Raw genomic sequence first — 72,089 nt, 5'->3', positions numbered from 1 at the left:
ATTGACCTTTGGTGGTTGTGGTGCTGGTGCCACAACACTATAAGTCCTCACCGTTACTCTGGGTGGGCACAGGAAGGGGCCCTCCTGTGAAATATTATATCAAGAATTGTAATTACATGTCCCTGTTAAACAGGGGCAGAAAAATTTGGCCTTAGGCACTGCTGCTGGTGCCACCACACTGCAACCTCTTCCATGTACTCTAGTTTTTTTGCTGGAATTAGCCCTGCTGCAAAGCATTGCATCAAAAATTGTACTTAAACGTCCCTGTTAAACAGGGGCAGAAAAATTGGGCTTTAGGCTGAGGTGAATATCGCGGTGTATACTGCGGTCAGGGCACGCAGACAATAACCAGAAAACAGCAGAGATAAAGGGGTATATACAGATGTATACTGTGCTGTGCTGGAGGCACACACAACTTCCAATAACTCCTGCAGATGGCAATTGGGCTCAAATAGAGAACAGCTATGTAGGTGGATTATAGCGGTATGTACTGGGTACAGAGCATGCAGACAGCACGCACTATCTCCTAACACTACTGACTGCAAGCTCTATTATTAAAGATAGATCACTAGCTATATAGGTGAGGTGAATATAGTGGTGTATACTGCGGTCAGGGCACAGACAATAACCACTACACAACAGCAAGATAGGAAATCAGCCAAAAACGATCGGTGTGTACTGTGTTGAAGGTACACAGAACACCCACTGCTTCAGATGCCAACACACTACACGAGGCCGCCTCAATGGCGGCCTTATATAGTGTGGGGCGTGCACTACACAGCCTGAGCTATGATTGGCCACAGGCATCCTGCCTGTGGCCAATCATGGCTCTCCTCGCTGCTGGCGCTGCGATTGGCCAAGCATGCGGGGTCACAGTGCATGCTTGGCCAATCATGAGCCAGCAATGCACTGCGCCATCACAGTGCATTGTGGGCCGTGAGCGCCACACGAATTTTGACGCGAACGGACCAAGAGTTCGGATTTCGCCGAACGGACGAACAGCCAATGTTCGAGTCGAACGTACGTTCAACTCGAACACGAAGCTCATCCCTACGATTAAGGGATAAAAATAGAGCTCAGTCTTATCGATATAGGAATAAAACCGGAAAAATACTATCCAAAACGTTAAAACAACCCAGCATTAGTAGCTACAAATTGGAAAAATTTTGAAAGCTTCGGGGTAAATGACATATGATCCTATAGAAACCTCTAAAATATTCCATACATACTAATATACAAGCTATATAATATAAAAAAACAACAAGGAAACAAAGAAAGGGAAAATAATCTAGAAGAAATATGCCAATATATTAAAGAAACAGCATTACCTATTCTCCCCAAAGAAACAGTGGAGGAACTGGAAAAAGAGATCTCAATGGAAGAAAGGCAGCAAGTTATAGCTGAACTGGTCCTGGGCAAACGCCCAGGCCTGGATTGATATACCCCCAGATTTTATAGGGTATTTCAAGAGATAATTACACCTATCTTAAGAAAAACATTTAACTCCATATCGACTTCACAACCTTTTGCACCACAAAGTTTATAAGCTTACATTTCACTTATTCCTAAACCAGAAAAGAACCACACATTATGTGGTAACTACTGGCCAATTTCCCTTACAAGTATAGACAATACGTCTATATTGCAAAATTATCACAAATAGACTAGCATCCATTCTACCTAATCATATAAATTTAGATCAAGCTGGTTTTACAATGGGGAGAGAAACGAGGGATAATATAATAAAAACATTGGTAGAATACGCCCAAAGGACCACCATCCCAACATGTCTTTTGTTGGCAGATGCTGAGAAAGCATTTGAGAGGGTTGGATGGCGGTTTATGGAAGAAACTTGAACTCAACTATGGATTGGACCTAAAATGCTTCAAAATATCATGGCATTGTATTCCAATCCCAGGGCAAAAATAAGATTAAATGGAATGCTCTCTGAGTACAAAGAAATATCAAATGGCTTCCCACAATGATTGCCCTTGTCCCCATTGTTATAAGTGATGATGAGGAAACATCTTACTACAGCAATACAGAGAAATAGGGATATTCAAGGGTTAAAAGTTAAAAGGAAAAGAATATAAAATGGCAGTATATGCAGACGATCTGTTGATATATGTCACTAATCCAATAATAACAATACCAAATCTTATACAGGAATTTAAAGGGATTGTAAAGTGATTTTTTTTTTCTTTTAAAAATAACAAACATGTTATACTTACCTCCACTGTGCAGCTCGTTTTGCACAGAGTGGCCCCGAACCTGCTCTTCTGGGGTCCCTCGGTGGCTGTCTCGGCTTCCTCCCTCAGATGCTTCTCACGTTCATGCGAGCTCCCTCACATGGTGAGAAGCATCTGCGGGCGCGCTCCCGTGATACAGCCGGCGGCTATAGCCGCTCGCTGTATCACAAGGCCCCGCCCCCGGCACTCTGCGTCAGTGGATGTGATTGACAGCAGTGCGAGCCAATGGCTGCGCTGCTTTCCATCCATCCACTCCAGCCAATCAGCAGCCAGGCTGAACGGTGGAAAGGACGTTGGGGGACGAGCGCAGGACATTCGATGGGTGAGGTAAGTAAAACGGGGGGCTGGGGGCGCCGGCACTGTCAGATATTTTTTCACCTTAATGCATAGAATGCATTAAGGTGAAAAAACATTTACTTTTACAACCCCTTTAAACGGTTTGGAAGAGTAAGTAATCTTAAAGTTAATTATGACAAATCAGAAATGTTGAACGCGTCACAGATAAAGTTCAAGTACTTCTTCAGAAGGATTTTCTCTTTAAATGGCAAAAGGAGGCAATTAAGTATCTGGGGATATACATCCCAAGAGACCTGAATAATTTACAGGAATTTTATTATTTGTTAATAACTCAAACAAATAGAGTACGGTAAAATACGGTAAAATTATTCACTCATGGATGGTGTTGGAATACATATAAAGTTATACACATCTGTTTGTACAACCGAACTCAGCCATATTGATATTTGAGAGGAATGTGGCACCAGACAGAATCTGCATAGCAGAATGAGTTCTATTCAGCCCACCTGGTGTGCACGGGGCTTCAAAGACATTTAGGACAATGACGGCGCCGGTCTGTCTGTAAGGACAAAGAAGATAATTAATGAACGGGAAGGGCATCCAAGATCGAATCACAAGATGTGAGCCCAGTCGGAGCAGTTACAATTCATGGGCACACAGTGCCCCCCAGAGGCCAATTATGGCAGGACTGGCAGAGGTAGTTAGCCTGGGGGAGGAGACGCCCCAGAGACGCTGATTGGTCCACAGGCAAAGGAGGGAGGGCGATGGAGTGCGGTATGGCTGAGGTGTGTTTATCAAAAAGGGTTTCATCATTGAGTTTGGCCTCTGATTCCATCAGGAGGTCCAGTCATGAGGGTCGGATAAGTATAATGCTTGTATTGTACTCTGTATGCTATGTATTCTTGCAACTTCTACTGATACGTTATGTAAGCTTTCTTATTTCCTTGGGAAATAAATGAGGTTTGATTAACCCTTTCATGACTAAGCCTATTTTTGGAATTTGGTGTTTACAAGTTAAAATCCATATTTTCTACTAGAAAATTACTTGGAACCCCCAAACATTATATATATTTTTTTAACAGAGACTCTAGAGAATAAAACGGCGATTGTTGCAATATTTTATGTCACCCGGTATTTGCGCAGCGGTGTTTTAAATGCAACTTTTTGGGAAAAGGTACACTTTCATGAATAAAAAAAAAAAAAAACTGTAAAATGATCCAATTTTTTTTGCATAATGTGAAAGATAATGTTACGCCGAGTAAATAGATACCAAACATGTCACACTTTATAATTGCACGCACTTGTGGATTGACGACAAAGTACGGTACCTAAAAATCTCAATAGGCGACGCTTTAAACATTTTTTACGGTTACCAGGTTAGCGTTACAGAGGAGGTCTAGTGCTAGAATTATTGCTCTCGCTCTGACGATCGCGGCGATACCTCACATGTGTGATTTGAACACCGTTTACATACGCGGGTGCGACTTCCGTATGCGTTTTCTTTGCTTTGCGAGCTCGCGGGGACGGCGGGCGCTTTAAAAAAAATTTTTTAATTTTTTTATTTATTTTATTTATTTTAAAATTACTAAATTGTTTAAAATAAAAAATAAAAAATGTTGATCACTTTTATTGCTGTCAGTAATAGGTGGTGACAGGTACTCTTTATGGAGGGATCGGGGGTCTAAAAGACCCCCCACCCCTCCTTTACACTTCAGTGTATTCAGATCGCCGAAAACGGCGATTCTGAATACCGGATATTTTTTTTAAACCGGCGCCATTGGCAGCCGAGTAAACGGGAAGTGACGTCATGACGTCGCTTCCGTGTTTACTATGAGGAGACTGGAACGAAGCCGATTACGGCTTCGTTCCAGTTCCTCCCCAGCGGCCGGAGGCATCGCAGCAAGAATCGGTGCTCCCGATCGAGCGGGAGCACCGGTAACAGCGGCGGGAGGCGGCGGAGGGGGGGACGTCCCCTCCCGCTCCTCCGGCATAACAGCCGAGCGGCTTTTAGCCGCATCGGTTGTTATGGCTGGAAAGCCAATCGCCTGCTGAACAAAACGGTACCAGGATGATGCCTGCAGGTGCGGGCATCATCCCGGTATACCCCCCGGAAGCCGAGTACGCAGATCTGCGTACGCACGGCGGGAAAGGGTTAATCCTAGACCATGTATTGATTTCATAGCTAATTGTGGTAGTATTGTGATATTAACGATAGCATGTGCTTGGAGTATAGATAGACTAACTAAACTATAGGGACTAGACAAAGTAATACATAACTGATAATAATAATAGATTGGATTGATCAGTTACTTCAGATGGGAAGAATTAACATAGTGAAAATGGATATACTACCAAAATGATTATATATATTTCAAGCCGTGTCACTGATTCTTCCAAAAAATGTAATAGTTAAATTACATAAAGCCATAGGAAGTTTTATTTGGGCCCAAAAAACACCACAAATAAAAAGTGAAATCTTAATTAGAACGAAAAAGAATGAAGATCTTGCGCTCCCTGATTTAATAAGGATAATAGATTGGAACCATGATGTAAAATATAAGCAATGGATAACCATAGAGGAACATATTATAGGCTTACATCTTAAATCCCTCCCATGGATTAAACCTCAGCTTCGGCCTGAGAAAAGGGAATTAATAATTTTTGTATCCTCAACTTTAAAAATATGGAACACAGTAATGAAAAAGGGAGGGCTTTCCACAATGATTGGGCCAATTACCCTATTGTTCTCCAATCCTGAATTCCCACTAGCATTAGTAGCTACAATTTTTATTAAATGGAGAAGGTTGGAGAACACGAGGATAGTTCAGATCCTAGAAGAAGGAAAAATTCCACAATTGCTTGACATGGGGCCTGACCATAAAAAATGGATGCAACATTATCAATTAAGTGTATATATAGAATCAAAAATACAACCATTCTTGATTGACAGACCACTAACTAGATTTGAACAACTGTTAGTAGAGGAATGAAGATTGACCCATAAATTGTCCATTATATATCAACTTTTATTACCCTCTGGACCCCTCAATGAATTAGCATGTATGAAAAAAAGGAGAAAATGAAATAGAGAGTCAGATTTCATTAATAGAATGGGACAAGGCATTTTCACTAATACATAAACTATTGGTAGCCGTCAAACATCAAGAAAGAATTGATAAAGTTATGATGAGGTGGTACTGGAGTCCAGTGGACTTAAATTAAATAAATAAACATAATACAGAGATTTGTTGGAGATGTCTTAAGGTTAGAGGAACAATGACACATATCTGGTATGCGTGTCATATGGTGAAGGATTTCTGGTATAAGATATTGCAAATATATCGGATGGTGTCAGGAATTGAGATACAACCAAATGCTAATATAGCGATACTATCCATAATACCAGGGTCATTGAAAGCTATAAGGATGGGTATTCTTCACCGTATGATAACAGCTGCCAGGACAATAATAGCCCAAAGATGGCGAAAAACAAAAAGTTCTACAATAGCGCAATCGATTTGTGAAATGAATGAAAAACAACATATGGAGGAACAAATAAGGAGAGAAGAAGATACAAGAAATCAAACGCCAAAAATATGGAAAAAATGGGAAGAGTTATGGTTCTCGACAAACATGATACAATATTTATGAAAGAAAACATACCATCCCATGGAGATGTGGGGGGTATTTTTTTTCTTTGTGTTAGGGTTGGGAGATGAGTGGAATAGGAGATAATGTATGAGATTCTGTGTAGGTGACAAAGGAAAGATGAAATAACATAGAAAGGGAAGACGGATCCTGATATAGGGAATTATTGCCTATATATAAATGTATATGTATTTGTATAAATTGTTTATAAAACTAATAAAAAGAGATTGAATACAACAAAAACAGCTAGAGACAGAAAATTGTGGTAGCCAAAACCCAAAAGAAAAACCATCAATTAGCATGTCTGCCGCCAGACGGTTTGGTCAAATTAGGAGAAACTGTAACATGGAGTCCAATTTCACCGATATTACTCCCAGCAGGAAAATTATCCTTAGAATGAGGACCTGAGTTTGAATTCATTTTTTTTTAAAGAACTTGTGACTGGGTGCACTGCAGAACAAGTAGCACATTCATGTCTATAGCGACATGAATTCGGCCACTTACATTGCCCTTCATTGAAACCAAAGTAATTCTTTATTAAAAAGGGCAGGTTGAGTAGATTGCATCGGTAAAGTAAGCTTTTGTGTTATGAGAAGGTTCAACCACAAACCCACGTCTTTTGTTCCCCATTTCAAGTTTTTATGTACAGCTACAGCAAGTTTTTGATTGAACGACTTGTCATAAAAAAAAACATGAAAACCCTGGGAAGTTCTTAAATGCCTCAAGGATTATTTCAAGATGCTGGCATAAACCATTGCATTACAATTGGGATTCAATCAACTTTGTAACCAGAAAAACCTGGTCATTAGGCCCGCACATAAAGGGGGTGGGATAGTAATATTGGACAAAAGGGATTATTTAGCTGAACTCAATAAAATAGTTGGAGATAGTGATACGTATATACCACTATCTGGTGATCCAAGATTTAAATACAAAAAGGAATTGGAGGACATTGTCAAGCATGGTTTTGAGACAGGTATTTTGAATAAGAAGGAGAAGTCCTTCCTGGTCCCTGTCTTCTCTAGGATACCCGTCATGTACTACCTGCCTAAGATACACAAAGACCCGGTTCATCCGCCGGGTAGACCTATTATCAGTGGAATAGATTCACTAACATCCAGAGCAGGGAAGTACATTGACGGGTACCTACAACCATTAGTTAAACTTTTACCGGCCTACATTAAAGATACCCGCCACGTTATCAATATCCTTAAGAATTGTCAATATCAGGAAGGTTTTTGGATGGTCACAGCTGATGTGACATCCTTATACATGGTGATCCCACACCACTGGGGCCTTTGGTCAGTAAAATATTTTTTGGATAAAAACTCAGGTTTGGTAGACAGACAGAAGGATTTCACTATGAAACTTCTAGAATATGCCGCTATGCACAACTTTTTCTGGCATGCTGGTGGCTTCTTTCTCCAGAAGAGGGGAGTAGCCATGGGGGCAAAACTCGCCCCCAGCTTGGCGAACCTCTTTATGGGGAAATGGGAGGAGGACGTCATCTATTTGAATAGGAGACCAGAACTGGTCCTTTGGGCCAGGTATATAGATGACGTCCTCCTCCTGTGGAATGGTTCCTTCGAGTCCCTGGAGGGATTCATGATGGAGCTTAATAAGAATGATAGAGGGGTTGAATTTAAATATGAAGCAAGTCAACATACCATTAACTTCCTAGACCTTAAGATCTAGAATAAGGGTGATACCCTATTGACAGCCACGTTCTTTAAGGACACTGATCGTAATGCATTCATCCCATGGGACAGTTGCCACCATAAGTCATGGTTACAATCGGTTCCGAAGAGCCAGTCTATCAGAATGAGGCGCAACTGTTCCCATGAAGGAGACTTTGATGTGCAGGCTTCATAGTTTCATAGTTAGTAAGGTTGAATAAAGACACCAGTCCATCTAGTTCAACCTGTGTGAGTGTCTACCCCTATCCCTGTACATTGCACACTCACATTGGTCCCTACCTTTAAGGAGCCCACAATCCAAGGTCCCCATTCATATACTAAGGCTAATTTTGGACAGAAGCCAATTAACCTACCTGCACATCTTTGGAGGCTGCGGTCCTTGTGGAGAGATTGCTGGCTAAGGGCTATGATGAACAAAATCTGAAGGAAAAACTGAGGGAAGTACGGGAGATTGATCGTAGCCTTTTGCTTGAAGAAAGAACGGAGGTTGAGAGGAATAATAATATGAACAACAATTTTAAATGTCCATTTATCACTAGATTCTCTCAACAACATTTTTCAGTTAAAAAGATTATACGAAAACATTGGCACATAATTAAAAATGATCAGATTTTGGGTTCATTCCTTCCTGAGAAACCACAAGTGGTATTTAGGGGTGTACCATCTATTAGACATAAAATTGCACCCAATGTGTGCGACCCCCCGACAATTAAACCTATGTTCTTTCAGAACCTAATAGGGTTTTTTAAATGCAATAAGTGTAGTGCATGTTCCATTAACAATATAAAGAAAAAGAAAACAACAGAATTTTGTTCAGGAAATACTAAACAAATTTTCCCTATCAAATCATTTATAACTTGTTCTACGGAGGGGGTGGTGTACCTCCTAACCTGTCCCTGTGGGCTCCACTATGTGGGCCGCACCTTGCGCCCCCTCCAAGTGAGACTAGGGGAACATCTGGGTAATATTAGAAGGGGATTTAAAGGACACCCAGTCTCAAAACATTACCTGGAGGTACATGGTCGTGACCCCCGGGGAACTTCCCTTCTAGGAATTGATAAATTACAGTTACCCTGGAGAGGAGGCCCTAAAAAGAGGGTGATTTCAAAACTCGAAATGTCTTAAACCTTTCGGACTTAACGTAAACATTGAGATCAGTGCCTTTATAGACAATGCATGAGGGGTGTATAACATATATGATATATGATATTAGCATAAATACGTTTTTTTAGGGGAGTGGTAGGCTTTTTGTTTCTTTCGTTCCTGTTCTTTTTTTCTTTTTTAATTAATTAAACGAGGACAGACTATTTCCTTCCATTTAAACCTAACTTTTAAGAAGGTTGGTTCTTGAGCAGGAGATCGGACACTGTGTGCCATTCGAATGTGTATGGCTACACAGTTTCCGATATGAGTTCAGTCCGCAAGAAAATGGAGCTTGAGTTGAGCTGGGACTGTGTTTTGGACCCGGATCGCGTTCGGTCCCCACGAAAATGGCGACTGAACGCGGCCTGTGGTTTGGCCCATTAGAGATTCGATTCATCTCCATGGTCTTCGAAAAAATGGTTGCCGATCGGAAGTGAGGCTTGGTTCGGCCATAATGTTGACCTCGACCTTTTCCGAATGGAATCGAGGCTTGGTTAAGCCATGACGCTATTTAATGTGATGGATCAGCATATCACCTGTGCCCCAGGAGGATGTACATTTTTACAAAACATGTCGGGCTGTTTTTGCTGATACCACCACGCTTAGAATATTCCCTAGCACAGGTGTATATTTGTTCTTAATTTTAACCGTTTTTTTATGCATAATTTTTATTTGTTAGAATCGGACCTTTTCGGTCATACCTTCGGTCTGTTGTGTATTTATTTTATTTTAATAAATTTGCCGACTGCTTAACGGTATGTTCACGATTGGAGTCCTTTTGTTTTTCCCCCTTCCCTCGCTCGTGGCCGGGAGGCCTGAGCGTTTTGTATTTCACTGCAGGTTTGTGTATTGAAAAACCTCTGTATCTGATGACTCATTGGAGAGCCTTAGATAACTCCAGGAATCCAGAGTGATCGGACGGCCACCTTGCCTTTCTCTGCGGCGACTGAGAGGAGAAGCAGGACATACGACGGTTTCCGGAACTTTTCGATCCAGGCTGGTAACCTTCGAATGATCCGCACGTACTCAAGCCCTTAGTAGTGTGTCGGAACGCAATACACACAAAAGAACCCTGCAGAGGGCTGTCTGCTCGCGCTAACGACTCCATTGGTTCGGAGTCCACTGATTGCGGTAAGAGTCAAACCTTTTTCAGATCTGGATGCGATAGTGGCAAAGTCAGGAAAGTTTTACCGAATTTGTGAAGAGGACTGATTTTCCTGTTCGTTGTTTTCAGTTGGAACTAAGATATCTTAAATTACAAGGATTCCCTTTTTTCTTGATTGAATTTTTCACATGATGTTTTATTAAATTTATTTGTATTTTTTATATAATTTGTATTGAGTTTTATTACTCTTTTCACTTCAGCTTTCACGTATATTCAGCGCAACTTTATGTATAATTTTTCTGATTTGATCCATAGTTTGATATCTGATGGTTTTTAGTTGCAGCTCTTAGGTTTGCCCCAAGCGCAATATTTTTTATTTTTTTTTGATCAATATAATCGCCTTTCCATATCTTATTTTTTATAGTGGACGTCAAATGGAAGCCGAGCAGAGAAATCTCACAGGCTATGGCCTCTTTCAAACAACTTTCAGGCACCGTATGAAATGTCAGATGCAATAAGGATAAAACATTAATATCTTCAACTGGTGTAATATGCGCAGGAGGCTGTAGGTCCACAGCAGGTCAAGACCCAGCATGTAAACCAGCAGAAAGGCATTTTTTAAAGTTAGCTGCAAATGAAGCAAAATAAGACATCCACAAGTAATATTCAGTAGTATTCAATTGATCAGACTCACCACCAGGTGTCATCTGCGACACAGACGGTCCTGTAACCATGGGGTCTGGAAGACCTCCTGAAATTCATCTGAAACAGTCTGAGCAGTAGCCACTGAACCAGACGGGAGAACTGTAAGAGAAGAAACATTATCAACAATATCATTAAACAGTAACTCAGCATTTTGTGAAAAAACTGGTCCTTTCAATGAAGGCTGCATAACAGGCAAACAGGCATACATATCATCATTATGTAAATTAGGCATCAATAAAGAAGAGGGCAATACATTTTAAAATGCAGATTTAACAAAAGGAGCAGAAGTAAGAGGGTCATTCCTTCTATCAGGCATTTTAGTAACAACAGGCAATATTGAAGGAAATTGTTGCAAAGATTCCTTACCATTACCTTTGCTTTTATTCTTTTTTTATTAGGTTGAGGTCCCGGGCTATGATCCGGTAGACTGTCTTCTTCTTTGTAGACCACTAACAACTGCGCACGCACCGGCTTTTGTCAGAGGCCAGATACTGAAGCGGGCCGACGTCATCAAAGGTGGAGTTGAAGTGCCGTCAATCACCAAGGGAGCCCATGAGACATCTGGAGGATGAACCGGAGGAGGGGCCCTGGGAGGAAGTGACACACCAGATGGGCCTGGACGGGAAGAAAGAACAGACAGATGCTGTAGGACAGAGAGAGAGAGGGGAACAAGAAGGAGGGGAACAAGAAGCCATAGGAGCTGGTGGAGTCACCGAGGAAAGGCAAAGGCACATCCAAGAATCCCCTTCCGGAGCGGAGGCCCGGTCCATGATCTAGCGCAGTAAATTTTAGATGGTGAGGAGATCAACAAAAAAGATGCTTCTTCTTGAACTGCTGCCATTATTCTGAGGACTGTTACATTTCTTCTTTCTTCTCATAGGTTCCCCAATCACCTGAGCTTCTCAGAAGCTTCCAGAAGTTTTAAATAAAGTTTTTTTGTTAACAGCAGGGATGAGGTTTGAGTTTGAGTCAAACTCAGGTTTGACTTGAACATTGCCTGTTCGCCTGTTCGCTGAACAGCAAACAATTTGGTGTGTTCGCGGCAAATTCGAAAAGCCGCGGAACACCCTGTAAAAGTCTATGGGAGAAATCTAAAGTGCTAAATTTAAAGGCTTATATGTAACTTATTGTCCTAAAAAGTGTTTGGGGACCTGGGTCCTGCCCCAGGGGACATGTATCAATGCCATTTTTTCGGGAGTAGTGATTTTAATAATGCTTAACGTGAAATAATAAAAGTGTAATATTCCTTTTAATTTCGTACCTGGGGGGTGTGTATAATATGCCTGTAAAGGGGCACATGTTTCCCGTGTTTAGAGCTGTCCCTGCACAAAGTGTCATTTCTGCAGGAAAAAAGTCATTTAAAAGCACTCGTGGCTATAATGAATTGTTGGCTCCCTGTAATACAGATCCAGAGCTGTGTGATAGAGCTGTCCTCTGCTCGATTCACAGTGCCCGAGTGCCGCCGAGCTCCATTCCCTGCGACGTTACAGCGCACGGGAGCGGAGATCAGCGTCAAATTCAAAAAAGTAAAAACACACAAAACACACACAGTACTGTAATCTTACAGATTACAGTACTGTATAAAAAAATTACACACCCCCTTTGTCCCTGGTGGTCTGTGCAGTGCCCTGCATGCTCTTTTATATTATAAATACTATTTTTTCTGCCTGGAATTTGGAGATTGTCCATAGCAACCAGAAAGTATCCCTTTTTCAGTGTTTTAGGATTTGATTACATTATTGAATAATTTTTATTATTATTTATTATATTATAAACTTTATCATACCCGGGATGTCTGCTAGACTCTGGTTTGAACAGATTTAAGAGAGCTATTCCTAAGAATTACAGGACTACAATATAAAACGCCAAAATTTCCATGCAAAATAATTGTACCACTTTCAGCACCTAAAACCAGAACTAATTATACGACCAGGGAGGTTAAGTCCAAATATGAGATCTGAGGACATTTTGACCCCAGATCTCATATTTAAGAGGTCCTGTCATGCTTTTTTCTATTACAATGGATGTATGCATTCCTTGTAATAGGAATAAAAGTGATCACATTTTTTAAAACAGTGTAAAAATAAATAAAATCAAGTAAAATAAATAAGAATTTTTTTTTATTTTAAAAAACACCCCGTCCCGACGAGCTTGCGTATGTGAGTAGAGCCCGCATATGAAAACGGTAATCAAACCACACATGTGAGGTATCACCGCGATCGGTAGAGCGAGAGCAATAATTCTATCTCTAGACCTCCTCTGTAACACAAAACATGCAACCTGTAGATTTTTTAAATGTTGCTTATGGGGATTTTTGAAGGGTAAAAGTTTGACGCCATTCCACGAGCTGGCCCAATTTTGAAGCTTGACATGTTGGGTATCAATTTACTCGGCCTAACATTATCTTTCACAATATAAAAAAGTGCGCTTGTATGACCGCTGCACAAATACGGTGTGAAAAAAAGTATTGCAATGACCGCCATTTTATTCTCTAGGTTGTTAGAAAAAAATATATAATCTTTGGGGGTTCTAAGTCATTTTCTCCCCCGGGACTGTGACATCATAAGGGGCGGGGTCACCGTGTGACATGATCCGGTGACCCCGCCCCTTATCCCTATATAAGTCGCCGCACAATGCGTCCCTGCCATTACGGCTGGAGAGAGGGTCGTGTCAACATCGGAAGGAAGAAGAAGAAGAGAAAGAGAAGAAGAAGAAGGATAAGAAGAAGACGACAGCGACAAGAACGGGCCAACGCTAGTAAAAGAGCTGCAAGAAGATAGTGGAGGCCAGGCAAAAAGAACCAAAGAGCGGAACAAGACTCCCGAAGTCGGAAGAAGACCCTCGGATGGCGGCGGTGAAAGCCAGGCTCCTCCGCTAGTAAAAGAGCTAGCAGTAAAAGAGCAGAAGATAGCAGAGGAGTCCAGCAAAAAGACCCCCGAAGACAGAAGAAGACCTCCAGAGCTGTCTAATAAAGTATTTTAAAAACCTGTGTTGTGTTTTTTATTAACGCTTTTTTTCCCCCGGGTGAATGGGTAGGGGTACATCGTACCCCATACTCATTCACATAGGGTGGGGGGCCAGAATCTGGGGGCCCCTTATTAAAGGGGGCTCCCGGATTCTGATAAGCCCCCTGCCTACAGACCCCGACAATCAATGGCCAGGGTTGTCGGAAAGAGGCCCTTGTCCTCATCAACATGGGGACAAGGTGCTTTGGGGTGGGGGGCTGCTTTATTTTTTATTTTTTATAAAGCAGCTGGTAATCTATGTCATTTGTTGGCAATTTAAACTTTTTTATTTTTATGGTAGAACACCTCCCCCCAGCAAAACACATTGTCCCCATGTTAATGGGAGTCTTTTCCTCACAGCCCTTTCCAAGTGGTCATTGATGTTTGCAGATGGGGGCGTACCAGAACCTGGAAGCCTCCTTTGACAATAAGGGGGCACCCCCCCATGTGAATGGCTATGAGGTACGTCCTCCATGGGGGGTACTGAGTTTGGGGTACAGGTTCCATGTCCGTCATAATGCCCAATGACCTACTGAAAGGAAAAAATGGACAACAAAATTACTTGACTACCACCCCATTGCTTACAGGGCTAGGGATTCCCGGGCAGTGAATTAAATCTGTTACATATTGATGGTCATGAATAAAATGCGGGTTCAGAATGAACAATAAGAAATATAGTAAAAAGAAAAACTACTAAAATATGCATCTCATTTAATACTATACTAGTTTAAAAAAAATCTTTTGTTAAAGAAACCATCTTCTAATATGAAATTTTTTTTATATACTTTATATGTGTTTAGATATATTTAAAAATTCATATTTTTGTGATAATGAACCTTAAATTGTAACTTAAAGCTTTTGAAACTGTTATCAACAAATGTTAATTTGTTAATGTGATAATAAGGTGTGCTCCAGTGACAATACTAGAGAGGTCTCCTTGGAGTTTTACAACACTATATATATCAGCTATTCCTTCACTTAACCGTACCTGTCTTCTAACAGGTAACAATCTTAACACATGTTTTATCTGGCTTATTTTGTACTCTTTATGATTGCTTACATATTTGTATATACTGAACTGTACATTGGTATTGAAATAATCCTTATTATATATTATATGCACACCCGTGGACACACAGGGGTCTATTTTTACAGGATTCTCTGTGTATTTACACAGTCAGTGTTTACTGATTATTCATCTGTCTGTATTTTAGAGCTATAAGCCTATCATTTTCAGAAGGATTCACCCATCAACATACAATATGATAGAGAATTTACAATAAGAAATGGGATTCAGCTGTCACATGTAAGATCAATGAATATTTACCCATCAGCAGCCTCATTACATATAGGGTGAATCCTCTTTGACAATACCAAATGCTGTAAAATACAGACAGATGAATGTAAATCATTGCATGGGTTTTATTTATTTGCACAGAGAATCCTTTACATACAGACTCCATACAGTAATTTGGATGCATATTTTATGACGTTACAATAGTGCTGCAACCCAAAATAAACAAAAGATTTACTGTAATCTGGGATTTGACCATTTTATTTTAAAAACAGAAAAGTTCATAGGATAACCCACATAGGCAATAATTTCAGCTTCAAGGACTGAAATTAAATTGTAGCGACACTGATTTAACCACTTCAGCCCCGGATGAATTTACCCCCTTCCAGACCAGGGCACTTTTTGCGATTCGGCACTGCGTCGCTTTAACTGACAATTGCGCAGTCATGCGACATGACTCCCAAACAATATTGACGTCCTTTTTTTCCCACAAATAGGGCTTTCTTTTGGTGTTATATGATCACCTCTGCGGTTTTTATTTTTTGTGCTAAACAAAAAAAAGCAACAATTTTGAAATAAATGCATTCTTTTTTACTTTTTGCTATAATAAATATCCCCCAAAAATATATAAAAAAAGTTTTTTTCCTCAGTTTAGGCTGATACGTATTCTTCTACATATTTTTGGTAAAAAAAAATTGCAATAAGCATTTATTTATTGGTTTGCGCAAAAGTTATAGCGTCTACAAAATAGGGGATAGTTTTTCTGCATTTTTATTAATAATTTTTTTTTACTAGTAATGGCGGCGATCAGCGATTTTTATTGTGACTGCGACATTATTGCAGACACATCGGACAATTTTGACACATTTTTGGGACCATTCGCATTAACACAGCGATCAATGCTATAAAGTTGCATTGATTACTGTAAAAATGTCACTGACAGTGAAGGGATTAACCACTAGGGGGCGGGGAGGGATTAACTGTGTCTTGGGCAGTGATTCTAACTGTCTGGGGGGTGGGCTAGCAGTGACATGACACTGATCGCTGCTCCCGATGACGGGGAGCCTACGATCAGTGTCCTGTCACTAGGCAGAACAGGGAGATGCTGTTTATATCGGCATCTCCCCGTTCTTCAACTCCAGATCTTCTAATACTGTAAACTGACCGCAGACGTCTGAGGGCCAGTTCACGCCATATGCAGTATAGTGCTTTTTTTCTGCATCAAAGACACATGGAAAGTAGGTTATATGGGTTTTAATGTTCACACCAGTGCAGTGCGTTCCAGTGCATTTCTGTTCCAGAAGAAAAAGTACAACATGCTGCTTTTTTCCTGCACAGAACTGTACTGGAATGTGGTAAAAAGCACAAAAAATTTACCTGAATGCATCAAAAGCACACCTGACCCCAGTACGGTGAAAAAAAAAAAAAAAAAAAAAAAACAGGAAAAAAGAAAGAAACAAAGCATCTGGAATGCATTTGGAAACTCATATAAAAACACACCAAAAACATACCAGAACACATCCAAAACGTGCATGCAGAAATGCATCTGGAACAGGATGGAGTGGAGTGGAGTGCATTTTTGTGGTCTGAACTGGCCCTAAAAGCAGAGGCACCTCTTAGTGACTGCATGCAATTTTAGTGCTCCTAGGAAACCCAAAAAAGAGGGCACTAAACTTAGTAAACAGTGTTTGCATGGTTGTTCTTGGGTGTTCCCATTTCTACCCTGCATGGCTCCTTATTGCCCAGTGAGGTTGCCCATCACACTTAATGACCAGGATGAGGTTTGCCTAAACTGTGGTTGTGACACTTTTGTTGTAAATGGAATAGTGAGGGAAAGTAAGGGAAGGGAAGCAACATATTCAGAAAGCAATAAATAGAGGAACTCCAGAAATACCCCCACCAATCAAGAGAGTGATGCTCAGTCCAGGAATACTGTGAGCCTAAGCCCTATGATGACACACTCCCAGGAATGGCTCATAGGAAGTGGGCTGAATGATACTGGCCAGAGGAGCCTGGTGGCATTAGATGAAGAAACAATCAGCCAGTGCTGGTGTGTTAGGAGCGTGAGTAGTAGGGTTGTCACCTGTCTGGGATTCACCTGGACAGTTTGGGTTTGGAATCATGCATCCAGGTTTCAGACTGCCTGAAACCCGGACACATTATTCAGATTGGACTATGGCTTCCCATCAGGGTTGCTGGCTGCAGTTGTCTAAGCTGAGAGTGTCTGTATTGCCCCATAAACACGATCGGACTATCCGGTGGACTGTGGGCTCCAGCGGTCTTTGCTTATTAGAGTTAAGCCTGTGGACATTTAGTACCTTAGCCATTGTCATATGTGAAGTGAGCCAAAGATATACTTAGCTGGGTCCAGTGGTAGCAGGTTTCATTCCAGGAGCGTAGCATCCAGGGGAGGAGGGTGGGCAGCGGGCAAGGTCCTTGCCGGGAGGCAGTCTGTAGAAAGGAGAAGGGAGGATATCTGGAATAAGGAAAAAAAGTTAAAGTACAAACATATTTAGTCAATGCCCTAACCATTTACAGTAAGGCCCGCAGGAAACTAGAGGTCCTGGGGTCTGTAAAGTTCCAATTGGTCTCCCCGTCTGGGGTCCCCGACCTCAAAAGTGGGCAGAGGGGCCCCAGGTAGGGAGACATGGAGAGGCAAAAGTCTAGGAAGGAACTATTGGGTGGTAAACCACGGGGTGGGTTGGTGACTCAAGAACCGGTCCGTTCGAGATAGCATCCAAGGCCAGCCCATGATGTGTCAAAACAGGGGTTGGTAGATTGTAGGCGAATGGGGGGGATGTCAATGTGATAGAGCATGTGGGTGCTCACAGTGGCGAGTTTGTTGCTAGTGTTGTCCAGCCGGGGCGGTGTAGAAAAAGTCAAGCAGTGTTTGTTAAGAATCTCCTGAGGGGGGTTCATCCCATTTTATGTTTAGGAGATTTGCGTGGGTGGTCCAGGCCTCTGGAGCGTTTGGTTGGGGGGACCTTCTTCCAGACCACTGGCGGTGGAGGTGGTGTGGCCACAAGGTCTCATTCAGGTAAGTTAGGGACGGGGATCCCCAGGGCATCGCAAAAGGACTCCAGATCTTCTGGATAGGGCAGGATAGCTGTTTTCCCCTGATGTTTGGCAGTTAGGCTGAAGGGGTATCCCCATCTGTAGGCAATGTTTTTTTCCTGGAGTGCACGCAGGAGGGGCTGCAGCAGTCTGCGTTTTTGGAGCGTGATCCATGAGAGGTCTGGGTATATCTGCACTGGGAATTTATCGAAGGTTAGATTACAGATGGAGCGGGCTTTCCGCATGATGTCCTCTTTCACAGGAAATGAGTGGACCCGACATATAATGTCCCGAGGTTTAGATGCCGGCCCTTAAGACGGAGGACGCGGTGGGCTCTGTCCAACTTAATGGGCTTGTCTGCGGGTTCTCCCAGCATTTCATTGAATAGTTCCTGCAGTGTGGTTTGCAGGTCTTCGGCATCTTCTGTCTCTGGCAGGCCACGGATGCGAATATTGTTCTGGTGCCCCTATTGTCCAGGTCTTTGACGTGGCGTTGCATTTCCAGGAGCATAAGTTGGTGGTCTGAACCCTGTGTTTGGGTCTGATGGACTGCTAGCTTAGTTTCCTGCAACTCCTCCTCCACCATCTCCACCCTGTCAGCTAGGTGTTTGAGGCCGGCATGTAAAGACTGAATTTCAGCTCGGCGGGTGGCCTTCACGTCAGAAATAAGTTGCTTGAAGTCCTCTTTGGTTGGGATGGCTTGTAGATAAGCTTGCCATGGGGGGTAAGTTCCCCCATCTTGTCCCAGGGCAATATGGGCTGGAGGGTTATATGAATGACAGTCCTCTGCAGGGGGGCCTCAGTTCTGGGGGGGGTGGGGAGGGCCGGGGGTCCCAGGGCTCAGTCCACGGTGTTCCATGGTAGGATGGCATGGTATGCTTTGGGGGGTCTCCTCCCTGGGTTTGTGATGGGACTTGTGCCATCTGTGCATATGAGAGGGGTGTTCTGTGCCCCCCCAGGATATGCTGTGCTCCCTGGAGCGAGAGGCCCTTTGGGCCTTAAGCAAAAAAGGGCCCGACCAAATGGAGTGGAGCCCACCTCCCCCAGATAGAACAGATGCAGCCTGCAGGTGTCTTGGGCTCTGGAGGGCTGAAAAGTCCTCCATTGTGTCGGAGGGTGTGGGGGAGGGGTAGCTTGCACCCAGGCTCCCGGGTCTGATGCTGTCCTCAGCAGCATGAGGTAGGCCTTAATACACTGCGTGTACTGCGATGGAGGCTGTAGTGTGGCCTTACTTGCCAGGTGGATGGCTGGGGAGCCGTGAGAGCAGGGGGGGCCACGCTGGTGACTCACCCCCTGAGGTGTCTCGGCGGGTCCCGAAGATCCTCGTGCGGGACCGCTGCTGTGTGATGGGGGTCCGTCCGTCTGCAGCAGTAGCGGTGTGGAGGGCTGCTGCGATGGGGCGGCGGCCGGGCCATTTTGCCGTTCCCGCCCAGCATCTCGTCAGGCGGCTTAAAATAGTCTCTAAATGCCGCTGAGGAACCCAGCGGTGGCTGTGATGACCCTCGGGCTGATGATGATTGGGTGGTTTGCAAGCCGCCCATAAATGTGGGTTTTATCCCCCATTTTTAGCCTATGTAGCTCTGGGCTGGAGAGGAGCTCTCAGGCTGAGCGTCCGTCCAGATCGGTTTCCGATCACACCCCGATCTAGAAATTTTATTTAATAGCAAAATATATGTATCGTTTATACTACAAAACAAAATTGCTGTGCGTTGCTAAAGTGTTTGCGTTTGACTTGAAGAAAAGGTGGCAACCCTAGTGAGTAGTGTTTGGTCACATTAAAAAAACAAAAAAGAAAAAAAATGCTGAAGCTCAGCTTTAATGAGGAGCATTTTATATATATATATATATACTGTATATATATATATATATATATATATATATATATATATATATATATATACTGTATATATATATATATATATATATATATATATATATATATATATATATATATATATATACAGTACAGTGCCTTGAAAAAAGTATTCATAGCTCTTTAAACTTTCCACATTTTGTCATATGTAAATGTAAATGTATTTTACTGGGATTTTATGTGGTAGACCAACACAAAGTAGCACATACTTGTGAAGTGGAAGGAAAATTATAAATTGGTCTCAAAATGTTTTACAACTAAATATATGAAAAGTGTAACGTGCATTTGTATTCAGCCTTCCTGAGTCAATACTTTGTAGAAACACCAATATCTTTTTGGGTATGTCCTTACTAGCTTTACACATTCCTCTGCAAAATAGCTCAAGCTCTGTCAGATTGGATGGAAAACATCTGTGAACAGCAATTTTCAAGTCTTGACACAGATTTGCAATTGGATTCAGGTCCGGACTTTGACTGGGCCATTCTAACACATGGATATGCTTTGATATAAACCAGGGATATGCAATCAGCAGACCTCCAACTGTTGCAGAACTACAAGTCCCATGAGGCATAGCAAGGCTCTGACAGCCACAAGCATGATACCCAGAGGCAGAGACAAGATGGGAGTTGTAGTTGTGCAACACCTGGAGGTCCGCTAATTGCATATTCCTGATCTACACCATTCCTTTGTAGCTCTGGCTGTATGTTTAGGGTCATTGTCTTGCTGGAAGGTGAATCTCCGCCCCAATCTCAAGTCATTTGCAGACTACAACATGTTTTCTTTTAAGATTGCCCTGTATTTGGCTCCATCCATCTTCCCATCAACTTTTACCAGCTTCCCTTTCCCTGCTAAAGAAAAGCATCCCCACAACATGATGCTGCTACCACCATGTTTCACGGTGGGGATGGTGTGTTTAGGGTGATGTGCAGTGTTAGTTTTCTGCCACACATAGCATTTTGCTTTTAGGCCAAAAAGTTCAATTAATTCTCTCTTTGTCGGCCTGTAAGTTTAGGTGGATGGCCATGTCTTGGTAGGTTTGCAGCTGTCCCATACTCTTTCCATTTTAAGATGATGGATTGAACATTGCTCTGTGAGATGTTCAAAGTTTGGGATATTTTTTTTATAGCCTAACACTGCTTTAAACTTTTTCACAACTTTATCCCTGCTTTGTCTGGTGTGTTCCTTTGCCTTCATGATGCTGTTTGTTCACTAAAATTCTCTAACAAACCTCTGAGGGATTCACAGAACAGCTAATTAGGTGACTTCTGAAGGTAATTGGTTCCACTAGATTTTAGTTAGGTGCATCAGAGTAAAGGGGACTGAATACAAATGTAGAGCACACATATATTTATTGGTAGGAACATTTGAAAAACTCTCATCATTTTCCTTCCATGTCACCATTTTGTGCCACTTTATGTTGGTCTATCACATAAAATCCCAATAAAATAAATTTACGTTTTTGGTTGTAACATAACAACATGTGGAAAATGTCAAGGGGTATGAATACTCTTTCAAGGTACTGTGTGTATATATATATATATATATATATATATATATATATATATATATATATATATATATATATATATATATATATATAAAGTTCAAATGGGGATTGCTGGACAAAAATTATTTGATTTAGAAAAAAATCATCAAAAAGACATCAATGAGACATCTATGCAATCAGGCAATCATAATAAAAGTTTTGGGCTATTGTAGATCATGCCCCTCTTCAGAAAATCATGCCTATACAACATTCACATATGTAAATGAATATATAGTTCACTAAAAATTAATTAGAACGAACAAACAAGTTATCTGGAATCAATCAATCAAATCATTAATTAATTAAGACATCATTATGTAACATCAAGCTTGAATATACTACGATCTTGGAATCAAAAGGTCACAGGCAGTAATGATAATAACAGATAATCAATTACCAAAATGGTGTCATTATAACAATAAAAATATAACTAGCGATGTCCAATGGTGCTATACAAATTTATATGCACATCACCACACATCAATATCCACCACTGTAACATCATCTGTGTAAAATCGCATATGCAACTTCACACATACGATATGCAAAAGATCGCACACGCGACCATTAACACACAAATAAATGAGCAGTATAAATAATAAAAATAAAACAAAGTGTGATGAAATCGCCTGAAGTTATTCAGAGATATAATCATCTGCTAATACTCAAAGAAATAAGTATAAATCGAAGTCAGAATTTAACCCCTTCGGCTGAAGGGTGTCAAGATGGTATATCCAGCTAACCTTTCGCTTTCTTAACCACTTAACAACCGGCCCATAGCTGAATGACGGCTACAGGGCGGTTGCTTAACTATGGGAGGCCGTCATATGACGACCTCCCAGAATTCCACTCTCGCGCGCCCCCTGGGGCTCGCACTTGAGAGCATCCGTGACCCGGCGCATCACGGATCACGGTAAATGGCCGCTCATTGTGGCCATTTACCACGTGGTCGCTCCGTCAAACATGTTATGACGCGGGTTCCTCCCTCCCGTCTCTTCACCGATCGGTACAGCGGAGGGGGAAAGATCGGTGTCAGCAGCGCTGTGGGCTGGATCTGCAGTGCCCACAGTGTTGCTCACTGACAATTAACCCCTCAATTCCCTGCCAATACTCTGCAATACTCTGCAATGCCCTGCCAATACTTTACAATACCCTGCCAATACTCTGCAATACCCTGCCAATACCCTGCCAATACTCTGCCAATACCCAGCAATGCCCTGCCAATACTCTGCAATACCCAGCAATAATCTGCAGTACTCTGCAATAGCCTGCAATACCCTGCCAATACTCTGTCATAAATTGCCATATCCAGCCATACTCTGAGATACCCTGCAATACCCAGCCATACTCTGCAATACCCAGCCATACTCTGCAATACCCAACCGTACTCGGTGATACCCTGCAATACCCATCCATACTCGGTGATACCCTGCAATACCCAGCCATAGGCGTGATATCCTGCAATACCCAGCCATACTCGGTGATACCCTGCAATACCCAGCCATACTCGGTGATACCCTGCAATACCCAGCCATACTCCGTGATACTCTGCAATACTCAGCGATACCCGGTGATACTCTGCAATACCCAGCCATACTCGGCCATGCTCAGCCATACTCTGATACTCTGCAATACCCAGCCATACTCGGCCATGCTCAGTCATACTCGGGCATGCTCAGTCATACTCGGTGATATCCTGCAATACCCAGCCATACTCGGCCATGCTCAGCCATACTCGGTGATACCCTGCAATACTCGGTGATACCCAGCCATGCTCGGCCATGCTTGTCCATGCTTGGCTGTACTCAGCCTCTGTATGTGGCCAGTCTGTGGAAGTCTCACACATGTGGTAACGCCATACTCACGAGGAGTAGGAGAATCTATTTTGGGGTGTCATTTTTGGTATGTACATGCTATGTGTTAGAAATATTGTATAAATGGACAACTTTGTGTTAAAAAAAATGCATTTTAACCACTTCCTGCCTGCCGGCCGTCATATCATGTCCTTGACTTTGTGCTGGGATATCTGAATGATGCCTGTAGCTACAGGCATCATTCAGATATCAGCTTTTTCAGCCCGCGATTCCCTACACCATAAGAACAATCATAGCGGCTGTTCTGCTGCTTGATCATTCTTACAGGAGGCGAGAGGGGACATGCCCCCCCCCCCCCCCGCCGTCCTCTGCTGCTTCTACCGACTCGCCAATATGATCAAAGCCAGAATCTTTTTTTTATTATTTCAGGCTTCCCAGCCTAGAGGTGAGATGCAGGGTCTTATTGACCCACAAAATGTCAAACTAAAATAAATAGAGTAAAATGAACAATAAATTATTATTTTTTTAAAGCGCCCCTTTCCCCATGTGCTCGCATGCAGAAGCGAACGCATACGTAAGTCCCACCCACATATGAAAACGGTATTCAAACCACACATGTGAGGTATCACTGCGAACGTTAGAGCGAGAGCAATAATTCTAGCCCTAGACATCCTCTGGAACACAAAACATGTGACCATTTAAAGCATCGCCTATGGGGATTTTTAAGTAGTGACGTTTGGCGCCATTCCACAAGAGTGTGCAATTTTGAAGAGTGACATGATAGGTATCTATTTACTCAGCGTAACTTTATCATTATGCAAAAACATTGGGCTAACTTTACTGTTTTGTTTTTTTAAACACAAAACTGTTTTTTTTTCCAAAATAAACGCTTTAGAAAAATTGCTGCGCAAATACCGTGCAAGATAAAAGTTGTATTCTCTAGGGTCCATTGCTAAAAAAACATTTAATAAATGATGATTTTTACATGTAGGAGAGAAATGTCAGAATTGGCCTGGGTGCTCCAGAACGCCTGATGGTGCTTCCTGCATGTTGGGCCTCTGTATGTGGCCACGCTGTGTAAAAGACTCACACATGTGGTATCGCCATACTCGGGAGTAATAGCAGAATGTGTTTTTGGGGTGTAATTTGTGGTATGAATATGCTGTGTGTGAGAAATAACCAGATAATGTGACAATTTTGTGAAAAAAAAGGAAAAAAAATCGAATCTTGATTTTGCAAAGAATTATGGGAAGAAATCACAACTTCAAAAAACTCATCATGCCTCTTACTAAATAACTTGGAATGTCTTCTTTCCAAAAAGGGGTCATTTCGGGGGGTATTTGTACTTTTATGGCATATTAGGGTCACAAGAATTGAGATGGGCCGTCAGTCCTTCAGGTGTGATCAATTTTCAGATATTGGCACCATAGCTTGTGGACTCTATAACTTTCACAAAAACCAAATAATATCCACCAATTTGTACTTATTTTTATCAAAGATATGTAGTAGTATAAATTTTGGCCAAAATGTATGAAGAAAAATTACTAATCTGCTAAATTTTATAACAGAAACGAAGATAAATTCATTTTTTTCTACAGATTTTTCGGTCTTTTTTCTTTTATAGCACAAAAAATAAAAAACCCAGCGGTGATTAAATACCACGAAAAGAAAGCTCTATTTGTGTGAAAAAAAGGACAAAAATTTTATAGGTGTACAGTGTCGCATGACTGAGTAATTGTCATTCAAAATGTGAGAGCACTGAAATCTGAAAATTGGTCTAGTTATTAAGGGTGTTTAAGTGCCCAGTGGTCAAGTGGTTAATGCCAATTCCCTATTGCCTCTCTGTCTACTTTAGGGAATACCATCTATTACCATAAATCTGAGTTGTCCCTTTTCGATTAAATGTTTAACCAAGAGGAGCTTATCCAACTTATCCCTAATTGAGTATTTGTGTCTGGCTATATGGTCTTTCATTTTCTGTGTGGTCTTTCCTACATAAAGGAGAGCACATGGACATTTGATAATGTACACAACAAAAGACGATTGTTGGCAGGTGTAATGGTCTCTGATTGGTATATCAGTATTTCCTTTATTGGGATGAGAGAAGCATTTTCCTCTGATCATACTTGTACACTGTATGCAACAGAGGCATGGAAATGAACCCGTATTTTTGGAACCTAAAAAGGTCACTCGTGAAATTGGTACAGAATATTGGTCAGAATTCACTCCTTTATCATAAATAGTCCCACCCTGATGGTATGAAGGTAGTGGGGGATTACAGAATTCAGGAACCAAAGGATAACTACTATGTAAAATGGACCAGTGTTTCTTGATGTTGTTATTAATTTTATTAGAAAAAGGATTACATTTAGAAGTGAAAGGCATTCTGCGACCCGTGTTTTTAATCGTAACCTTGTTATGTATATTAATATGTTTAGAATGAACTCTTTTCTTCTATCTTATTTAATCTAACATTGCAAGTATCTGTTACACTCTTAATTCTAGTCTAGGGGGGTGAAATCTATAAAATAGCAATAGTTGATTACGGTTGGTAGGTTTCCTATGAAGATCACTCACGATATGTCCATCCTTAATGGATAAAGAAGTATCCAAGAATGGAATAGCGTCATTGTTAGTCGACATATTAAACTTTAAACCCGGAATCAATAAATTCAAGTATGAATTGAATAAGGACAGTGAATTCAGGTCACCAGTCCATATAGAAAAAGTGTCATCAATGAACCTGTACCAAACTGTACAGTGTTCATTGAATAATGTACAGTGAAAAATAAAAGCTTACACATTAGCATAAGAAGGTACTACATTGCTGCCCATTAAAAACAAGGGTCGCAGAATGTCTTTCCCCTCTCAATTTCATCCTTTTTCTAATAAAAAGAATAACATCAAGAAACATTGGTCCATTTTACATAGTAGTTATCCTTCCTGAGACTCCTTCCTGAACTATGTAATTCCTCCCTACCTTCATACCATTAGGGTGGGTTTATTTACGATAAACTAGTGAAATCTGACCAATATTCTGTACCAATTTCATGAGTGACCTTTTTAGGTCCCAAAAATATGGGTTAATTTCCATGCCTATGTTGGATACAGTGTACAAGTGTAATCAGAGGAAAATGCTTCTTTCATCCCCATAAAGCAAATACTGATATACCGATCAGAGACCATTACACCTGCCAATCGTCTTTTGTTGTGCACATTATAAAATGTCTGTGTGGTCTCCATTATGTAGGAGAGACCACACAGAAATTTAAAGACCATATAGCCAGACACAAATACTCAATTAGGGATAAGTTGGATAAGCTCCCCTTGGCTAGACATTTCATAGAAAAGGGATATACTGTGATACAACTTAGATTTATAGTAATAGATGGTATTCCCAAAAATATACGGGGAGGCAATAGGGAAATGACATTAAGAAATCAAGAAATTAGCTGGATACGCTGTCTTGACACCCTTCAGCAGAAGGGGTTAAATTCCGACTTCGATTTATACTTATTTCTTTGAGTATTAGAAGATGATTATATCTCTGAATAACTTCAGGAGATTTCATCACACTTTATTTTATTTTTATTTTTATCATTTATAGTGCTCATTTATTTGTGTATTATTTATTTGTGTGTTAATGGTCGCTTGTGCGATTTTTTGCATATAGTATGCGTGAAGTTGCATATGTGATTTTACACAGGTGATGTTACAGTGGTGGATATTGATGTGTGGTGATGTGCATATACATTTGTATCGCACCATTGGACATCTCTAGTTATATTTTTATTGTTATTATGATACCCTTTTGGTAATTGATTATCCGTTGATTTATTTTTAGGATTCCTGATAGAAATATCCCACCAGGTGTGAGCATTTATCATTACTGCCTGTGACCTTTTGATTCCAAGATCATAGTATATTCAAGCTTGATGTTAAATAATGATGTCTTAATTAATTGATTGATTGATTCCAGATAACTTGTTTGTTCTTTCTAATTAATTATTAGTGGACTATATATTCAGTGACATAGGTGATCATTGTATAGGCATGATTTTCTGAAGAAGGGCATGATCTATAATAGCCCAAAACTGTTACTATGATTGCCTGATTGCATAGATGTCTCATTGATGTCTTTTTGATGACTTCTAAATCAAATAATTTTTGTGCAGCAATCCCATTTGAGCTTTCTCTATATTTAAGCCTGGGGGAAGGCTTGATTGCTATGAACAATCTACTGTGATTGACGTGCACCTCACCCTTTGGATTTTTATGTATGTATACTGTTATATATATAAATATATATATATATATATATATATATATATATATATATATATATATATATATACACAGGAAGTGACTGTTATTTACATTGGAGAGTTGACACTTTTACCCAGGATGCCAAGGGACCTACCCATGGACACCCTCTCTTGCATTTCATGCTGGGTAGGAGATAAAAGGACCCTGAGCGGCCATCTTAGGCCTCTTGGGAACGCATTGGCCTGCCTGTGAGGACTTGTGTGGAGGCCTCCCGGAGGAAGCGGCCTATTGCCCTGCTCGGTTGTATGAGTGACCTGAACTGCCAGAGACAAAGAGATCGGATTGAGAGGTTCCAGAGACACTCATTTGAGCATCGGAAGACCAGGTCCACCTGTCTGAATGGGACAGAGTGATGGAGCCAGCTGACGCAGAAGCAAGCTGCAACCACTGAACCAAAGTTACCATACCAAGTTTCCGATCCAGTTGGTGAGCGGGTTGCTATCCACCGTTTTCTAAACCATTGCACCTAGTCAGACTTATATACAGGCCTCGCTGGAATACTTAGTCCCACGGAGGAGGAGTATAGCAACTGACGCTAGGCAGGCATAAGGTCTAATTACTATCACACTTCAAGCGTTGTACTATATTTGCAGAAGCAACACTAGGATCATCCTTAATTCAACTTTAACTGCTTTAACCTTGGATTACAAATTTATAAGGAGTTATCATTGATAGCAAAGATCAGAAGATAAAGACTGAGTACTTTAAGTGAGATCTCACACATAGCTATAAAAGTAGGGGGAGCTCCCATATATATATATATATATATATATATATATATATATATATATATATGTATGTATATTGTTTGTAACTGTTTTATCAAAATTCATTGTCCTGTAATTCTATGTTGGGATGGCAGTACAATTGCTGTAATCACCTATTTACAAATATATATAGTAAAATATACTTTGATTAAGTACCTCGTTGTGTGAAGTATTGTTTTCTCCCAGCAGCTGGAGCCAGTGGATCCTGAGAGGACAATACAGGTATATTGTGATATATTATATTGTACTGTATTGTATTGCATCACAGCTGTGTCAAGGGGACTGAGGCAAATTAGTGGGGTTTTGTTACTAGAGTGCAGGCCCAAATCAAACCAGCCACTCTTTCGGGGGTCAGTGCTACATATAAAAAGTATATTTAGGTAATATATATTACATAAAAAAATATGTAAGTTATATCTGTTTTGTTTTGTTTTACAAGGTTTCAAAATTATATATTTACCTATCATAAACCAATAACTGTTGAAATACATTTTAAACTCTAATTACTAAATAAAATTCATAATAGCATATAAACACTGGATTCAATTTTATCCATTTGTTATTGAAAAAAAAAAAGGTTTGTGATGTCAAACCAGTCATCAATAAGCACCTTCCTTCTGGCTGGTTTTTCTGCCTGCCAAGACTGTCAGATAGCCATCTTTTCTGTATTCCTTTTAATTTATATTTTCACAATCTTAGAAAACATGAGCATCGTGTTATTGGTCATAAAAGACAGAAAACTTTGGAAGCCCATGTATATATCAATAGGGAATCTTTCCTTTTTGGAGACTGGATATGTCAATGTTACACTTCCCAATATGTTATTTAACATCATCACTAGAAATAATGAAATATCATTCAATGGATGTTTGGCTCAGTTGTTCTTCTTTGTCTTTCTTTGTGCCGCTGAGTGCTATCTCCTGGCCACCATGGCCTATGACCGTTACATAGCGATTTGTATACCACTACAATACCATGTCATAATGCAGGAATGGTATATTTGGTGCCTCCTTTTATGTTCTTGGTCTGCTGGGCTCTGTACACCAGTTTATCCAATCTATCTTTTTTATCAGATGAATTTTTGTGGATCCAATAAAATAGATCATTACTTTTGTGATGCTTCTCCACTGTTAAAGCTGGCTTGTGGGAATATCAAAATGGAAGAACTTGTTGACTTCTTTATAGCTGCATTTGTTCTTCTTAGCTCATTGATGGTTATCTCCATCTCCTACATCTGTATCACGCAGACTATACTAAAGATGCCTTCTTCCAATGGACGTCAGAAAGCATTTTCCACATGTACGTCCCATCTGACTGTAGTCTGTGTCTTTTATGGAAGTCTGTGCTTTACATATATGCGAGTCACACCAGATTCTATCAGTGCATCAGACAAGCTTGTGTCTGTTTTATATCTTGTTATCACACCTCTGTTTAATCCAATCATTTATACACTAAGAAACCGTGATGTAAAGCTTTCACTGCAAAATGTGCTTGCAAAACAAGGCTGTTCATTGAACAAACCAATTCACTGAACTTTGTTCTTTTGTAGTCCTTAAAAGTGTTCTGCTGAGGTCAATGACTAGTGATTTATTACTGTCTATTTAATTGTTCCTCAGACCATTCCAGTAAATAATGATTTAAATTGAGTCTAAATAAACCGCGTAATATAAAACTGCTGTTTGATGGATTTTGTTAATATTTTATACTCATGTACTTGATAGTGATTTATTTCAAGAACCAATTTAGAGACTGAATGGCATAATAGCAATAGTAGTTACGGTATAACTATACAGGTAATGATGAGAATTTATTAAAACAATTAAAAAACTCTCACTCTATTCAGTGCTGAGCAAAATAAAGTCTTCTAAAAAAAAAGAATGTATTCACATGTCTAATTCCATCACATTTCACAAAAATAAGATGATTATTCCTCAGTTTAGGATAGTGGATAGAGCCATGCAAATCATTGATTTTTGCCCCTCTGGCCAGCTGCACATCCAGAAATATAAATATTGTATTGTGCAAATACAGTATATCCTATTATAGAGCCATGTACTGTATTCCTACAATGCATACTGCTTATTTATTTTTATTTTTTTAAGGCCAGAGGTGTGGTGTGCAAAAGTAAAATACCAGTAGGTGAACTAAAAAAGTGCACCTGGGTGTCATTGGTCCCCTCTGTGGGGTGCAAGACAGGGGTAATGCAAACTCAGGTCCACCTAGCCAAAAGGCCCAGTGTACCCCTCCCTTTATTATCAGCTGACTACTATGCACTAGGTGAGAGACTCCCTGCAAAAAAGACCCCCCAAGACAGAAAAGGAAGAAAACAAATTGTCTCAGACCTGCCCAAAAAGCCAGCCCATGAGGCACGGAGCAGAAAAAAGCAAAAGGTGTTGTGGCCTCATGCAGTTGCACATAGTGGGGTCCCAAACCCATAGTATCACTGTGACCACTAAGGAATTACTTCCGTGCCCCACCTTACCCAGTGACTGCCACAGTTTTTATTCCTCATGGGAAGATCCCTTGAGACTCCATCATACCAGCAGGGGTACTATATACCAGCTACACCAGCCATTAGGCTAGAATGATGGCATGGCACTCCTACTGGACAGAACAGATACTCCATTGGATATTAGCCAAAAGGCCAAGAAGATCATCACTTACAGCTATTTCAGACTAATTGGCCTTCATCAGTGCAGTGTATGGAAACCATGCCTTCTATGTAGCAGGGATTGGAACCCAAAGAGACAATATAGCCATGCAGGTTATAGTGAGAAGGGATAAAAGCACATAGAAAGACCTCAATCCAATCAGTGCATAGCACAGTAAAACATTCTTAAGACAGAAGATATTCACGTTTCATTACATCAAATATTCCAAAAATAAGCAGAGAAATAGAAAACAAGGAATGCATTAAAGTGATTGTAAAGGCAGAAGGTTTTTTATCTGAATGCATTCTATGCATTCCGGGCTGCTCTGTGCAAAACCAACTGCACAAATTTGGTCAGTATAAGGCCTCTTTTACATGGCTGATCCGTTCAGGTCCGCCGGTCAGTTTTTCAGGCGGACCTGAACAGATGCTCCATAGAGGTCTATGGAGCGTCGGATGTCAGCGGTGACATGTCTGACCCGACCCGCTCCGATACAAAAAAGTGTGACGGAGGAAAAAAATATTTTTCCATCCATCTGCGGATTAGATCGGGTGACAACGGACTCTACGGTCTGTCGTCACCCGCTCTCCCATAGGTGAAAGTGGTTCTGTGACAGGTCCGTCCCTGCGCAGTGTGCAGAGACGGACCTGTCCCCTGCCTACTCAGCGGGGATCGACGGAGCGATCCCCGCTGAGCAAGGGGATATCCACAGGGCGGATCATGTTTGTTATTTTAATAGAAACAAAAAAAACAAGACTTTGCAATCACTTTAATGTACCAAATGTTTTTAGCTTTGGTGTCACTTTACTTTTACACCAGAAGTTGAATATTATCAGACAATGGTAATGTAGAATTTCTGCTAGAAAAGCCATTTATATGTTTTGTAATTTCCCTCTACACCTGAAGATGACACACCTTGTTCACCATGCACTGACGCACGTTAAGTTATTTCAAAGTATAAATAAGGCCAAGCATAGCCTAAAAGGAGAAATGATTAGCAAGTGTACAAACAAACAGTAAGATAATAATGTTACTCTGAGGGATATGGATAAACACCTACAGTATTTAAAAAAACTGAACTGCAACAGTATATAAACACAGTCCTAACTTTCTAAAATAGTCCCTGGTTGCCACACAGGGGCACTGGGCTGTTTTTAAATAAAGGGAAGTTAAGGCAATCCCATTGGGGCAGAACTATTTCACAGAACCAGGAAACAAGAAAAGGTCAGTGGCCAAGATGCCTTTTACCATAAGTACCCCCAGCATTTCCATGTAGGTCTGTGAAAGGGTCCACCCTCGCAAGCTAGATCAAGCAGTTGTAGTCAGTGATCTTCTCCTGATGGTCAGGGGTCTGCTGATGGTCACAGTCACTCGCTGGGTCCAGCAAGTGAAAAACCCAGTGCAGATTTTCAAGATCCAGTTCTCTTTACATGTAGCATTGCACAGAGTATGATGGAAGCAGCAATCACTGGTCAGCACTCTTATGGGCAGCACAGCATCAGAAAGCTCCAGCAAAATTCTGGCCACACACCACTGTTGTCCTTTCACTCCCACCTTGCGGTGTTCTTTCTCATCTGAAGACTCCCTTCCCTTGCGTTGTTGCATCAGCCAATTGGGCTTAATTAGACCAAGCCAAGATGGCTGACCCCTACACTGGAGACACTCCATAGATGAGCATTGCAAGGTGGTCTACATAAAGATGGCTGCTGCACATCTGCATTAATGAATATTCTGTTTAATCCTGTCCAGGGCTGGGACAAGTGGTAGGGGCAGGAAGGTTGGCTGTCCCAAGTGCAGTGGTATACTGTGGGAATGGGGGATAGTGGCGCCGTCATTCTGAATACATGGCTGACAGTAGTAGTGATGGCAGCAGAGGTGCAGGCTGTGTTCTCTCTCCCCCTCCTCCTTCCTACCAGTGCAGAGATCCTGTATTCAGAAGCAGACAATGGTGTTCTTATGAATACAGGAGCTGCACTGGAAGGAGGAAGGAAGAGGAGAGAGAACACAACTGCTACAGTTGAGTATCGATATGTCCAGTAGAGGAAGAGAGAGCTGGGAGGAAGCAAGGCTAGTGTGAACCAGCCAGGCATAAGACTTTGTAGTGGGACTCCTACAGCATCTGGTGCAAATCTACCTTCACATATTGTTGCATTTGTTTTATTAGTTAAGCTTTATTTAAAAAAAAGAAAAATTTAATGAGTCATCAGCAAAAACAAGTTCCCAGTGTTTAATCTACAAAAGTTGTTATTTTCCATCCATTTTTTCCTAATGTATTAGCTACTAAATACTTATTTCATAGTTGGGGATCTGACATAAACAACCACCTGTTTCACTGTGACTGGCATGTGTGCTTTGATTTTTTTTGTTCTGGCACACAGAGACCAGCAGAGGCCAACAGGAAGGTCCCACAACATCACTGCACACTGCCAGGTTCAAAACCTGATCAGTCCATCCACCGGTAACGCAGTATTAATGAGCAAAGCTAGACTGATATACAGTATATTATAGAAAAGAGTACAGGCAGTGTTTTATACTACCAAATTTAAGATACAGCAGATGATAAAGTACAATTCCAATTATGGATAATAGACCTAACCAGGATGTGGCCAACTTTTATTTGGACACATAGGGTGCAGTTAACGTGAGTTGCTGGCAGGTGCAGTTCCTCTTTGATTTTAATCCCTCCTGTTGCTATGTCATAGATGAGGTTAGTGTCCATATAAATGGCAGATGTGGGTGGGGCCCATTAAATCAGGGTATGGGATCAGAACACCCCAGTGCTGCCAGGATGTAGATGCACATTGATCCACGTACCACCCCCCTTTTTTTTCAAGATGTAGATCCATGGTGAGTTCAACAAATGGACCCTATGCGGGGCTGAGTTCTCAGGTGAGGTGGTAAAAATGTGGAGGACTAGCTGCAACCTCCCTATCTACTCCTGACCTTCAGGTCCAGTTGTCTATGGCTTTTGGGGCCTGGGAAAGAGTCCTCTTATGCAAGTAATAGCTGAAACCTGGAGAAAGATATAATCAGGGAGCATGCATAGAAAAGCAAAGCTAAAGAAGGGACATTTGGTTAGAGACTGAAATACTAACTGAAGGACCTTGTCACTACTGACCCTCATCTGCGGGTCCTGTGGCTCAGTGGTGGAGTCTAAGGCTGAGGAAGTAACACTATGGTGTCCCTTAGAAGAAAAACATAAGGAAAACTAGCTTAATAAACATGTTCTGCACTGTAAAAAAACTGCTACAAAATGCCTATTCATGCGTATGGTGTTCCCTTACCAAAGGTTCTGGTAGAATGTCGAAAGTAATTTGTTATGGAAGAAACATGAAGTTGCAGTAAACGCAATTTTGTGTGTACAATGCTTAATTGTGCTTAATTTCAAGTGTTAATCAACAGGCATCCAACAAGGAGATATGTTTCCAATATGGTGGCTACAAAGGCAGGTGGGTGTTCTATCCAATGAGAAATTGTAATGTAATTAAAGGTGTGGATAGGGGGTAAAGATGAAAGTGAGTTATATAATGTAAGGTGCTTTATTTGCCTTCTTTTGTCTTTCAAACAACGCAGTAGTGCAGTATTCAGTTATTGCTTAACAAATTAAAATACCACTGCTCTCTCTGGCCTGGAGTGCCAGCTTCTACCATGCAGTAGTGGGACAAGGTCATCCAGTACCCAGGACAGAGATGCCAAGTCAGTGTGTCAGTGCATGGCCAATTGTCTTTTGCAGCTAGGATCCCACTCCCAGCTGCCACCATGCTTGTCTCAGCATAACTGCTGAGCCTGGGTCTGGCATTTGGGTTTCATTGTGGGACCAGACGTGTGCAGTGAGGAATGTTACTAGGATTATTTAAGACTTGGGGAATCCCTGGGCACTCCAATGCCCATTTTCAGGACTCACTATGTAGTGTGCTGGGATGCATTCAATGTATTGCTTAGAGCAGGGGCCTCCAAACTTTTTGAACAAAGGACCAGTTTACGGTTCTTCAGGCTTTGAAGGGGCCGGACTGTGGCTATTGGGAGTAGAAAATGCCCTGGTGTCAATTGTAGTAAAGAATACCTCTTCATTGGCATTAGTGAAAGGAATATTGCTCCATTGTTGGTATCGGGGGAACGAATGGTGCCCCATCATTGGTTTCAGTCTGAAGAATAGTGCCCCATAATTGATGTCCGCAGTTGGAATAGTGCCCCATCATTGGTGTCAATGGGAAGAATAGTGCCCCATCATTAGTGTCAGTGAAAGGAATAGTGTCCCATCATTGGTGTCAGTGGAAGGAATAGTGTCCCATCATTGGTGTCAGTGGAAGGAATAGTGCCCTATTGGTATCAGTGAAAGGAATCATGCCGCATTGTTGGTGTAGAAGGAATAGTGCCTTGTATCAGTGAGAGGAATAGTGTCCCAAGGGCCTGATAAAGGCAAGCAAAGGGCCATAACTGGCCCCCAGACCACAGTTTGGAGACCACTGCCTTAGAGGATTGCTTATATCAGAAATTATAGTGGTTAAAAGTGCAACTAATGCCGCGTACACACGATCAGACTATCCAGCGGACTTGATCCGGCGGACTCTGGTCTGGGCCCTGCACCCCCCACCCCAAAGCCCCTTGCCCCCATGTTGATGAGGACAAGGGCCTCTTCCCGACAACCCTGGCCGTGGGTTGTCTGCGGGTGGGGGGCTTATCAGAGTCCAGGAGCCCTCAATAATAAGGGGGCCCCCAGATACCGGCCCCCCACCCTATGTGAATGAGTATGGGGTATGATATACCCCTACCCATTCACCTGGTGAAAAAAGTGTAAATAAAAAAACAACACAAGTTTTTTAAATAATTTATTAGACAGCTTCGGTGGTCTTCTCTTCTTACGTCTTGGGGGGGGTCTTCTCGCTGGACTCCTCCGCTATCTTCTGCTCTTTTACTAGCTCTTTTACTAGCGGAGGAGCCTGGCTTTCTTCTTCGTCCTCGTCGCCGCCGCCATCCGGGGGTCTTCTTCCGACTTCGAGGGTCTTGTCCCCCTCTTAGGCTCTTCTTGTCAGACCTAGCTCTTTTACTAGCGGTGGCCCGGTCTTCTGTCGCTGTCGCCGCCTTCTCTTCTTCTCTTCTTCTTCCTTGAGATGTTGACTCGACGCTCTCTGACAGGGACACGTTGTGCGGCGACTTATATAGGGACAATGTGCAGGGTCACCGGGTGATGTCACGTGGTGACCCCACCCCCTTATGATGTCACAGTCCCAGCATCCTCCCCCATCCTCCGCCATAGTCCGGCGGTTTGTCCGCCGGAAAAGTCCGGTCGTGTGTGGGCAGGTCCGCTCATTCAGAAAGTCCGGCGGTTTGTCCAATCATGTGTACGCGGCATAAGGGACATTAAACACAGGTGGCTCAGCAGGTGCAATGGCTTGGGAAGCTACACAGGAGACTTGGCTATCCTCTCAGGATCTTCTTTATCGGTTAGCCAAATCCTCAGTGTAAATGGAAATGTTTCTTCAATACGCTGGCATATGAGGAAGGGAAACAGGCTGGCTACCTTCTGGCAAAATTTGATAATGCTCATCAGAATTAACAGGCCATTGCAGCATGTATGACCCCAGAGATTAAACTTGGTAATTCCCCTGAATTATTCATGGCAGAGTTAGAGTCTACTCTAATGTACAGTATTTCACAAAAGTGAGTACACCCCTCACATTTTTGTAAATATTTTATTAAATCTTTTCATGTGACAACACTGAAGAAATTACACTGTGCTACAATGTAAAGCAGTGAGTGTACAGCTTGTATAACAGTGTAAATTTGTTGTCCCCTCAAAATAACTCAACACACAGCCATTAAGGTCAACAAAAGTGAGTACACCCCTAAGTAAAGAAATGTCCAAATTGGGCTCAATTAGCCCTTTTCCTTCCCCGGTGTCATGTAACTCATTAGTGTTACAAGGTCTCAAGTGTTAAATGGGGAGCAGGTGTGTTCAACTTGGTGTTATCTCTCTCAATCTCTCATAATGGTCACTGGATGTTCAACATGGCACGTCATGGCAAAGAAATCTCTGAGCATCTGAAAAAAAGAATTGTTGCTCTACATAAAGATGGCCTAGGCTATAAGAAGATTGCCAAGACCCTAAAACTGAGCTGCAGCATGGTGGCCAAGACCATACGGCGGTTTAACGGGACAGGTTCCACTCAGAACAGGCCTCGCCATGGTCAACCAAAGAAGTTGAGCGCACATGCTTAGCATTATATTCAGAGGTTGTCTTTGGGAAGTAGACGCATGCGTCCGCAAACAGTTTATCCAAACAAGAAATGATGATCTAATGGGTGCCTGCCCCGGCTCACCTCCACATGCAATCAAAATAGAAGAAATGGCTGCACTCTGAAATCAATCAAAATTCTTTATTGGAACATCCCAAGTGCTAACAAGAACAGAGAGCTGGTAGACGCATTTCACACACTTCAGGTGCGCTTAATCATTACACAGAAATATCGGCATGATCATCCTTATATAAACCCCACCTAATTCTATAACAGGTGACACAGATCATTAATTTGCAGACTTCCTGTTGTATGTGATTTACGTACGAAACATAAGAAGAAAAACCCATATAGAAAGTATATATACATACATACATACATACATACACACATCTCATATACAGTATCTTCCAAAAGTGAGTACACTCCTCACATTTTTGTAAATATGTTATTATCTTTTTTCATGTGACAACACTGAAGAAATTACACTTTGCTATAATGTAAAGTAGTGAGTGTACAGCTTGTATAACAGTGTAAATTTGCTGTCCCCTCAACAAAAACTCAACACAGCCATTAATGTCTAAACCGCTGGCATCAAAAGTGAGTACACCCCTAAGTGAAAATGTCCAAATTGGACCCAATTAGCCATTTTACCTTCCCGGTGTTATGTGGTTCGTTAGTGTTACAAGGTCTCAGGTCTGAATGGGAAGTAGGTGTGTTACATTTGGGGTTATCGCTCTCATTCTCTCATACTGGTCACTGGAAGTTCAACATGGCACCTCATGGCAAAGAACTCTCTGAGGATCTGAAAAAAAGAATTGTTGCTCTATATAAAGATGGTCTAGGCTATAGGAAGAATGGTGGGGGTGCCATGGTCTGGGGCTACATGAGTGCTGCTGGCACTGGGGAGCTACAGTTCATTGAGGGAACTATAAATGCCAACATGTACTGTGACATACTGAAGCAAAGCATAATCCCCTCCCTTCAGAGACTAAGGCCCCATCCACACATGATTGATGATTGATGATCGCGATTTTACCGCAGCGATTTTACTGCAATTTTTGCAGCGTTTTTTTACTCTGTTTTGCCACGATTTTGTGCAGGGCAAAGGGTTACCAATGTAAAAAGAAGAAAAACACCCAAATCTGCCCGATCTGAGTGACAAGAAAGGGTCCAGAACTTGTCTGAGCTTCAGGCGTTCGGCTTCAGGCGACATGGAGTAGAGATGTGAACCATCTCCATTGAGAATAATAGATTTTTTCCCCTCCAGCATTTTGTAGCTTCAGGCTTCAAGCTACAAAACGCTTAGGTGTGAATGGGGCCTAGCCACAGGCCAGTATTCCAACATGATAATGACCCCCAGCACATCTCTAAGATGACCACTGCCTTGCTAAAGAAGCTGAGGGTAAAGGTGATGGATTGGCCAAGCATGTCTCCAGACCTAAACCCTATTGAGCATCTATGGGCCATCATCAAATGGAAGGTGGAGGAGCGCAAGGTCTCTAACATCCACCAGCTTCGTGATGTTGTCAAAGAGGAGTGGAAAAGGACACCAGTGGCAACCTGTGAAGCTCTGATGAACTCCATGCCCAAGAGGGTTAAGGCAGTGCTGGAAAATAGCAGTGACCACACAATATATTGACACATTAGGCCTAATTTTGACATTTTCACTTAAGGGTGTACTCACCTTTGTTGCCAGAGGTTTAACCCCTCATAATGAGCACATCACAGGAATGGTGAGAGCCCCTCATAATGCGCACAGCAGGGGTACAGCCCCAGGAGGAAGTCAGCACAGCACAGGAATGGTGGGAGCCCCTCATAATGAGCACAGCAGGGGTAAAAACCCAGGAAGTCAGCACAGCACAGGGATGGTGGCAGTGCCTCATAATGAGCACAGCAGGGGTACAAACTCAGGAAGTCAGCACAGCACAGGGATGGTGGGAGCCCCTCATAATGAACATAACAGGTGTACAGCCCCAGGAGGAAGTCAGCACAGCACAGGGATAGTGGGAGCCCCTCATAATGAGCATAATGAGTCAACGACTGCCATATTGAGAAAGGTACTTTTTTATTATTTTAGTTCATTATAATGAACGTTCGTAATTGTTGCGAAAAGTTAACGAACCTAATGAAAATTCGTATTTCATATGAATCCAAATTGGATTTCAGACACGAATTACGAATTACGAAATATGAATTAACGGCTTATACGAAACAGAATGGAACGAAACAAAACAAATTTATTGACGGCCCACATGTCTAATTGCTACCCATGATGTGGCTGCAGCATGGACATCTTGTAGCCCCACACCTAAAGTTTCCTTTAAAATGTAGCCATGTTACCGACTTGGTAATACTTCTATTAAAGAAACTGGGGGACAAGGAACAACCCAAGGTAGGGGCCCTGCGAGACACTATATTGATGCCTCCTTGTAGAATAGTGGCACAAATTTCATCTGCATATAGAATAGGGAGGTGTCTATTTACAATATCTCTTTAAACTCAGTACTATACAGGGTAGATAGAGTAATTTTATTCTGATGTCAGTCACCATCCTGTACCTTTCTCCTAATGAGGTCTGTCTGATCTTTACTCTTGGCAATGGCCAAATCCCAACTCACCATCCACCTCGGGTATCCCCTCTCCAGAATATGTTGGGATAGGGAGGCTACCTCATGTTCAAACTCCAGGTCATCCCTACAAATGACCATAATCATGCTGATATTTCTGTGTAATGATTAAGCGCACCTGAAGTGTGTGAAATGCTCCTACCATCTTTCTCTTCTTGTTAGCACTTGAGATGTTCCAATGAAGAATTTTGACCGATTGAGCAGTGAAGCTATTTCCACAAACAGTTTGCTGAAGAAAAGCACACTAAGGACTTGTCCTATGATCTGATGAGACCAAGATAAACCTATTTGGTTCATATGATGTAAACCGGATGAGGACTACAAAGACAAGGTTGTCTTGCCTAGAGTCAAGCATGGTTGTGGGAGTGTCATGGTCTGGGGCAGCATGAGTGCTGCTGGCACTGGAGAGTTCATTGAGGGAGCCATGAATGTTAACATGTACTGTGGCATACTGAAGCAGAGCACAACCCAATCCCTTCAGAGACTGGGCCGCAGGGCAATATACCAACATGATAACGACCCCAAACACACTTCCAAGACAACCACTGCCTTGTTAAAATAGCTGAGGGTAAAGGTGATGGACTGGCCAAGCATGTCTCTAGACCTAAACCATATTAAGCATCTGTGTGGAATTCTCACATGGAAGGTGGAGGAGAGCAAGGTCTCTAACATCCACCAGCTTCGTAAATGTTGTCATGGAGGAGTGGAAAAGGACTCCAGTGGCAACCTGTGAAGCTCTGGTGGTGAACTCCATGCCCAAGAGGGTTGAGGCAGTGCTGGAAAATAATGGGGGGACGGGTAGTTGCTTGCCACCCTCCCAAAAAAAACAAAAAAACACCAGCCACCACTAGTTGATCCTGAAAGAAATCCAGGAAATCCAGAGTTCTTGTAATTTTCTGTGCACTGTTTAGTAAGGCAGAGGGTAGGCCTGTTTAGTAAAATGGTGTCATTATTTACACAGGCGCACACATATACTCCTCCTCTGTAACTCACATCACACATACAGTGGGAGGGTGAGGGATAGTATTATGTCACACAGCAGGCAGGTGGGTTGATGGTCCCGCAGCACACAGCAGATGGAATTGGGAGACATTGAGGGCCTAAAACACACACAGGTGGGCTACATCATACACAAGTACCTTCCCCATCTGTGTGTGCTGCATTCCAGAACCAGCTGTAGTTTTGGCAGCGAGACTCTAGCTGGGAGCCCTTGTCATGCAATAGCTAGGCATGGCAGCAAAAAAGGACCATGCATCAACAGGGCATCCAGATGGGATTCCAGAGATGCAATCTAACCTTGCACGAATGGATGTGCTTACCATGGTCAGTTTGAAACGGAAACTCAGGGGAACTAGCAAAATCACCCGGATTTTGGAGAGTTACCTATTGGGCAGGCAGCAATAAAATACAGGCATACCCCACTTTTAAGGGGTTTATTTACTAAAGCTGAAAAGTGCATGCTCCCTTCTGCATGGAAATCAATGAACTTCCATGTTTTATTACAAAAGCTTAATTAAACAAGCTGGGGTTAGAAGCTGATTGGATTCTATGCAGAAGTGAGCCTGATTTTTCACTTTCCAGCTTTAGTAAATAAACCCCATTGTGTACTTAAAAGTGAGGTATGCCTGTAACTCTTAGCATATGTGTAGGGGTTACATTATCTTGGCACCTGGCTCCATTCTCAGAATTGGTAAGATGCTGGAATTGTACACTGTACTACAAAAGTGCCACAGTCAGCGTGCAGATACAAAACATTTCTAGCAGGTAAATATGAAAGTTTTTGGCAAAAGAGAATGGTAAATTTTCTTCTACCAAAATGCCCTCCCTTCTGGCAAATTTTTGTTTTTTAGAGTTAAAGTGATATTAAATTATAACATTGCAATAATAAACATGTCATACTTACCTGCTCTATGCAGTGGTTTTGCACAGAGCAGCCACAATCCTCCTCTTCTGGTGCCCTCCACCGTAGCTCCTAGCCTCTCTCTCTCCTGCCGAGTGCCTGCCGAGTGATTGATAGGAATTGGCTCCTGCTGCTGTCTCAGCCAATGAGAAGGGAGAATCCCCAGACAGCCAAGAGTCATGTGCTCGGTGCTGGAGGGAGGAAGATCAGAGATAAGTATAAGGGGGACGGGGAGTGCACAGAAAGGTTTTTACCTTTTATCTCCATGCATAGAATACATGAAGGTAAAAAACCTTGAGCCTTTAGAAACACTTAAACTTCTCTTTGATTATTTTTTATTTACTTATGTAGTATTATTGTTAAATGGGATGTATATTGTAGCATTTGTTTACCACGTTACCCACTAATCACTGTGAACCATTACCCCCCCCCCCCCTTTCCAAACACACACAACTGCTTTGTGTAAGCTCCAAGTAAGTCTGGATTTAGACAAGGTTGGTGCTTACACAGGGATAAAAACCCTAACCCCCATTCACTGTGACAATCCTTGGTCCTGATGATTGACTGCTTAGGCACTCAGTACTGCATCATGGTAGGAAATGCAACAAGTTGCAAGTTGGAAGGATTAGCAGTAAAGGAAGGTCACGTTATAAGGTAAAGCTGTTAGTTTTCCTTATAAGGACAAATGCCCTGTTAGCCCTTGTACACACGGTCGGAGATTCCGTGGAATGTTTCCGATCGGAGCGTTTTGTCGGATATTCCGACTGTGTGTGGTCTGCATCGGACTGTTTCCGTCGGAATATCCGTCGGACCAACTTTTCCAACTTGCCGGAAATATTTTCCGACAAAATGCTCCGATCGGACATACTCCGATCATGTGTAGCCTACTCCGACGGACAAGGTGCCACGCATGCTCAGATCTAATTCCTAGACCAAAGCTATTGGCTACTAGCCTGAACGTAGTCCCGTCATAACGAAATAACATCATCACGTTATGTACACTCGGATTTTCCGACAACTTTGTCCAACCGTGTGTATGCAACATCCCTTCTGGACCTCGTCCGGAATTAATCCGTCTGAATAAATCAGACGGATTTGGTCGTGGGAATCTCCGACCATGTGTACAAGGGCTTACACGGTTGGTCAGTGGAAAAGGCGTCCATGTTACATTGGTGGTCTGATGTCAAAGTGATCTCAAAAAGTATGTTCTTAGTGGGAGAATGAGTGTCTCCCCCATGTACTAAAAATATACCAGTCTGCATCTATCATCTTGGGGTTTTGGTGTTGTTACAGGCAGGGATGGATCCAGGCTGTACTAGACCCTAGAGGCCCATGTATCATGGCCTACATAATAGAGCTTCTGTTTACAGCAAATATAAATCAAAGTTGCAAGTTATATTATATGTATGCAATACTGTCTGAATTGCATTTCTGCAGTTACTGTGCAGTGTAGACCGCTGCAAAGCAATCTGCAATGTGTGTATATGTATTGGTACATGCATGTAAAGTTTTCATATCTTTTGTGCATTGGGGGTTATTTACGAAAGGCAAATCCACTTTGCACTGCAAGTGCAAGTGCTTGGAAGTGCAGTCGCTCTAAATCTAAAATGATTGGAAACTCTGCAGATTTTATCATTCAATCATGTGCAAGCTAAAATGCTGTTTTTTTTTTTGTTTTGTTTTTTAATATGTTTTTTATTGGAGAAAAAGGAACAGTACATAACAAAACGTTATATATACCATGGAAAAAGGTGTATATGGTACATATGACTAGTTATAATAGCAAGTACAACATTTTGAACAACCTTGGGAAGGATAACAATCAAACCCTTGTTACTAATCATCCTGATGACTATTATAAAGCAAGAGGAGGGTAAGTGGGTCTCGTTGTGTAGTAACTGAATATCTAATAGAGCAGCGGGTCAGTTGGACAACCCACGAGTAACTGATGAAAAAATATATGAGTTGTTACCATTGTTGAAGCAGTTACCTAAGGAAACCGGTATGGCATAATAATTTATGATAAGCTTAGATGTCAAAACGCTGTTTTTTATTATCCGTTCATGTCCCCCTCGGATCTACAGTGACTTTACTTCCAAGTGCAGTTTCAGTGCACTTTGAAGTGCACTCACTTGCAGTGCAAAGTGGATTTGCCTTTAGTAAATAACCCCCAGTGGTTGTAGGTGGAATTTCCAGTCTTTCAGCACTCTCAGTGCATTGAATTAATAAATGGTAAACAGGTATATTGGTACGTGTGTTTGATATTCTAGGGAGATCATTTTTGCAGTATTTTTATTTATTTTTTGCTGTGCTAATACTTTTTGGGGGCATTGCTGTAAAAGGCCACATAATATAAAGGTGAAATATAAATAAAATAACAGTAGAAATAGTAATAATAATACTACTGTATACGCTGCATGTCATCAAATGCCTGTGCTAACAGTAAAGGGTACTGTATATGTTTAGGCATACAGACATATTTTAGACAATTGTATGAATACAACAGTTTATTAACATTATGGATAAGGTCTTTTTCTGGTTAGTATTAATGTGTCATTGTGCACAAAGCCAGCTCCATAAAGACATAGTTTGATAAGCTTGTGTGAAAAAACCTTAGTGGCCTGCACAGATCCCTGATGCCATCTCTAATGATGACTGAAACACGATTTGAAATTGCAAGTCATCAAACATCAGTGCCTGATCTTACAAATGTTCTTCTGCCTAAATGGATACAATTTCCCACAGAAACACCTCAGAAGCTCACAAACACACTACAAAATCTTGTGGAAAGCCTTTGTGGAAGAGTGGAGGCTGTTAGAGGGAGGTCATTGTTGGCTGAAAAAGTGGGGGAGGAAAGAAACGTCATATTATTTTCCTGGTTTTAAAGTCCATCAAGCTCATATAGGTATGATGTTCAGCTGTCCACGTGCTTTTTGCCATGTAGTGCAGTACTATATATGGCAGACAGGTAATGGCAGTTTGCTTTTATCTTTAGGTTGGATCATTTAGGCTTTAAACCATCTTGTTTCCCTAACACTTTTTGTAGTGAAAGCTTTACATCATGATTTCTGAGTGTGTAAATAATTGGGTTAAACAGAGGGGTGATGACAGAATACAAAACAGACACAAGCTTGTTTAATGAAACACTAGAAGCTGGTGTGACCCGCATATAAGTGAAGCCCATGCTTCCATAATAGACACAAACTGCAACCAGATGAGAGGTACATGTAGAGAATGCTTTTTGCCGACCACCAGAAGAAGGCATCTTCAGGACAGTCCATGTGATGCAGATGTAAGAAATAAAGATGACTGACAATGAGCTTATAAGAACCAATACAGATACAATGAAGTCAACAAGTTCCTTAGTCTTAATATTCCCACAAGCCAACCTTAACAGTGGAGAAACATCACAAAAGTAATGGTCAACTTTATTGGGGCCACAAAAGTTCAGCTGAGTAAGGAAATAGACAGGAATAATTGGTGTAAAAAGTCCAGTTGACCAGGAAGAAATAAGAAGGCACCAGACAGATTTTTTTTGATGCAGGCTTGTAGAGGTTCCAGAAAAGTCCACTTTAAATACTGTAAAATAACACATTAAGAGAAATCTAGTATTTTAGAGGATTACAGATGGCTATGTAACGGTCATAAGCCATGGTGGCCAGAAGATAGCACTCAGTGGCTCCAAGAAAAGTAAAGAAGAACAGTTGAGTGACACATCCATTATATGATATTTCCTGATTTCCTGTGACCGTGTTATATAACAGATTGGGGAGTGTGACAGTGATATACCAGATCTCCAAGAAGGAAAGATTCCCCACAAATATATACATGGGCTTCCAAAGTTTGCTATCTTGTATAACCAGTAAAATAATGGCCAAGTTTTCTAAGACTGTGAACATAAAAATTAACAGAAATACAAAAAATATGGTCATCTGGCAGTATGAACAACCAGAAAACCCAGCCAGGAAAAATGAGCTTACTACTGATTTGTTTGACACCACAGACATTTTAAAAATAAAGTGTAGATGGGTCACATAGCATGAAATAAGGAGTCTTTTCTGCTAAATTATACCATGAATCAAAATTAGGTATTAAGCACATGAGAATTTTCCAAAAAGAAACCACATGCAGCAACAAGTGTGTAAATCTAGTTTTGTGAGATTTAGCAAAGACAGAACCAGACATATCATTTATTGTCATTTCATCACTAATTGACAGGATGCATGCAAGTCCCCCAGACCTTCAACTATTCTTATTGACATCAACATTTCTTTATAATTGGCTATTTTAGGGGAATGCAACTCAAAGCAACATTTATTTCTAAATAAAGGTTTTGAAATACAACATATTACTGAAGCAGGCCTAATATCAAGTATATGTTCTGCTTTCTCCTACCTGCAGCAGAATGATGACATCATCTCAGCCTAGGAAAGTCAATCACTAGAGCTCAAGGTATGCTTTTTAGGGAGCTATTTTTTTTTGTTTTTTACTGTTGCTATGTAATGTGACTTAACAGGATTTTTTTTGATGCAGGCTTGTAGAGGTTCCAGAAAAGTCCACTTTAAATACTGTAAAATAACACATTAAGAGAAATCTATAAGAAAACCATTGTATTAATTAGATATATTATATATATTTTTAGCTCATGAATTTGAACATTTGTAGAAGAAGTATATGGAATAAAATTGTACAACAGTGACAAAAGTGAGCACTTTAATTGGAACTGCAAGCCAGCAGGTACATATGTCTCTTCTGCAATAAAAATTCCTTATCTGCCCGCTCGCAAACATTTGACATGTGCAGCTCAGTGTACATTTTTGGCATGCGTTGCTACTGGGATGACTCTGCATGGGAGTTACATCATCTTGGACCAGACAATAAAGATGGCTGAAGATGGCAATTCTGCACTGTAAAAAATATTGTGCTGGGTCTACTCAAAAAAAAATAATTGAGGCAACTATTTGCATCAGCTTTTTAAGTACTGTCAACTAAACATATTTTTGTCTGCCTCATTAGACTTTTCAACTTTGTTGTTTTAAGTAAATCCAACAATTTTTTTTAAGTTTATAGACCATAGTGTTTTAAGTTAGGAATACATACCTTAACTTGTCTGGAACTATGGTTTTACGTAAAGCCAACAACATTTTTCCAGTTTATAGACCATAGGTTTAAGTAAAGTCAACTACATTTTTCCAGTTTATAGATCATAGGTGCAAGTAAAGCCAACTCAATTTTTCAAGTTTATAGACCAAAAGTTTAAGTAAAGCCAACTCAATTTTTTCCAGTTTCTAGAAAAGTTTAAGTTAGGAACACATACATTAGCTTATTTATTTCAATTACTTACATAGCACCATTAATTTACATATACATTGTATATTCCCATCAGTCCCTGCCTTCAATGAGCTTTCAATCTAAAATCCCTAACTCACATTCATACATACATATACTAGGGGCAATTTTACTACCAGCATGCCTTTGGAGTGTGGGAGGAAACCTATGCAGGCACAGGGTAGCACATGCAAACTACAGGCAGGTAGTGTCGTGGTCGGGATTCGAACCAGCAAAACCACCTTTTGCTGCTAGGATGTAAGTGCTAACCACTACACCACTGTGCTGCCCTGTTACTTAGTTACTTCATTTTAAGTGATATTAACTTTTAACTTACTCAATCTTTTTTTTTAAATTGATAAAACTTATTTTCCAAATGTATTTGATATATCTTTGAAAGTTTTTATATAAAAATAATACAATGATATGTTTTAAAAAAAAGGAATAGACTCATTAAACAGGCTTTCAAAACAAGTTAACATTTATTATTTATAAAGTGTTACACATGTAATATTAAAGCAGCATCAAATGTAAATGTAAAATTTTTTTTAAAAATGCCCTTTTCTCTGCTAACAAGTCAAACTGAAACACACACATGTGTATAAAGTATATCTGTAAAGAACATAGAATACAGAATGCATTAACTTTTCTTAAGCCTTTGAGGAAAGTAATATGCACTTCAACCACTTCAGCTACGGAAGTATTTGCCCCCTTAATGACCAGGTCATTTTTTGCGATACGCCACTACGTCGCTGACAATTGCTCAGTCACACGACGCTGTACACAAACAAAATTGATGTTCCACAAATAGAGCTTTCTTTTGGTGGTATTTGATTCCCTCTGCCATTTTTATTTTTTGCGCTATAAACAAAAAAAGACCGAAAATTAAAATAAATTTTTTTCAATTTTTTGCTATAATACATATCCAAAAAAACCAAAAAAAAACAAATGTATTCATCCGTTTAGGCCTATATATATTCTTCTACATTTTTTTTTTTGGTAAATAAAATTGCAATAGGCATATATTGATTAGTTTGTGCAAAAGTTATGGCGTCTACAGATTTAGGGACGTTTACTTATTTTTTATTGTTTTTACTGGTAATGGCGGAGATCTGCGATTTTTCAGTGGACAAATCTGTCCCCAAATGATACTTTTTGGGGACCAGTGACATTATTTCATTGATCTGTGCTATAAAAATGCACTGATCACTGATCAATGTATAAATTACACTGGCGGGGGAGGGGGTTAACACTAGGGGATGATCAAGGGGTTAAGTGTGTTCCCTGGGTGTATTCTAACTGTAGAGGGGATGGGCTACCAAGGACATGACAGGAACATGACAGAGATAGCTGTTCCCGATCACTGGGAACAGAAGATCTCTGACATGTCATCTTGTTTACATAGGCAGATCCACTTTCTGCCTCTGTATACCGCGATCATTGGTCGCTGGCAGACATCAAGTCCACTGGATCCGCGGGCACTCTCCCATGGCACGCTATCTCCTGTGCAAAGACCGATGTACACCTAGGGCGGTTTGCACAGGAGAGCCGACTTGCCGCAGTATAATGACGGTGGCTGGTCGGAAAGCGGTTAAAGTGTGAACTTTTGCAAAATTTTAAAGGTATATTTAGGTTTTCAGTGTAGCTCAGGCTAAAAGCAAAAATGAGTTCAATAATCATTGTTTCTTATACAAAATGAGAGTGCTATATGAAAAGAAATACACTATACCAATATGCTTGTTTCTCCTGCCAATGCAACATAAATATGGCATTTTTTTTTTGAAATGTAATAAATGTAATAGTGCAGTAAGTGGACGGGGCTTAAGGTTACATAATCTAATGTTAGATGTCCAATATCTCAAAAACCGAAGAAACAATGTTTGTTTTTGTGGTACAAATCAGCACAAACACAGCACAAACAAATTGTATAATTGTTTTTAAAATGTAATAACATGTGGTGCAAAAGTAGGAGAGGTTTCATCAACTATAATGCGCAATATCTCTGAAAAAAAACCAGCACATACGTTCATTTTTGTAGCACAAATCGGCACAGATTCAGTGCAAACGAATGCTATCTTTGTTTTTAAATTGTAGCCACTTACACCCCTTTCCTACTGGGGAGCTTTGCAGGCGCTACAGCACTGGCAGAGCGCTGCTGCAGCTGTGGCTTTAACCGTTTCTCTACCACTAGCAGGGGGGTAAAATCGCCCGATAGTGGGCGAATACCACTGCTAAAACTATGGTAAAAATAGCGCCGTTTTACCGCTGACATCGCTCCCGCCCCAGCGTGAAAGGGGCCTTAAGAACTGAGCCTCTTTCTGAGATTTGTTGTTTACAAGATAAACACAGTTTTTTTGCTAGAAAATTACTTAAAACCCCCAAACATTACACTTTTTTTTTTTAACACCCTAGAGAATAAAATGGCGGTCATTGCAATACTTTCTGTCACACTGTATTTGCGCAGTGGTCTTATAAGAACACTTTTTTTTGAAAAAATACACTTTTTTGAATTAAACAATACGACAACAGTAACTTTAGCCCACTTTTATTTATATTGTGAAAGATAATGTTATGCTGAGTAAATTGATATCCAACATGTCATGCTTCAAAATTGTGCCCACTCGTGGAATGGCGACAAACTTTTACCCTTAAAAATCTCCATAGGCAACGTTTAAAAAATTCTTCAGGTTGCATGTTTTGAGTTATAGAGGAGGTCTAGGGCTATAATTATTTCTCTATCTCTATCGATCGTGGTGATACCTCACATGTGTGGTTTAAACACCGTTTTCATATGCGAGCGGTAGTCACGTATGCGTTCACTTCTGCATGCAAGCTCGTCAGGGCGGGGTGTGTTTAACATTATTTATTTTTTCAGATTTATTTTAACTTTTTTTTTACATTTTTACACTGTTTAAAAAAAAAATTTCACTTTTATTCCTATTACAAGGAATGTAAACATCCCTTGTACTAGAAAAAAGCATGAGAGTACCTCTTAAATATGAAATCTGGGGGTCAAAAAGACCTTAGATCTCATATTTACATTAAAATGCAATAAAAAAAATTCCTCAGCCACTGCTGACAGCTCGGGTAAGGGGTGCAGGGCACTGGATCGCAGCAGGAGGGGGGGCCCTCTCCCGCCGCCGATAAAAGTGATCTTGCACCGATGACAGGGAGAAGTAGATAGGCCACAGGATCGCAGCGGGAGGGGGCCCTCTCCCACCGCAAATAAAAGTGATCTTGCGCGGATGGCAGGGAGAAGTAGATCCCTGTCATGTCACTAAGCAGAACAGGGAAATGTTTTGTTTACATAAGCATCTTCCCGTTCTGTGGCTCCATGACACGATCGCAGGACAGCGGTGTCAGAAACCATGAATCAGACTGAGACAGAAGTACAGAATTAAATCACACTTGCTGATTAATAAAAAATAAAAAGGTAAATAGAAAAGCGTAGTCAAGAGTATCCAGAGTCCAGTAACCAGATCGGGTAGTCAGCCTGGCCAGAAGTCAGGGATCCAAGTAGAGCAACAGCAAGCAGAATAAGGAGCCAGAAGGGATGTCAGCAAGCCAGTCTTTAAACAAACCGCAGGAGATGGTTTCTAGTGATGTGACCAAGGCGAAGGCAGAGGTGAAGTGAGCTGGAAGGCTTTAAGTAGGCAGGTCAGACGAGCATCATCAGGAACAGCTGGTAACTGTGGAGAGAGAAGAGAGCTGGCAATTAGCTGACAGCTGAGGGGACAGCCCAGAGAAGGAAGGGCTAAGCCATCCCTGAAAGTACCCCCTCCTCAATGACCCCTCTCCCTTGGTGGGCCACCGGGCTTGAGGAGAAACCGTCTATGGAACTCGCGGTGGAGGACAGGGGCATGTACGTCAGAGGATGAAACCCAGGAGCGTTCCTCCGGACTGTAACCCTTCCAATGTACCAGGTACTGTATGCGCCCACGGAACCTATGGGAGTCAACAATGGATTGTACCTCATACTCCTCATGGTTCTCAACCTGAATAGGGTGAGGACATGGCACCGAGGTGGTAAATCGATTACAGACCAACGGTTTCAATAAGGAGACATGAAATACATTTGAGATGCACATACTAGGAGGAAGGTCCAACGCGCAAGCCACTGGGTTAATCCTGCGAAGGATACAGAAAGGCCCAATAAACTGAGGTGCAAACTTAAATGAGGGAACACGGAGCCGGAGGTTGCGAGATGACAGCCAGACCCTGTCCCCAACCTGGTAGGAAGGCGCAGGCAGGCGTTTGCGGTCAGCATGGAGTCTGTACCTATCATTAGCATGATGCAAAGCCTCCTGGACTTGTACCCAAGTGGAACGAAGACCACGGAGATGCTCCTCTAACGCAGGAATACACTGCGGAACAAACAAGTCAGGCAACATGGAAGGTTGGAAACCATAATTCGCCATAAATGGAGACAATTGGGAGGCAGAATTCAAGGCACTGTTGTGAGCAAACTCTGCTCTAGGTAATAGGTCAGACCAGTTGTTATGATGGTCAGAAATATAGCAACATAGGAATTGCTCCAAGGACTGATTAGCTCGTTCTGGGGCCCCATTAGACTGCGGGTGATACGCAGAAGAGAACGCAAGCTGGATTCCCAACTGTGCACAAAAGGCTCGCCAGAACCGGGAGACAAACTGACTGCCCCTGTCCGAGACAATCACCTTGGGTAGCCCATGTAAGCGAAAGATCTCCCAAGCAAAAATGGAAGCCAGTTCCTTAGAGGTGGGCAACTTCTTAAGTGGAATACAATGACACATCTTTGAGAACCGGTCAACCACCATAAGGATAACCATGTTGCCTTGGGAGTTGGGCAACTCTGCAATGAAATCCATAGACAGGTGAGTCCAGAGCCTCTCTCCATTGGGTATGGGTTGTAGGAGGCCCACTGCAAGGTTTTGTGGAGTCTTACTCTAAAAAAAGAAAAAACCCCTAATTGGGTGGGATTTTAAATGACCACCAACACCAAACAACAATTAAAACATATACATAATTTATTAATGGTTACAACACAAATACATAATACAGCCAAAGGGACACATAAGCTGCCAATGTCTCTATGGCATATCTACAGATATACAAATACATGGATAGATAAGATAAGCCAATCAATGGTTAATTAAAATACTCTTCTTATATCACCCACACCAGACGCGTTTCTAGTTGCTGGTATCACAGTCAGAACTTTCATCAGGGGTGAAGAGCAAAAACTAGATGGCATAGTGATATTTCTGAGATAATCTGGTAATGGAGTATATACTTGAAGAACAACACAGGATGTGTGTCGCTTATCGATGTAGGTATACGAATGGTGTTTTGATACATAAGAAATGCAGTGCGAGTCTATACTATCCTGCACAATTCATCCAGATCCGCCTTACCCAATAGTGTCCATAAAAAGGAGAGGATAATTTCATAAATGTACGGGTATCTCTGTTCACTTTTGTGATGGATTGTAGCTAAAATAGCAAGTATCCTTACTGGACCCCAAGTTGCCTTATCCCATCCACAAAGGGTAAACCAGGAGGGGGGCTAAGAATAAAGCCTGTAAACCTGCTTCCTGGTAAGCAAGCTCTGTGCAGGGCGTGTGAGTATCACTCTGGAGTCTTACTCTGAGCACACACGGGACAGGCAGCTATGAAGGCAGTGACATCAACCCGTAGACTAGGCCACCAGAATTTTTGGGAAATGGTCCAAATGAGTTGATTCTTCCCAAGTTGGCCAGCTGCCTTGGGAGAATGGTAAGTCTGGAGCACAGCAGTATGGACAAAGCATCACAAGGTTTATCAGGAGGAGCATGGACCTGAGCAGCAAGAATTTTGTCACCCAAAGGAGAAGTAAGACTGGTGCGAACCGTAGCCAAGATACGATCAGGAGGAATCATAGGAACCGGAACCGACTCCGACTTGGAAGTGGAGGAAAATTATCGTGACAAGGCATCAGCCCTTACATTCTTAGTACCGGGTAAGAATGAGACAATGTAATTAAAGCTTGACAAGAAAAGAGCCCATCACGCCCTTCTGGGAGAGAGTCACTTAGCATCAGACACGAATGTAAGATTCTTATGGTCAGTAAGAATAAGAACAGGCAGATTGGTACCTTCAAGGAGATGTCTCCATTCTTTCAGGGCTAAAATGATCGCCAACAGCTCTCTGTCACCAATCTCATAATTGCACTCAGCAGGTGACAATTTCTTGGAAAAGTAGCCACACGGATGCATAGCGCTTTCAGAGTTAGGACGTTAGACAGAGGGGCGCCAACTCCAATCTCAGAAGCATCAACTTCTAGGATAAAAGACAACATAGGATCAGGATGTGCCAACACAGGAGCAGAAACAAAGGCAGTCTTGAGAGTCTCAAAGGCCTTAATGGACTCCGGAGACCAACTCTGTGGGTTACCGTCCTTTCTGGTCATATCAGTCAGGGGCTTGACCAGAGACGTGAAGTTATGAATAAACTTCCGATAGTAGTTGGCAAAGCCCAGGAAACACTGCAGAGGACGTAAACCCATGGGTCGAGGCCACTGTAGGACTGCCGAAAGTTTCTCTGGGTCCATCGAAAAACCAGCAGTGGAAATTACATAGCCCAGGAATGTAACCTGTTCACGATAGAACTCGCACTTCTTCAGTTTACAATAGAGATTGTTCTCTCTTAGTTTTTGAAGCATACGACAGACATCTGTGTGGTGGCTTTCCAGGGACTTGGGAAAATATGAGGATAGCCTCGAGATAAACCACCAAACACAACTGCGACAAATCTCGGAGGACATCGTTAATAAATTCCTGGAAAACTGCCGGGGCATTACAAAGGCCAAAAGGCATTACCAGGTATTCATAATTGCCTGTTCTGGTATTAAACGCAGTTTTCCACTCGTCCCCCTCCTTAATGCTTACGAGATTGTATGCCCCTCTCAAGTGAAGCTTTGTGGAAACTGTTGCTCCCTTGAGGCAGTCAAATAACTCTGTAATCAATGGAATCGAGTTGGCATTCTTAAGTGTGACACGATTGAGACCCCTATAATCTATACAAGGCCTCAGTTCACCGCGCTTTTTCACAAAGAAGAAACCAGCACCAGCAGGAGACAAGGATTTGTGGATGAAACCTCGAGAAAGTGCGTCAGCAACATACTCCTCCATGGACTTATCCTCCAAGACCAACAAAGGGTAAACCCGGCCACGAGGGGGTATGGCACCAGGTTGAAGGTCAATTGTGCAATAATAAGACTGGTGGGGAGGCAAACTACCGGCTTGACCTTTATCAAAGACATTACTAAAATCGCGGTACTCCTCCGGCAGGGAGGGGAGTGAAGAGGTGCACAGGACCTTGGATACCTTCAAGAAGTATGTCTCACTGCATTGTGGTGACCAGGAGAGAACCTCAGCATGGAGCCAATCAAAAGAGGGGTTGTGCCTCTGTAACCAAGGATAACCAATAACCAGTGGAAACCTAGGTGAGGAAATAACTTGGAATTGGATTATCTCATGGTGAAGAGCCCCTACGGCCATGGACAACGAAACCGTCTCATGAGACACATGGGCAGGCTGTAAAGGTCTCCCGTCAAGAGCCTCAATGGCAAGTGGAGTGTCACGCAGCTGCAGCGGAATCGAGTGCTGCGAACAAAATGCAGCATTAATGAACAGGCCTGCAGCCCCAGAGTCGATTAGAGCCTGTATCTCGATGGATGACTCAGCCCAAGAAAGGGTGACCAAAACCAGGGGCTTATCCTTCTGAATAACTGGGGAGGAAACAACGCCACCTAAGGTCTGTCCATGACAGGACCTCAAGGTTCGAGTGTTCCCTGGATGGGTAGGACAAGACTTCAAAAAGTGACCTGCCTGGCTACAATAAAGGCACAATTTCTCCCTCCTCCTAAAGGCTCTCTCATCCGCAGAGAGACGTGTGAAGCCCAGGTGCAAGGGTTCATCTTCACTGACCAACTCGGTACCAGGAGGCATGGGAGGTGAGGGAGGCATGGGTGGGACTACAAAGCTCGGAGGCAAACATACAGGTGGCTTCCACAAGCGCTCCTTAAGAAAAAGCCTTTCTCTGAGTCTGAGTCAATGAGGATGGCAAACGAGATCAAGCTCTCCAGCTCAGTGGGTATATCTCGGGCTGCTATTTCATCCTTGATGGAATCCGAGAGACCATGAGAAAAAACATCCACGAGGGCCTCATTGTTCCAAGCAACCTCTGCTGCCAGAGTACGGAATTCAATGGCGTAGTCGGCAACAGTTCTCTTACTCTGTTTGATGAACATGGGGCACTTGGCAGCCGAAGCGGAGCGTGCGGGAACATCAAATACCCTTTTAAAGGAGGCCACAAACTCAGGGTAACTCAAGACAACAGGTTTTTGTGTCTCCCATAGAGGGTTAGCCCAGGCCAAGGCTCTCTCAGAAAGCAAAGATATCTCGAAACCTTTGCTTCTATCCGTGGGAAATGCCTGGGCCAGCATCTCGAAGTATATCTCAACCTGATTGAGAAACCCTGTGCATTGCACTGGATTGCCCCCCAAATCGCTGGGGAAGTGGAGCAGAACCAGACATACCTCTTATAGAGGTAATACTCGAGGCGGGTGCCTGCACAGAGACTGGCGCAGCAGCAGGGACAACCTGCGACTCAGGTTGTACCGGAGCAGCCGTGCGACTCAGGAGCATTTGTAACGCCATGGCAAACTGATCCATGCGGTGATCTTGCTCATCCAATCTGGAAAAAATATTACCAACAAGTGGATTGACTGTATCTTCTGAATTCATAGCCTTCGCCTACTTCAGAAACCATGAATCAGACTGAGACAGAAGTACAATTAAATCAAACTTGTTTATTAATAAAAATAAAAAGGTAAATAGAAAAAGCATAGTCAAGCATAGCCAGAGTCCAGTAACCAGATTGGGTAGTCAGCCTGGCCAGAAATCAGGGATCCAAGTAGAGCAACAACAAGCAGGATAAGGAGTCAGAAGGGATGTCATCAAGCCAGTCTTTAAACAAACCGCAGGAGATGGTTTCTAGTGATGTGACCAAGGCGAAGGCAGAGGTGAAGTGAGATGGAAGGCTTTAAGTAGGCAGGTCAGACGAACATCATCAGGAACAGCTGGTAACTGTGGAGAGAGAAGAGAGCTTGCAGTTAGCCGACAGCTGAGCGGCCAGCCCAGAGAAGGAAGGGCTAAGCCAGCCCTGACAAGTGGCGGACAATGAGGAGTGCAGGACAGTGGCAGACATCGAGTCCGTGGGACCTGCGGGCATAGTCACGTTGTACGTGGTGGGCGCTTGTGCCTGCTAGCCCCGCCAATTGAAGGGGGTGTACAGGTACTCCCATTTGCCCACCGCTGCCATTGTGCCAACGTATATCAGCGTACAGCGGTCAGCAGGGGGTTAAAACATGTAAATGATCATTTCTTCATTTGTCATTCTTACCTGTCAATGGCTTTGTAGTGGCAAACATATGCATCTCGCAATTTCAGTCAAATGAAAAGATCATTTTTTTAAGTAAATGTAACTCGATTAGAATATGGAAATGCACATACCTTAAAATTTTTGTCTAGATTACTCAATATTATGCATTCTTTTTGTAAATGTAAAAGGTGTGTTTTAAGAACTGATGAAATTTGAGTAAGGTACTTAAAATATCAAAGTAAATTAACATTTGTTTTTATGTTGAAATTTAAAAAAGAATTATGTTAAAATTACAAGCCAACAGAATAATTTTTATCAGTGTGGGCAAAGATAGGTGTCCAGGTGAAGCAGCTCACAGACATCACACCATGGGAGGGAAGGTGAGTATGGCATGTTTTGGGGGCCAAGGAGCTTTTTCAGGGCTTGGGAATTAGTGATAAATAGGGCTCAGGTAAACACATACAAAATAGATCTGTGATTTAACACTTGGAACAGTTTCAGAAGGGCAGGTTAAGACAGTAATAATGAGTACAGCAAAAAAGGTAGAAAGGCTGTGCTGTGCCAGATAGAGCTACACAGTGCTGAAATGAGAAAGAAGGTAAGTATTTAACCAGGTTATCTGCACTCCAAGATGGGAGGCATTAATGGCCATAACCTTCCTATAAAATGTATTTTAATTTCTTTAACGCCTCTGTATCTGTATTACGTGGTCTTTTAGCAGACATCTTTTTTTGCATATCTTTTCTACTTCTGTATGGTCTAGTTACTACTAGAAAAATGCCACCTTCTTTTGAGTGTAATCAATTAACAGCGTAAGGTGCAAAACACAAAGAACAAATTATACTCAATAGCAATGGATAAGAATTTCTTTACTAAATCGAGTTGGGTAGGCCAGTTAGGTCTAGTGTCCACAAGCATATAGACTGTTAACCAGCCCATCAAAGGTCTCTGGAAGCCTTTGACAAATCTTTTTAATATTCCATCATATATATGTTGATTATCACACAACAAAATAGAGAATTTTCTATTTTGTGTAAATGCTTGTACCCTTTAATTATGTTTATGATAGCACTGTCATACACATAAGTACTGCAGGGCACAACTATTCATATTCATAACAGGTTGTACAGTGAACCTGGGCTGCCTGATCAGAGATAATACAGCTGCAGTTAAGCTAAAGGCTCAAGCGGCCCTTAAAGAATTGTATGATTCCAAGAACATAAAAAAAAAAAAAAGTCACAGAAAATGAAATAAAATGTTTAGTTTTGATAACATATGTTAGTGCTGTGTGTGCACATTATCTATACAGTTCATTTTACTATGATTGGTAGTGGCTCAAATCAGAACCATTTAAAAAAAATGTTTTTTTGTTTTTTTAAAGAAATATTACAGTGGATATCAGGGTAAAAAAAAAAAAAATGCAGCACATCTCTGCAATACATCCTTTATCCCTTTAAATACCTAGTAAATATAACAAAATAAAACCTATTGATAGGCCAGGAATGCACTCACCTACCAAGTTCCAGTTGTGGGTTGACAGCAAAGTACCTTTTTTCTTGAAGGAAATCACAAACATTGGTGTAAACCCTGCCCAATTGTCTTTGGCTAAACTAGTCTTTGCTGAATCCCTATGCCTTTCTTTGCTGAATCCCTATCTCTCTCCTTATCTCAACAATAAAGTTGGATTTTTTTTATATCCCAAGATAAAATCTGGCAGGGGTAAATATGCTTGCTGAGAAAAAACAGGAACAGGACATAGGATGGTGCCAAATATCTGACATGATCAAAGCAAATTATTTTGCACTGAACAGATGTAACAAAACATATCCAATGATATATTTAACAGACCAAAAGGGAGAGAATAAGAGAATTTTGTTATTAAGGTTTAGATACACTTTAAGCTTTAGTTAAAATCATTGTTAAAAGCTCAAACATCCAGTGATATCTTGCTTTATTACAGCTTAACTGTGATTTATTCGGTTAAAATTAAAAGTGAGATAGTATTTATAGCCTAGCTATGAAGATATGATCCACATGGATTTAAATGATTACCAGGGGAATCGTCATTTATTTCCAAGGAAAACTAGTACAAACAGAAGGCGCCCTAATAGCATAGCAATTTTAATAAACAAAGGAAGAAAATAAACACTCTTGCAAAAAAAGAAGTAAAACGGTATCATTTGTTGCCCAACTCCAGTCCAGAAGACACCTTAAGCCATTTCTAGCATTGTCTGGTAGACACCAGGAATGGTAGCAAATAGACTCACTTAATTTGCAGATGTGTAGTAGCAGCTGCCTGGGCAACATGTTTCGGGGTTGTTCCTCTTTCTTAAGCCTAGAGTGGAGCTCAATAGCTGTCATTATACCACTGGGGGAAAAGGGGCAGATACTGGCACATACAGTAACACAGGTCAATAAAAACCACTGCCCAGCACCTCAAGCTAACAAAATCCCTGAAGTGGATACAATAAAATCAATTGCAATCAGTTACTGACACTTTTTGATATTTTATTTAATTTGGTGATGCTGCTGGTAATACACACCTGGCTAAGGGTGACAAAACCATTCTGTATTAGAACAGCAGAAACTGGACAGGATCACAGAACACCTCCCCCTTTTACATAGTTACATAGTTAGCCTGGTTGATAAAAAGGGAAAAACAAAACATTTTTAAAATCCTATATACAGAATCCCATGCCCACAGTTGATCTAGATGAAGGCAAAAAAAAAAAAAAAACAGCAAAGAATGATCCAATTTGCTCCAGCAGGGAAAAAAATCCTTCCTGATCCCCTATGAGGCAATTGGATGTTCCCTGGATCAACTTTAGTTATAAATGTTAGTATCCAATTATATTATGTACATTTAGGAAAGGCCAGGTCTTTTTTAACCACTTAAGGACCGGAAGATTTGCCCCCCTTAATGACCAGGTAATTTTTTGCGATATGGAAATGCGTTGCTTTAACTGAAAATTGCACGGTCATGTGACACTTTACACAAACAAAAGTGGGTATTATATAATACTGGGTAGGAGGGCATGTGTCGTGGTATCATCATCTGTGCTGCTGCACAGTGCTGTCAATTTCACTGTGAGAGTCAGATTCGAGTGTGTGCCTGCCCATTCTTCTGAAATTTCTTACCCTCCTGAGTCCTGTCCTTGAGCTACTTACTTACTATATTGATAACAAAATATGTTTTTTGCCTTACTATCTACCTTAAAGCGGACTTCTGATGTACCTCGCTGTGGCGAAGTCTGACAAAAGTGGGGACAGGGTACCTGTCATGAACAGGTACTCAAAAGGTGCCAAATGTGGCACTGGAGGGTGGGGGGGGAACAGATAAGCAAGAGTTCCCCTTTTGGGTGGAACTCTGCTTTAACCACTTACCCATAGGGCACTTAAACCCCCTTCCTAACCAGGCCAATTTTCCGCTTTCGGCGCTCTCACATTTTGAATGACAATTACTCAGTCATGCAACACTGTACCTATATGACATTTTTGACAAATAGAGCTTTCTTTTGGTGATATTTAATCACCACTGGGTTTTTTTGTTTTGCGCTATAAAAGAAAAAAGCAAACAAGTTTATCGGGATAAAAAAATTGGTCTTCTTGATAGCCATATCCACGGCTAGAAGAGTATCAGAGCTAGCAGCTCTTTCCAGCAAGGAGCCGTATCTAATTATTCATAAGAACCGGGTGGTCATGCGTCCCAACAGGTCCTTTCTACCTAAGGTGGTTTCGGGATTCCATTTGAATCAAGACATAATCCTACCATCCTTTTTTCCGGGCCCACAGTCCGCAGAAGAAGAATCTTTGCACACTTTGGATGTGGTTAGAGCAATCAGTATTTATCTTCAAGCAACTGCTCAGATGAGGAAAACTGATTGCTTATTTATTTTGCCGGAAGGCCCTAGGAAGGGCGAGGCGGCGTCAAAATCCACTCTCTCAAGGTGGATTAGACAGGTTATTTCTCAGGCCTATAGTGTAAAGGGGAAGATTCCTCCTTTTCAAGTGAAAGCGCACTCTACTAGGGCTGTAAGTGCTTCTTGGGCAGTGCATCACCAGGCCTCCCTGGCTTCTTATTGCTTTGCTACAAAACTGAGGTGCCTCCCATATGGGAGGGGTTATATAGGGGAGGAATTCTCCTTAATTGGGGTCAAACAGTGTCCAATCACCAGAGGTGCCTATATAACCCACTATGTAATAAAGCTCCTGTGTCCCGTGATGTACTCTCAAGAAAATGATTTTACAGGCAAGCTGTATATAAAAATCCCATTTTTTTTTACACAAAGTTGTCTATTTATACAATATTTCTAACACATAGCATGTACATACCAAAAATGATACCCCAAAATAGATTCTCTTACTCCTCCCAAGTATAACAATACACATATGTGTGAAGCCGGACTTCAGCAAACAATGACGTCCCTGGATGCGACCCATCTTGGCTTGCCCCCCCAAAGTGCCCATGAAGTGAGACAAAATTATTTGGAATATTTTTTGGGAGGGGCTTTGCCAGCACATGTTGAATACATTTTACATTTAATCTGCTAAAATCTGGATTGTGATTTCCTGCTTGTGTTTCTTTTTCCTGTCTCCTAGTACACTTGTAGTGCCAAGTGGTTTGTACATTAATATCCAACACCCATTGACACTGTAAATACAAATTAAACACAAAAAATGGTATTGACCATTGAAAGAAGAAGCCACATTCACATGTGCGTTGTAAAATCTTTTTTTGTAAAAAAGTATAACATTTTGAGCTATCTACATTTTTTTTTTAAGGTTACATAAACAGCCATATTTCAAAACAGAACATACACAACTCTGGAACTTACAAAGTTCAACATTGAAAAACTAAAGGCAAGATCACACATTATATTGTCCAAAATGTGTGGATCTTGTCTTCAACAGATGGGGTGAAGTCACCCCTGTAAAAGCCTAATTTTGAAGATGCACACAAATTGGAAGTCAAACTGGGGATTTACATACTGATTGAAAGGGTTAATCCTGTGTCTAGGGTGGTCCCTTCAACCTCTCAGACCTTAGATCCAATGTATTGTGTAAATTCAGACTACTCTGGAATCAATTCTCAAAGGACAAATAAAACCACACACACACCATGGTGTCCTTCGAGAACTAATTGTATGGAGTTATCACAAAGTGATTCATATAGTAAATTACACGTCACACAGAATAAGACATGCACAGTAGACATCAAGACGATTACAGCTGGTCAAGACAAAACGCCATTGTTCTTTGTTCTAAGCTGGCTAAAATAATGTGAGAAAAAGATAACAAGATGTGAGACAGTTCATGATTTCTCCAGTAGCTAAAGGAATGCTGAGAAAATGTGTGAAAGTTTTAGATACCGTAAGTGTGTGAGAACAAATGAGTTAGAAGAATCTCATGTTGAGACAGTTATCTGAAAAGTTAAAGGGGTGTTCAAATTGTACACATTGTAAAATGGAAGTTTGTGAATATTAAGATGGCTGACAAAAACAAGATGGATGCTTAACATAACCTTTCAACCCCCTCTTAAGTCATGGAATGACTTTCTACAGATCCGCAGCCTCCTGAAATCTACGGTTCTTGCTACGTTTGTTATATTCATTTACATAAAGCTGCAGATATTGTGTATATGCATGAGAAGGTTGGTCTGTTGTAGTGCATTTGCTAATACAAAGTAGAATACGCTTGAAAATCAGGTAGCCTATCAATCCTAACAACAGTACTATGATAATCATAATCACTATGTCCTTTAACCATGAAAACATTCCACCTAAATCCAAACTAGAAAAGGGGTTCCATCCATAATTACCTATGTCCCTTGCTTGTTTCATTAATTCATTTACCTGTGTTCGGTGTTGATTAATAACATCATAGTAGTCTGGGATTTCCAGGCTGGTATTGTGAAACCATGTACAACATTCATAATCTTTGGTCATTTCGCATAAATCTGTTAGAGCTGCACTCATGCTTTCAATAGCCAATTCGTGTAACTCTAGTTGTCTTCTAATTGCTTTGAGCTTGACATTGGTTAGTCCTATATCTTGGGAGTTTTTTTCCATAACATCATTTATTAGACTAGTGTAGTTATTTAATTTGTCCATCATGGTTATGCCCCATCCTGTCCAGGATGGAAAACATGTCCGTGACTTATCTGAAGTAGAAAACATAGGTGGGTTTTCTCTCTTGTATTTATAAGTTAACCTATGTACTGGACTTGAAGTAACTTGGGTGTGATATTCCTGATTCTGGCCTAGGGCTGACATGACTGGTACCAACTGTGCTAAATAACACCATCCTTTCACTCCTGTGGGGATCCATGGGTAACACATTTTAGCACAGCATATGTATGTATTGTTTCCCAATGAAAAACTTCTTAGAGAACTACTTTGGGGCTCAGTTCCAGCCTCAAATGCAGCACTAACAAGTTTACTCACAAGTATCACAGAGGTTGTGTTCCTGTATGTAGTAAGTTCACTATTGGTGTTGTTAAGGGATTGATCTTTGTAACTACACATATGACCTATGATAATTTTACTGGTGTGGAAGGGAATACCCTTTGAAATGTTAAATACAGACTTGGAACACATACCTATTCCGTTGGATGTATTGCCTAACTGAACACACCACTCGGGTTCATGTGTCCTTCCTAAAGTGTAAAACATAATACTCTGATTGTGGTACCCTTCTGAGACATTCTTAATACTTAAGACTAGAATATTTTCCAATAATGACTTGAGGTTTAGAGGGACAGCTAAAAGTGGGATCTTAGCAGTTTCTGGGTGCAACTTACTACAAATCCAGCATTTTTCATATTCTGACTTTCTAGCATAAGCATATTTAAATTTTAACAGTAACATTTTTCCAGAAAAACCTGTTTCTTTGATCAATTCTTTTACTCTTTTACTGCGATTTCTGAGGTGAAAGTCAGTATGGTTGGTGTGTATTTCGCTTTTACCACATATGAGTTTCAAGGCACCTAAGTCATCAGGATGAAAGATACAGTTAGTTATTATCCACACTGGGACAAAGATCAGAAGTAGAAACATCACCAGAAGGCAAAAGGCATTACCAGAAGTCTGTGGTGAAATGAGTGACATCGCTGTCCTTTATGTCTGTGCTTGTCTTTTGAGGACTTAAAACACCTGCTTCACCTCTTTTCAGCCTTTCTTCAATTCCTGGGCTTAGATCAACCTTCTTTACTCTGCTTGCATGGATTCAAGTAGGACTTTCCTCTGTAAGGATAGCGGTCCTGGTGACAGCTACCACTTTGGTCACTGGTCCGAATGGAACCTCTTGTGGCTTTCGAACTTTCTGAAGCCTCTGGAGCACAACTTGATCACCGACCTGGAACGGGTGGGTTGGTACCTGTGAAGAAGAAGGAGAGGTGTGAGCAACTCTTCTTTCAACAATATCAAGAGTTTCAATCAGTTTCTTTACATATTCCTCCTGTATTTATTCCAAATCACCTTTCTCTACCATCAAGGGATGATTAGCCCACGGTGTGGGGAATGGCCTACCCATGAGTACCTCAAAGGGGGAATAACCCGTCACACTGTAAGGGGTCATTCTGATTTCAGCTAATACAGCTGGGAGATCTTTTTTCCACTTGCCAAAATTCCCACCCGTAGCTTTCCTTATGCTGTCTTTAATTGTTCTATTCATTCTCTCTACAATTCCTGAACTCTGTGGATGGTAGGGGAGGTGAAATGTCCAGTCTATTTTTAGTGCTTTTACAAGATCTTGGCAGATTTTAGCTGTGAAAGCTGGGCCATTGTCTGAATTTATTTGCATTGGACATCCCCATCTAGGAATAATTTCCTGTGTGAGGATCTTCACTACAGTTTGTGCGTTTTCATTGTTGGTGACAAATATTTCTGGCCAGCGTGACATCATGTCAACTATGACCAAAAGATATTGTTGTTTCTTTCCTTCTTTGGGCATATGTGTAAAGTCTATCTGTAAATGGGTAAACGGTGTTGTTGGGTACTCAAGATGTTCATGCTTTGATTTCTTTGGGTTTGTTGGATTGTTCCTAATGGAAGTGACACATCTCCTTACAAAAGCTTTGACTAAATTAGGTAATCCTGATATGAAAAAATCTGCATCTAGAAGTTCACATGTGGCCTGCCATCCCTTGTGACCCAGTCCATGGTATTGTGCAATGAACAGGGGGGTGCTAGCAACAGGAATACACGGCTTCCCTTCTTTGCAGATTAATCTTTTTTTAAGATCATTCTGTACCATCCCATCACAGTTCCATTGCGCAATATCATCAGGGGTGGCAAAAGCAGGGGAGGGCTGGCAGCCTTAGGCCTGGGGGGCAAGTCCAGTCAAGTGGCCCATTGAACCACTGAATCAGCTCACCACCCATCTACACCACCAGGGGAGGGCTGGCAGCCTTAGGCCTGGGGGGCAAGTCCAGTCAAGTGGCCCACTGAACCACTGAATCAGCTCACCACCCATCTACACCACATTCCCCGTACAGAGAGAATGTTTTTAACACTTTCTTTGGCCACTAGTGGGGGTTAAAAGTGCCCCGCTAGCGCCACTAAAACAATGATAAAGCGCCACTAAAACGAGCAGCGCTGTACCACTACCGCCCACATCGCCCCAGTGTGAAAGTACCCTTTGGTATTAGATGTGCAAACAAAAAGGTGAGACCACATCTAATACCTACAGAGAGTAATGGAAATAAGGTGGAGTTCAAAGTGAACTGTGTCATTACCTGCAGGGATTGGCATTTAGGGGGGTTAAAGCAGGCAGGGATGAAATGTGATATCAACTATTCACTGCCTGTAAAATGCCTCTGAAAAGTGACCGGAGCATGGATCACTTTTCAGAGGAGTGGCAGTGGCTGCTGCAAGTGAAAACAAGCATTTAGGCTCACACTGGTGTGCTGCGGTTTGGCTGAAGTGCGGGTGTACTAGCGGGTGTCACACCCCCTCAGACTTCTTTTAGGTTACTCATTGTTCTGAAAGTGCACCAAACATGCAGCATGCAGGATGTTTTGTGCACTTTCAGAACATGCAGTAAAAATGTGCATCCTCTATGTCCCAGGGGCAACATGCAGGATGACTGCCAGTACACCAGCACTGCAGCCAAACTGCAGCATGTCAGTGAGAGCCCTCATCATACCACCTAGCCCTAGGAGGGCAAGCTACTGGCACAGGCTGCTAGAAAAAACTCTTTGGCTGCAGAGAGGAGGAGAGAGGAGGAGCTCACTTACTTGGATGGTCCCAGCCTCCCAGGAGCCTCACTGGATTCCAGCCAACTGCTCAGATTGAGCAGAGAGCAGGTCCAGCCTCTGCCAGCCAATGGTGTGGAGTAGGGATGGGCTGGCAGCTCAAGAACTGTGCATGTTGCGGTTTTGAGCTGACGACACATCAGCCTTTACCACAGCATATCAGAGCAGCCCAGGGGGCAATTGCATCCCTGCCCCCTGGCCCAGCCCTCCCCTGGGCAAAAGCCTGAAGTTCTGTGAGCCAATGTGTCTCTTTCAGGGAACATGGCTGAGGTGTTAGCATGGGCATTTGAATGTCTGCCTTTTGTGTAGATGTAGCTTCTTTAGCTATTCTGTCAGCTAGTGCATTACCTTTGGCTATATCAGTCATTTGGCCTGTATGTGCCTTACAGTGCATGATAGCTAGTTTTAAAGGCAACTGAATTGCATCTAGTAATGCTGTGACTAGGTCAGAGTGTGAGATGCTCTTTCCATCTGCTGCCACATATCCTCTGCGAAGCCATATTACACCATGGTCCCAGACCACACCACGAGCATACCTGGAATCGGTGTAAATGTTTACCACTTTTCCTGCAAACAGCTGGCATGCAAGGGTTAATGCTATCAATTCAGCAGCTTGTGCAGACTGATGGGGTATTGGATTGGCCTTGAGGACAGTATCCGGCAGTTGGACAACAGCATATCCTGCATGATAGACATTATCACTTGGTCTGCTGCAAGAGCCATCAACAAAAACTGTTTGTGCAGTAGGAATTGGTACTGAAAGCATATCTGCTCTAAGTGAAGTGTCCTGATGTATTGATTGTGTACAGTCATGAGGTGGTGGTAAGTCATCCTGTTCTCCTTTAAGACCTAATAAGGCATTCAAAATTGGAGCTGGGCCAGAGTTTATGTTTGAACTTTTTATTTTCAGGTTTGGATTGGACAGGAGGATGACTTCATACCCACTCAATCTTTGTGCTGACATATGCTGAGTATGTAAAGTTTTGAGGAGTGTGGTAACATTATGTGAGGTGTGTAAAGTAGTGTTATGGCCCAAGGTAAATGGTGCTGCCATCTCTACAACTATAGAACAAGAAGCCAACACTCTGAGGCAAGCAGGCATGCCTTGCACCTGTACTGGAACCATCTTTGAGAAAAAAGCTACAGGGCGCAGTCTCCCACCATGTTCCTGGGCCAGTACTCCTGCCATGGTTCTGCAATTTTCCCTGGCAAACAAGTGAAACATTTTCCCAAAATCAAGGAGGCCGAGGCTCGGGCTGGTAACCATTGCACTTTTCAACATGGCAAAAGCATTTAACATTTCATCAGACCATTTTACAATATCAGACATTTCAGAGAGGGTTGCTTGTCTCAATATATTGTCATAGAAAGAACAGTCAGGTATCCATTGGCGGCAGTAACCAATCATTCCAAGTAAGTTAGCAGGTCTTTCTTGGTAAGTGGGTGGGGCAGACCCACTATAGCAACAGTTCTTTTGTGACTGACTTTCCTAACTCCCGGAGACAGCACAAACCCTAGGCACTCAACCTCCTGTTTACACCATTGTAATGTTTTCTTAGACACTTTGTGACCACATGTATGTAACCATTTCAATAAGGACAGGCTATCAGCTCGGCAGTCCTCCTCTGAAGAACTACAAATCAAAAGATCATCAACATATTGCAACAGTACAGAACCATGAAGGGCAGTCCAAGGCCTGAGGGTGGCTTGGAGTACTATAGAATGACCACAGGTGAGTCTATGTAACCCTGGGGCATTCTTCCCCAGGTAAACTGGCGATTGTGTTGGTCAATCGACATAGTAAAAGCAAAGAGTGGCCTTGTCTCCTTGTCTACAAGGACAGAGAAAAAAGCATTCTTTAAATCAACAGTAAAACATCTGACTGTTGCTGGAATGGAGGACAGTAGTGATGGAACATCAGGTACAATGGGTGCTATTGGGACTATGAGATCATTTATGGCCCTCAAGTCCTGTACAAATCTGAAGGAGCCATCCGGCTTCTTTACAGGGTTAATAGGTGTGTTGTATGGAGAAATAATTTCCTCCAGGATTCCATCCTGCAGAAACTTTTTCACCATTGGCACTATGCCATCCATATTTTCTTTAGAGAGTGGTACTGTTTGTGATAGATAGGAAATGCACCTTCTTTGAGAGTGGCCTTGTATGGTGTGCATGAAACAAGTCCTACATCCAGATCTGATGTAGACCAGACCTGGGGGTCTATATCCTCAAAATCTTCTTCACTATTTTGTTGTGACAGCATCAATAAACCTGGTTTACATGCTACTATAGTGATTTTATCTGAGGAAATGTCTAGAACTCCTTCTGAGTTGGTTCTAATTGTGATTCTTAGTGGCCCAAACAAGTCTCTTCCCAACAAATTTACAGGACACCTTGGTATTATCCTAAAAGAATGTGTGCATATGGTGTACCCTTCATCATCTTCTATTGGTAGGGGTGGGGTCCTATATGTTTTTGTCAGTATCAAATTAATTCCCAAAGAGGGTTCCGCTGGTTCCCACTTGCCTCTGAAATGATCTTCACAAATAGCACTCCTAGTGGCCCCGCTATCGACGAGATAGGGGAAGAGTCTCCCATTTATTGAAATAACAACCACTGGACTGTCAGTGAAATCATCCAATACAAAAGGAAAAGCTGGGACACTACCCTCCTGGCCCCATCATTGTTGATTTCCCCATTTGATTGGAAATGTTGGACCTTGTTGGATGGGTGCCTGTGGTTGTTGTGTCTGGTTAGGGACAGAGCTGGAATCGGGAGTCTGAGGAGGGGTGGGGTGAGGACACTGACTCACCCAGTGATCCTCAGCACCGCAATTGAAACATCCATTGTTTCTAGAGCGACTCGTCCCTCTCTCCATTTCTGCCTCTAAATCTGCCTCTAAAATTTCCTCTGCCTCTAAGGTTCCCCTTCATATTCCCTTGGAAATGTTGTGTGGAGACAGGTGACGGCTTTGGTATATCAAAACAACCTGCTGCATCTTTCTGTGAAAGAGCTTGGCCAAAGTTAGTTCTAGAAAGTGTTAACCATTCAGTAATCATTTGTTTGACTGGGACCACTAAATGGGGTTTGAGATTACTCAGGAAAGTCTGGATCAATAATGGATCCAAAATCGTCAGAATACCCAAACCAGCTTTCTGTCCATCCTGCCATATTATCCACTCAAGAGTTAACTAGGCAGTGATGTACATTCCATTTTCCCATGAAAGCAAAACATTTACCATGCTTGACCGCCACCTAGCAGTGCAGACAATCAGACAATACCTCAACTTAGATTCCTTTAACAAAAAAATATGGTATGGTCCGTGATACTTTTTTATACTAATACAGCTACAATCACTTCAAGTTTGTAACAGAATAAATTTGGAACAAGTTCAAGAGTATTTCAGACATACAATAAACGCACAATCTTGCTCATGGAGCTGCTGTTTTGTTTCAGACAAATTTAAATCTTCTATGAAATTAACTTTGCAATGTACATTAATCTGTTTACCTTTCCCAAAATAGCTTTACCCAAATTGTAACTTTATAACCTCCGGTAATACCACTCACCAAGTATTCCTTTTGGTTCTTGAAACAAAATAGCAGTTCACATATACACACTCAGCGCAATTCATCCAGCGTGATACTTTTAAAGCAAAGCAGTTATACAATCATGCACAAAGTTTACACACAACATTGATCATCAGTCACCAGTTCTGTCCCAAACAGAACTAAAACTCTAGAGTACTCTGTAAAATTTTCTAAGGTCACCAAAACCTTTTCTTCTAAGGTCACCAAAACCTTTTCTTCTAAGGTCACCAAAACCTTTTCTTCTAAGGTCACCAAAACTTTTTCTTCTAAGGCGGCGTACACACGGGCGGACTGTCTGCCCAAACTAAGTTCGTCAGACAGTCCGCTCAAACTTTTGAATGAACGAACTTGCCCACACACGGCACTTTTTGAGCGGACTAATACGGCAGACTAAGTTTGTCGTACTAAGTCCGCGCAACTTTTGAAATGAACGGACTCGCCCACACACGCAGAGGAAAGTCCGCTCATTTCGAGCGCGTGTCAAGGTAGGCGGGGCCCACGACGGAGACGTCGCGGGCCCCGCCGCCTGGAATGGACTTAAAGGGGAACCCCAACGCCGAAAAAAATCGGCGTGGGGGTCCCCCCAAGGTCCACAACAGACCCTTGTCCGAGCACGCTACCCGGCCGGCCAGGAAAGGGGGGCGAGCGAGCGCCCCCCCCCTCCTGAGCCATACCAGGCCGCGTGCCCTCAACATGGGGGGTGCCTTGGGGAAGGGGGGGCCGCGCGGCCCCCCCACCCCAAAGCACCTTGTCCCCATGTTGATGAGGACAAGGGCCTCTTCCCGACAACCCTGGCCGTTGGTTGTCGGGGTCTGCGAGCGGGGGGCTTATCGGAATCCGGGAGCCCCCTTTAATAAGGGGGCCCCCGGATACCGGCCCCCCACCCTATGTGAATGAGTATGGGGTACAATGTACCCCTACCCATTCACCTGTGAAATAAAGTACAAAAAAAAAACACAACACAGGGTTAAAATATTTTATTGCACAGCTCCGGGGGTCTTCCGTCTTCGGGGGTCTTCTCGCCGGACTCCTCCGCTATCTTCTTGTAGCTCTTTTGCTAGCGGAGGAGTCCGGCTTTCTTCCTCCCCGCCGCCGGCCTCTTCTCCCGACTTCGGGGGTCTTGTCCCCCTCTTCGGTTCTTCTGCCGGGCCACCGCGCCTTCTTATAGCTCTTTTAGAGGCGGTGGCCCGGTCTTCTGTCGCCGCTGTCGCCGCCTTCCGTTCTTCTTCTTCTTCTTCTCCAGGAGATGTTGACACGACGCTCTCTCCGGCCGGAATGCCAGAGCCGCGCTGCGCGGCCACTTATATAGTGACAATGGGGCGGTGTCACATGGTATATGTCACATGGGTTGGTCACATGGGTTGATGTCACATGGGGACTATGACATCGTAAGGGGGCGGGGTCACCATGTGACCAACCCATGTGACACCGCCCCATTGTCACTATATAAGTGTCAGCGCAGCGCGGCTCTGGCATTCCGGCCGGAGAGAGCGTCGTGTCAACATCTCCTGGAGATGAAGAAGAAGAAGAAGAAGAAGAAGAAGAAGAACGGAAGGCGGCGACGGCGGCGACAGAAGACCAGGCCACCGCCTCTAAAAGAGCTATAAGAAGGCGCGGTGGCCCGGCAGAAGAACGGAAGGCGGCGACAGAAGACCGGGCCACCGCCTCTAAAAGAGCTATAAGAAGGCGCGGTGGCCCGGCAGAAGAACCGAAGAGGGGGACAAGACCCCCGAAGTCGGGAGAAGAGGCCGGCGGGGAGGAAGAAAGCCGGACTCCTCCGCTAGCAAAAGAGCTACAAGAAGATAGCGGAGGAGTACGGCGAGAAGACCCCCGAAGACGGAAGACCCCCGGAGCTGTGCAATAAAATATTTTAACCCTGTGTTGTGTTTTTTTTTTGTACTTTTTTTCACAGGTGAATGGGTAGGGGTACATTGTACCCCATACTCATTCACATAGGGTGGGGGACCGGTATCCGGGGGCCCCCTTATTAAAGGGGGCTCCCGGATTCCGATAAGCCCCCCGCCCGCAGACCCCGACAACCAACGGCCAGGGTTGTTGGGAAGAGGCCCTTGTTCTCATCAACATGGGGACAAGGTGCTTTGGGGTGGGGGGGCCGCGCGGCCCCCCCTTCCCCAAGGCACCCCCCATGTTGAGGGCACGCGGCCTGGTACGGCTCAGGAGGGGGGGCGCGCTCGCTCGCCCCCCTTTCCTGGCCGGCCGGGTAGCGTGCTCGGACAAGGGTCTGTTGTGGACTTTGGGGGGACCCCCATGCCGATTTTTTTCGGCGTTGGGGTTCCCCTTTAAGTCCATACCAGGCGGCGGGGCCCGCGACGTCTCCTTCGCGGGCCCCGCCTACCTGGAGACGCGCTCGAAATGAGCAGACTTTTCTCCGGGCGGGAACAGTTCGCTCATTTCGAAAGTACAGCGGACTGGCACACACACGGGCGGACTGTCCGCTCAAACCAAGTTTCAGCGGACAGTTTTACGGAAATTCCGTAAGACTTTGTTCGTCAGACAGTCCGCTGAAACTGTCCGCTGAAGCCCACACACGAGCGGACTGTCCGCTGAAACACTGTT

At 42.2% G+C, this 72,089-nt stretch overlaps 2 protein-coding genes across 2 annotated transcripts; one reads left to right on the top strand and one right to left on the bottom strand.

The window, feature by feature from the left end:
* Positions 1-28,798: 28,798 nt before the first annotated feature.
* On the top strand, positions 28,799-30,362 carry LOC143988539 (olfactory receptor 6B9-like). The gene has a single exon (XM_077488201.1). It carries the CDS (start codon positions 29,107-29,109, stop codon positions 30,052-30,054), a length of 948 nt encoding a protein of 315 aa, XP_077344327.1. The 5' UTR covers positions 28,799-29,106; the 3' UTR covers positions 30,055-30,362.
* Positions 30,363-44,472: 14,110 nt separating this feature from the next.
* Positions 44,473-45,592, bottom strand: LOC143987498 (olfactory receptor 6Q1-like). The gene is made up of 2 exons (XM_077486262.1): positions 45,565-45,592; positions 44,473-45,518 (listed from the first exon to the last, which is right to left on the bottom strand). The coding sequence occupies exons 1-2, from the start codon at positions 45,590-45,592 to the stop codon at positions 44,941-44,943; spliced, it is 606 nt and encodes a 201-aa protein (XP_077342388.1). The 3' UTR covers positions 44,473-44,940.
* Positions 45,593-72,089: the final 26,497 nt, after the last annotated feature.

The sequence above is a fragment of the Lithobates pipiens genome, unplaced genomic scaffold (genome assembly GCF_037356315.1).
Source record: "Lithobates pipiens isolate NorthernLeopardFrog02 unplaced genomic scaffold, aLitPip1_a1.2 Scaffold_1, whole genome shotgun sequence".
NCBI lineage: Eukaryota > Metazoa > Chordata > Amphibia > Anura > Ranidae > Lithobates > Lithobates pipiens.
This window is presented reverse-complemented; position numbering and strand designations above follow the sequence as displayed.

Bases quoted from the DNA above. Each gene is read 5' to 3' on its own strand.
- LOC143988539 (XM_077488201.1), top strand. From the start codon at position 29,107: ATGTCAAACCAGTCATCAATAAGCACCTTCCTTCTGGCTGGTTTTTCT.
- LOC143987498 (XM_077486262.1), bottom strand. From the start codon at position 45,592: ATGGCTTATGACCGTTACATAGCCATCT. The intron at 45,519-45,564 runs GTAATCCTCTAA...GTTATTTTACAG, and splicing joins TGACCGTTACATAGCCATCT to TATTTAAAGTGGACTTTTCT.